Source organism: Palaemon carinicauda, unplaced genomic scaffold (genome assembly GCF_036898095.1).
Source record: "Palaemon carinicauda isolate YSFRI2023 unplaced genomic scaffold, ASM3689809v2 scaffold254, whole genome shotgun sequence".
NCBI lineage: Eukaryota > Metazoa > Arthropoda > Malacostraca > Decapoda > Palaemonidae > Palaemon > Palaemon carinicauda.
In genome coordinates this window covers 62,501-125,000 of record NW_027170183.1, presented here as the reverse complement: position 1 = coordinate 125,000, position 62,500 = coordinate 62,501, and the positions used below count along the sequence as shown (strand labels likewise).

At 38.9% G+C, this 62,500-nt stretch overlaps 1 protein-coding gene across 1 annotated transcript; it reads left to right on the top strand.

Moving 5' to 3' along the window:
- Positions 1–2,287: 2,287 nt before the first annotated feature.
- On the top strand, positions 2,288–42,611 carry LOC137636224 (uncharacterized). Its single transcript, XM_068368661.1, has 3 exons — positions 2,288–2,661; positions 13,175–15,419; positions 42,477–42,611. Exons 1-3 carry the CDS (start codon positions 2,288–2,290, stop codon positions 42,609–42,611), a joined length of 2,754 nt encoding a protein of 917 aa, XP_068224762.1.
- Positions 42,612–62,500: the final 19,889 nt, after the last annotated feature.

Genomic DNA, 62,500 nt, shown 5'->3' with positions numbered 1-62,500 from the left:
CATTTTTCCGCGAGTGCCCCTTTTTATTTGTTTTGCATTTTTTTGCTTAGTCATGTTACCGTAAGGAATTGGCAAGTAGTGTCGCAAAACTTATATTTTTATAGTGTTGGAAAGTGTTTCTAGATGATCTGGCTACCCATGCCTATTTTTTTTTAGCCAGATATGGCGTATATATGAGTATGTGTTCGATTTTCCTGTGATTGCCATTTTTTCGTTTTTTCCCATTTCTTTCAAAATTACTACGTACTAAGGAACTATCACAGAGTAATATTTCATTTATATGTTTATTTGTCGGAAAATATGCCTTGATGGTTTGCCTAGCACGTGGCTGAATTTTTTTTTTCTGAAATGCCGTATATTAGAATGGCCATTTTTCCACGAGTGCCCCTTTTTATTTGTTTTGCATTTTTTTGCTTAGTCATGTTACCGTAAGGAATTGGCAAGTAGTGTCGCAAAACTTATATTTTTATAGTGTTGGAAAGTGTTTCTAGATGATCTGGCTACCCATGCCTATCTTTTTTTTAGCCAGATATGGCGTATATATAGGTATGTGTTCGATTTTCCGGTGATTGCCATTTTTTCGTTTTTTCCCAATTCTTTCAAAATTACTACGTACTAAGGAACTATCACAGAGTAATGATTCCTCTAGATGTTTATTTGTCGGAAAATTTTGTTTACTTTTTTTTTGATTGAATATCATCAATTTTTTTTAGCTAAAATATTGTTTTACATTTTTTTTTTCGATTTTATTTCCCTTCAAAAAAAATTTTTTGGGTCAGAATTTTAATTTTATAGTCGTAAAATAATCGACAATTATCCAGCAACCCACCATACAATTTTTATGCATATCCAATAATAATTAGATTAGTAAATAACACCTTGAAATTGACATACCCTTCCTACATTTCAAGTGGCAGATTAGGGAGTCTGAGTCAGTGTGGTTGGCGGCCATTTTGTGGACATATCCGAAGCGTAAGCTGCCCTATCTATATATATTCTTGTTCCCTATAGAATTTGTGAAATTTTGGTATATTTTTACCTGCATAAATATCATATTATATATTAAATATATGTATTTTTTTACGAAATTTCCAAGTACTCAAAAAATTACCTTTAGATATGGCCCCTGATATAAATGTAATTTACAAAATAATGAAGATTTTTTTACATATTTCTATTTTAGGATAACATATGTTTATTCCCTAAAAAAATTAGCCACTTCCTATTTCATTTGGGTACCCAAAAAAATTCATGAAATTTGGACAATTTTTTTTGGCCAAAAAAAGTTACCCTTTTTTTCTCATTTCAGATCTTCACCTCCATGGGTCTGACTTCATCCAAAATACATCAAGATGTGTCCTAAACATTCAAGAATCAATTCCTAAAAGGATTTGTGTATATATGTATAAACTTTATTTTTATGAATTTTTATGTCAGGTCTTTTTTTTTTTCTACTTAATTTTTTAAAATATTTATAATAAATAGTTTTTCTGCAGATGAGTAGTATTTATCTTTACAGTTGTTTTAAGCATTCATTGAAGTTTTTTTTTGGCAAAAGAAAAAAGGAGGTTACTGCAAAAACTGATTTTTCAAGAATTTTTTTTGGCGTCGGGGTCGTTCGCGTCCGAGTATACCCTTAAAGGGGTGTCCGAGGACCGTACCTATCCAGGGTTAATTGTGGAAGATAGGAGTAAGAAAGTCAGATAAATAAGATCATGGTAACAAAAAATGATACATAAGTAAGGAATGTCTAGAAAAACGGGTTCACTGGAAACCACTGACTGTAGGTTTTTAGGGTTTTGTCTAGCGGGAACTGAAAATTGTTGATGGCAACACTGTGGACGGCATCCGACGTCCGACGTCCGACGTCCGGATTTTACACTGTGCCTAATGATTGTATTGAATATCATATGTACTAAAACTACCCATTTATATTCAATTTTGTGAAATAGAAAATATATGATAATAAAGTCAGGATGTGTGATTCTGCAAGTCTCTCTCTCTCTCTCTCTCTCTCTCTCTCTCTCTCTCATTTAAAAATGAAATAAAAAGAAAAACAAGAATAAATTTTGAATAATATTGGATTACTTTCATCAATTTTGATATTACTAAAACTTTACATGAAATGTTTTTATTCGCAAAGATTATAAAGTAATGAAAGTCTGTTCCCTTCTCTATTGTTGTATTATCAGTGTTCGCTTAGACTCTGTGCCGACAACTACTCCTGGATCATGTGCATCGTAACCTCCCGAAATTTTCACTGTAATTCCCGTAGAGTTCAACCACAATGTCCGTTTTTCATTTAGGAAAAAGGGCATGGAATTACTATCCTTTACAATATAGACACTGTGAAGACTACTTTAATGGCCAAGCTTGTGACTGTGATAGCTGTGTGGCTTACCAGCAGCACCAAGCTCTCATCTTTAACACCATGGCAAAGTTTAACTATGTTGTAGACCCAGAAGTTTATAATCACCACGTCTCCTGCAACTGTGAGGGTTGCAAAGATGCCTCTGACAAACTTGTCCAGTATGATGAATTCGCTACTAAATGTGAAAAAAGCAAGAAAAGAAAGAAGACTTCTACATCTTCAACAGCTCCAGAATCAGCCCCACCATCGCCATCAGTGACTCCAAGGACTGAGAGCACAGACTCTTCCTTGTCTGTCCCTACAACTCCTCAGCAATCAGGTGCAACTGCAGTCATCCCTTCTACCAACGAGCCTGAGTCCTCCAACGCCATAGAGACCGAACAAGGGGCCCACTCCACGGACTGCAACTGCATAGATTGCCTCCAAACACTCCTGCAAGAAGCCACTGCCATTCAAGAAAACATTCCAGCTACACAGCCAAAGAAGCCTCTGCCTAAGTTTCGACTTTCACAGGCAAACCACGAGCTCTCTTATGCCTCTGTTGCTGCCATGGCTGCCAAGCCTGGCATGAAACTCACTGCTAGACCTAAAAGGAAAGGTGACCTTATCATCTATCCCAAGGACATCGAGACAGCCAGATTACTTCAGGAAGACTCCGCCTTAACACTGCTGGATCATGCTTTTATCAGGAAGAAGGCAGTCATTACCAGGTATCCTGTGACGATGCCTATCTCCATTGTGACCTCGTGCAGCAATATTGACTGTGCTGTTCGCTGCACAAGCAAGGATGACGTTCCTGTTAGACGCCTAATTGCCACCTTTATAGGTCCAGTTCCTTCCAAACTGGACTTAGGAGTCTGGGGTACTTTCCCCATCGAGGAATACACACCTGAGCCGCTTCGATGTTACAGATGCCAACGCTTTGGACATCATAAAGAAGAATGCAGAGGCCCCATTATTTGCGGCATCTGCAGCCAGCAACATAGCACAGAAGTGTGCATAAAGGCCCATAAAGAAGGACGACAAACCACATCCAAGTGCCTCAATTGTTCCAAGCCACACCATGCTTGGAATAAGCGCTGCCCAGAGTGTCTCAAGAGGATAGCAGCTATGAAGAATACATCCTCTTTAAACCAAAACAAACCAGCTCCATCCCAGCCACCTAAAGAACAGAGAACTCCTCGCCAGAGAAGACCAACTCAGCCAACTCCTGCTCCTATTTCTACATCTACAATAGCTCCTGCATCTACACCTACAACTGCTCCTAAAAAGGACCAGCAACGACCTGCAACTGTTCCTAAAAAGGATCAGCACCGACCTGCAACTGCTCCCCAAAGGGACCAGCAACGACCTTCATCCTCATCCCCTTCCCAAACCTTGACTCAAGCAATTGAGTCTCTCACCTTGCAGGACCTCATACCTATAGCCTTCCAGATCCTTACCAAAGTCCTCTCCCTCTCATCAACCTCCACCTTCCAGCAACTCCTGCAACAGTTCCAGTTCTCAGCCACTGAGCAGAGATAATCCTTCCCCGCTTGCAATCCTCCCCTTCCCAATTCCCTATTCCTAAATGGAGAATAGTTATTACAAGGCTGTCTTCCTCATAAGGAAACAGCTCTTGTTTTTCCTGTCTCCCACCCTCTTTCCCTGTTAACCCTCTTCTTACCCTATCCTTAGGGGGCTTTTCTCGTGCTTGCTGTTCGAGCGCTGCACAGAATTGGCCCCCTCCCCCTTTCCATCACAAGAGCAGGAATAAGCTTCTTTGTTTAAACCTACTCCTATTCTCTCCTACTAAAATTCCTTCACTCCTCTCCCAGTCTCTTTTACTTACTGGGACTTACTACTATCAATACTTTATCCTCTGACTAAACACTTTCTTTCATGGACCTAAAAGGGAGACCCCCTTTTCGGGTTACTATCTACCCCTTGTCACGTCTTGTACCATTCCATTCCATCCCTCATTCATCATCCTTACATCTCATTTCCTTTACCTATCCTTACCTAACATTCCTTTTCCTATTTTTACCTAACGTTCCTTTTATCAATATAAATTTTACTCCTTGGAGTATACCCTTTACAAATCCAGTCCTCTTACGGGCTGCCCAGCGGCAAGAGCCCGTGTCATGCTATATGCATGGCAATCTACACACACACACACACACACACAGTTGTATTAAGAGCCAAAAGCAAAAGTGAAAATTTTGTATGGTAAGATTCCAAACTATCTTGTCTGGTTAGGAAATCTACCTCGTAAATCATAATCACAATGTCATTTATTGTCAATAAAGTAATCATAAATAGCTACAGGTGGACAATGAAAGCTAAAAAGTAGGTAAATCCCCTACAATGAAGATGATTTAGATTTATAGTTCATCACTGCGAGAACGAATTGCCTCAAATGAGGATTTCACTAATTAATAAGTAGTCGTCGTCAGACAAGATTGCATCCACTGACGCCACCAAATATATCGTTTAATAATAAGTAATTAAACTAATAGGTATCTTAATCTAGTGAAGATAGCCTCCAATGAGACAATCTTACAATTAATAAAGATATTATTACCTCCAATGAACATATCACTGATTCATAGAGAGTCGTACCCATTGAAGATGTCTACGATGAAGGCATCATTAGTTAATAGAGAATCATAGACAAAATAAATTGAGTATAATGGAGAAATCACTGATTAATGAAGTCATAGTCAAACCAGATTACCTAGAATGAAGAAATCACTGCTCAATATGAGGTTATACTCTTTGTTTTAATTCCATCATCTGAATGTAGATCTGTGGTGGCTGGATCACTTAATAGAGATTCAGCTGAAATTTTAGCATGATGCAAATTATTGGGGATGAAGTTGAACACTACTAAAACTAAAAGTCTGATTGTAAGTAGGTTGAGGACAGTGGTTCCTCAACATAGGGATCTCAGCATTGCTAATCTCTTATCTTTAACTCCTGTGTGGTCATCAGCTTTTTAATTTAATCTTACTTTATTCACCAAGAACTTATGGTCTAATAAATTTCTTATTCCTGGTCTAGATATTACCCCATGACACTGTTTAATTTGTTCGTTATCCATGCTACATAATTATTTTTCCTAATTTGAACATCCTTTGTATTCCGATCTTCCCAAACATCAGGAGGACTGTCATAGCCTCCAAGATGTTGATGTGAAAGTTTTGAACTGGAATGATCAATTTCTTGCCCTTTCTTTTCATACGGATGGCCTTTCCGTTCTTTCAGGGAGGCTTCCGTGTGTATCGCCACTGATGTTTGTGGTGGTTGCAAGAAAATTGTCAGTGCTAGGCTCTTATTCATTGACCACGGCGTCAATAGCATGCGCAATTGGGTCAGTGTCAACCATGTCAATCTCTTCGAGAATTTGATGCGTATCTTCTCCAGAATCCTGGCGCATCCTTTGGTTGTGTTTCTTAGCACTAGGTCTGTCCCTATTGCGAACCAAAGAGAGCCCAGTGCTCTTTCCTTTTGGCATCTAGAACTCCTCTTGTGATGGATTAGTCTTTTGACAGATACCACTATTTTTCTCCCCTTTTTTAATAGAATGGAGAGGTGTTATGACTGTAAGTTCCCATGGATTCACAACCATTGAAACCCGTGAGCTGGAGAAAAGGGAGTCTTCTAGCGACTGGTATTGAGGCCACAGTGTTCCAGGAACTGGATCACCTTTCTGACCGCTTGCACACAAGTAATCTTGGATTCTTCCCGCACCCGGCGATCGTCCAGGTATGCTACTAGGTGCTGGACGATCGCGTCCGTGAGTTTTGGGAATACTTTTGCGGATATATTTAGTCCAAAGGGCATGGCTGTGAAGACATATTTTGTCTTTTGTAAACTGAATCCTAGGTAGGAGGAGTGGGTGCGAATTACTGGTAGGTGCCAGTATGCATCTGCCAGGTATATTGAGACTGTGTATGCCCCTTTTTGGTAGAAAGGTCTTTATATGTTGTAATGTAAGCATCCGGAACTTCTTGTTCTCAATGTACTTGTTGAGTGGAGACAAGACTAGAATGACTGGGTTTGTCCGACTGTTTCTTGGAAACACAAAACAGCCCTCCCTGGAATTTTGATGAACTTTGCTTATCTCATTACTTTCTTATTCAAAAGTTCTGTGGTATATTCTTCCAATAACGGGGTGGAGTGTTGGAAGAATTTTGGAAAAGTGGGGTGGATTTTTGTTCCATTTCCAACCAAGTCAATTCATTATATGGCTGTGGACAAGGGATCGAAGGTCCAAGGATCCCGAAAGTGGAAAAGTCTGCCTCCTACCTGGAACCTCTCATTATTTAGAGGTTCCTGAGGACTTGTTTCTGTGACCGCGTCCTCCTCCACCCTTGGGGGTTTCCTGAGGAACCTCTTTTTGGGCCCTTACCTTTGTAGGACTGAAAGGTGGTCGAGCGCCTTACAAAGCCTGGATTAAACACAGGTGACTGGCTACCGGCTGTTGAGGGACAATGTGGAAGGTGGTTTACGGCTGGGCTACCATTTGAGGCACCGTGGTCATGGTCACTGTCGGAAATTGTGCAATTCTAATGATGATTTCCTCTTTGAGGACATACCCCACTTCTGGAGCAGGTTCCCATTCTCCTTGGTGGCTTTCAGAATTACCTTTTGGACCATTTCCTGTGGGAAAGGGTCTACACCCCAGACACAAGATGAAATCAGTTTTGAGTTTGTGTTTCACCATTGATGGGGCAAACCAATGATGTCTACCGGTCCTTTTTTGACCTGAGAAAAAACCTACAAATCTATCATAGGGTTGGGGCGTTACTAAAGGCCTGCACATATTTCTTAAGCGGTTCTGATGAGACAAGGAGGCGATAAGCTTATTTTTCCTGTCCTGTTCCCTTCTCAAGGGATGGTTTGGTTCTCGTTAAACTGCTGACCTGCTATCTCCGCATCCAACTTCGAGACAGAGAAGGTTAGATGTACTTATTTCACTTCTCCTCGCAGGTGGGCATAGCTAGAGACCTTTCTCTAGGATTGGGCCGGATGTGCCCTCTTCGCCTGCTCTTCTAACACAGTCTAAGGCTTTCCACGAAAGGGAGGAAGGCTTATGAGGTAGGATCAATGACTGTTGAATGCTTTTTGTTCATTGCTGAGACTTTGGACTTATATCCATCCCCTTTTTGGGTCTTGGTAAGGATGACTTGGGCCTTGTCATGTTTGAGAAAAATGACTTCCTTTGGTATAGCCTCTTCACGGGATGTAGGTTCATCTCGTAGTCTCACAAAGCAATATGGGTACGCTGAAAGTTGGGCCAGAATTGATGCTCTTCAAGGGGATTGGGCATATTCAACCTGGGCATGTGTTCCATCTACCCCCAGGGGTTGGTTCGTAATAATGAGGGAGGTCAGATATTTCAAGGGGCTTTGTGGATCCCCCTTGAAGAGCCAGGGCATTTCCTTCCCTGTACCTCTCTTTTCCTCTCCTTGAGATCTTGCTTATTCTCCTCTCGTTCTTTCTGGAACAGTGTCAGCATCTGCTGGATCGACTCTAGGAGCGTTTCGCTCCTGGCGAACAGTCCAGCCAGTTGGGGAGTTTGGGTTGAAGAGGTTGACGGCCTAAGTTAATCTGCCGGAACAGTGAGGTGAAGTACCTCAGTCATCGTCGAAACGGATCCTTCTTCCTCCATGGGTGGTTGAACCACTCCTTATACAGAGCCATCTTGCAGTAGGTCATGTCTGGTGTCAATGGATGCCTCTGGCATCCGATCTTGAGGGATGCCCAAGCCTTGTAGTGCCTATTGATATCCGTGTCCACCGTTCGTTGGATAGAGGGAGGTTGGACCTGTGCCTGAGGCACAAATGTATTTGATTGAGCCATTGGGAACAGTAGGCATTTCAAAATTTGTTAGGTAGTAAGGTCCTTGAAAGTTCTTCTGGAAGCCTCATACTCACCTTTGTTGGGTTTCCCTTGCTGTATCCCTTGACTTCATAGTGTCAGGGATGTCTTTTATAAAGCCGTCGGTCAGCAAGGTCAAGCGATTGGAGTGACCTTTCGGGTCCCAGAACCTCAGGGATCCAGATACGATGTGGCAGGGTCATAAGACCCGTACATCGTATGCCCACAAACGTTTTTACTCTTGTGGTTGCAGAACACCCCTGTACACTTCGCCATCAGCTCCTCCTGTAAGGGAGAGAAGGGTGAATGAGTATTAGGTTGTTTATATTATTGAAATAATATATGCTAAAAATAATGGTTCATGTACCTCAGGGATCCAAATCCGATGCAGCGGGGAGCATGAGACCTGTACATCTTGTGGCCATAAAAGGTCCTACTTTTGTGGTTGCAAGACAGGGCTGCACACTTCACCCTACCCTCCTCCTATAAGGAAGGGAAGAGTGAAATGAATATGGGCAATTTATCATACTGATAATTATTCGCATGTTGTAAATATTAATCATTACTATTATAATTATAGCTTAGGATAGTAAACTAGAAAGGAAATAGGAAAAACACATACCTGTGTTTCCTGTCCAGGCAATTGATGTGACCTCCCTCATTATTAATATTTTAAAATTTCCTTATAAAGGAAATATAGGGTGGAATAGCTCTCGTACGTAGAGCTAACTCTCCCACAAGTCAATATTAATACTGTAGGATAAAGATTTTAAGTTTTGATGATCTAGGATACATAAATTAGCACTAACTCTCCTACAAGTGAATATTAATACTGAAGGGTAAAGATTTTATGTTTTGATGATCTAGGATACATCAGAATGTTGAAGGAATACTTCACTTCAACATTTACTTAGCGGTCTGAACATTGGACTGTGAAAGGACACAGAATATGTTGGAAAATCATACTACTGTATATTATATACTGTAGTTTCCTAACTGCTGTATTTCTATATTGCAGGAATACTGGCTACTGTATAGTCTCATACTGTAGTTCTGCCGGTATACTACCAGCTAGGCTAGTACATGGTGGCACTAGCCGACAGAAAATGAGAAAGAATGGATAGAAGGGCTACCATATTATTATAGTTTAGTACAATAATAAGGGTTGTAGGGACTAGTGTCTTTACTGCCTTCTTTCCAGAATGAGGATTTAAATGGAAGGGGAAAGAATGTATTCTTTCTAGCTTCCATCCAGCCACAAAATCTGTTGCCAGCTGCACTGCCGGTTACAGGGTTTGTGGATGGCAGTCCAAGAGAGGACTGAAGCATATTCAAAGTTGTAATGGGTTTCCCACCGGCAGCCGTCACAGCCGGCACAACCTTTCCCGGATCCTTGCTTCCATCAGGGGAAAGGTCGAAACGGCAATGTAGCCGCCTTGAAGGAGCCTGGCCGGCATCGTAATCAGCCCGGCAAGTGGGGATATTGTAGAATACCTGCCACAGATGTTGTGACGCCCAGGCAGTTACTAAAGGATAGAAGGGGAAGGGAAAGGGTCGTATATTTTTGCATACAAAGAAGGCGGCACGTCGGCCTCCCACTGTCAGCAGCAAAACAAGGAAACATAGTTTCCTATGGCGGCGCCATCTTGGGCGGAAGAAGAATAAAGATTCCTTAGCCTAAGACATTGCCGGATATAAGACATGTCTTTTAGACTACAAGGGAGAAGGTGGAGGCAACTGTACTACCACTTTCGGTTGTGGACTAGGGAAGCCGGCCTTCCTATGCCGGCAACTGTGAGACCGGCAGGGGAATAACTAATCCCACATTGGTAGAGTTGCCGACAACATGACTGAATACTATGAATTACTGTCGTAATTCAAAGCCAGGATACTCACCGGCAAAGAGGAAAGACAGAAACACTATCTCAGTAAAGCTGGAGTACACTACTCTATGGCAAGACCAAAGATAGGGTTGCCGCCTAATGGTGGCACTCAGAGGGAAGGAACGGTTTATCCTTAAATCTCTAAAAGAGACGAGTATCGAATTATGTTAGTAATTCCAGGAGATGTGCTATCTCCGATTGAATTAATAAAACGATACAAGAAGATAAACGGGGAAAACGTTACTAAAGTATACTAAAAGGCTTTAGGCTAGCCTAACTCAAGTCTGGATTTTGGTTAGGTTACGTCACTGAGGCCCTATCATATACAATTGAAACATTTAACAGAAAAAGAAATATTACATGTGTAATCCTATCTTCACTAGTATAATTTGCCTAAATAGCTATAATTCATTTAAACTAAATACCTGGGATGTCGTACTACTAACTGAATAAACCATTTATGGCGTACGATAGCGGTCCAAAATGGCCGTCTCCGGTGATGGCTCTGCTCCACTAAACACATCTAAATCATGCTAATTTAACTGTGAGAAGGGAGCCAAAAATTCTACACAGGAAAGATTAAATACTCAACTTTCCAGAGGAGGAAGATGCTGGAGATTGCATAGTAATAATCCTTGAAATAGTAACAAAACCGAGAGCAGTTGGGAGATACACCGTGCTTAATTCGCTACTACAAAAGGAATGGTTCGCCGGGGTGGTACCGGGACGGGATCCACCGGGTAACCTTGATAACGGCTCCCCTTCAAATTTGCCACTCTTCACCCTCAGAGCGAAAACTCTATTCAGGGTGAAGATTGCTATGTGTCGTATCAAAAAATACATCCCCTGATATTATGCGATATCCATAAGAGTTATTTTAAGGATACGAGTGCCAGGAGTTAGAATTCTGGAGATCTGTGGTCAATTCTCTGGAAGTATCAATGTAGCCAAATATCCCTTAAAAAGTTTCCTAAAGGAACCTTCCATCAGCACAACATGGCTGAGCCAAAAAAAAATAAAATCATTACTGAAGGGTTTTTGGCACAGATCTTCATACACATGTGCTAAAAGTATTATTAAAACCTCTCAGTAATCCAAACATCAACTTATCCATCAATAACTCAATATGAAAGAACATAGTTAAGTATTGTATAAATAACCATTTGAGAAAAACCTTTCTTGATTCAATTCTCAGCAAAGAAATTATGAGACAGATAAAACTAGTTTTTCAGACCAAGAGATTTTTTAAATTCGCCCAGTCCAAGACCACGGGAGCAAGTTCTCATCAAAGTAACTTATGTAATGTTATAAATATAAAAAAAAAACAATCAATAGCCATCATTAAACTGACATCCACAGAAACAATAAGGCCATTGCCCTCACTACTGTACTGAGTTCATGAGCATCATCTAGTTACCTTCAGTCTCGAGATTCTACCCCTCTGCTATCCCTGGACCAGAGTCAGACACCATTGGGAAGTTGAAAACAGGTCCCAGCAATTAAGTCTCTCAGGAGACAAGTTCTTTTCTTTTTCAGACTGTGTATGATCTAGATACAGAACGGGACCGGAAGTGTTGGCCTACCCAGACAATGACTAGCACACCATGTTTCAGGTTTGAATATTTCAAAAGTTAGCGTTACTATAAGGCTAAGGAGAAGGAAAAAACATAAAACAGGATAATTTTATTGTGGAAAATTCTTATTTTGATTGAATCTGGGTGGGAACTAATTGTTTTCTCCCTACAACACTCAACAAAGAATTAATCGACTGGTATAAAAGCACTATGTAATCATTGAAGGGCAATATATCCTGGCAATAATTTTGGCGATGAAGTTCACAAACCTTGAACAGAGACATAAAATTCCACACGTGACTAATTTTTTTTTATTACTAAAGTTATCTCACTCTCAAGAACTATTTTAGCGATCGCAGTGAAATACTGAACAGGAATTTACGTTAATCTAGACAATTTTGCTGAAGGCGATTGATGGGAGCAGGAATCTATTATAAGGAAGTTATGATATAAATCTTCACTTTCAAAGCAAAAGATGAAAGCTTTATGCTGCAAATTGATTTACTCTCTTCATTATCTCGGGTATAACTGTCCCGTACCAAGATACTAATGTTACTAACACATAAACAATCAAATAATAGTTTTAAATTTTAGATCATTCCATCTATAAGTTCTCAGATGTCCGTTTATGAAAGTAACCTAAGGAAGACAAAAGGTAAAAAATGGACGACTTGACCAATCAGAACTTTGCTTTCATCTTATCACCAGGACCAAGAGTTAAGGAAGAGGAAAATAAAGGTAATTAAGACGACAGACCTCCTCGTGAAAAAGATTAAGATAAATCGAGATTGAAGATTGAAACAGTGTTATGGTATATAGTTAGATTAGTAAATTAAAAATACGATAATTCTGGAAGTCCCATTGCTTTGTTAATTGCTCTACAATTCTGAAGTTTTCTAAATATTTTTGATGACATAAAAGAAAGAAAAACTAGTTAAGAAATAAAAATAAAATTATATAAGTTTTTCTAAATCGAAATTATATTTTTAAATTAAACTATACAAACAATAATGTCCTAACAGATTTTGAATAAATATCAATTGACCATTCATTCACATAAATGATTACAAACAATCCATATAAATCCCTTTCCAAATTACTGCATCTCTCACACTCGTCATTTTGGTCTACGGGCCAACCAAGGGAAAGGCCCGTGCCAACAACAAGTGTTGGCTTTAATACCCCAAGAAGAAGTCATTTTGGTTTCTCTCTTCAGTTGGATAAATTACCTGACCCACCTCCTCCTCCTAGGAGATGGAATCCGGATTTCGCCAAATGGGATCTATTTGAGCAGCACATGACTTCATGGAAGTCGCTGATAACCTTCTTCTAACACTCAGTGAACAGCTAACTGAGGCGGCCGCATCCTGTATGCCAATGAAAAAACCCTTTACTAAAAACTATAAGGACTCTTGGTATTACAACCCCAGGATTAAGGCAATGAATAAGCGTCTCAATCGTATCAGAAAACTTTTTCGCAGGTACAACACTGATTCCCTATATCAAAACCTTGTTGCGGTAACGCATCATTCTGCACAGGTTGCTACAGAAGTTAAAAATGAAAAATGGTATGACTGGTGTGCCGAGATTAATGCCACTACTCCTTTGAAAAAGATTTGGGGCTGGTTCAACAAAGTCTCTGGTAAAAGATCAACCATAAAGGTGTCTCACCCAGATCCTCCAGCTCAGGCGCTACGACTGGCACAAGAGTTTGCCAACCGCTCTAAGTCTGATAACCTCTCTCCTGAGGCCAGACATAGACAAAGGGTCCTTTACCCTATTAGGTTGAACATGATCACTGCAGCTTGCAACATATCAGATGATACTGATGCACTGTACACCATGGATGAACTTAATGTTGCCCTTTCTAAAACAAAAGATACAGCCCCTGGTACAGATCTTATAACGTATAGTATGCTTACACACATGGGAGACCCTGCAAAGGAGATATACCTTCAACTCATAAACAAAACTCATGTTGAAAGGGTTAGACCTCGGCTCTGGAGGCAGCTGGACACTCAACCTGTTCCCAAACCTAAAGAGGAAAACGCCTATAGGCCTATAGCTCTTATCACTTGTACGGAGAAGGTTGCAGAACGTATGGTCCTTAATCGACTAAAATGGAAGATTGGCAAATTACACCACAGACTGTATGCATTCACTGATGGTGTTGGCACTCATGAATGCATCACAGACCTTATGGCCACCATTAATGAGTCACACTCACTTGTAGTCTTCCTGGACCTTGAGAAGGCTTTTGAACTGGCCAGTTCGGCTGCTATTCTCTTCTCACTTGTTCGCAAGAGGGTTAGAGGTCACCTGCTGTCCTGGGTTCAAGAGTACACTCAGGGTCGTGAGGCGAGAGTCACTTTTCAAGGTGCTACCTCACCTTTCCTCCCCTTGGAGAATGGCACCCCACAAGGGGGTATTCTAAGCCCGTTCCTATTTAATGTTCTTGTTGAAAATTTGTTGCTTATAGAACTCCCTCAAGGAATAGAGATGTTCATATATGCAGATAATATCTGCATTGTATGTCCACACTCTGTTCGTATACATAATCAGTCTCAAAAAATGCAAAGAGCTCTAAATGCAATAGTCCATGAATGTAACGAACTAGGTTTGAAAATTAACCCCCTCAAAACTAAGGCTATGGCCATCAAGTATTTTGAGCCTCCTCCCCCTCTTTTTATTGGTAACAACCCCATAGAGTGGGTTCAAAATTTCATTTACTTGGGTGTCAATATTAATTATAAACTTCTCCCTCACACACAGGTTAAATTGCTTAGACAAAAAGTTATCTCTCGCTTTTCAGCAATGAAAAGAATTACCACTTTAAAAAAAGGAGTCTCTTCCCATTTATTGAGATTATTCTATGTGCAAGCTGTAAGATCACAGGTTGAATATGCCTCCCCTGTTCTCATTTCCCTCCCTTCACGGCTATTATCTTCACTAGAAGTTATACAAAATAATGCCATGAGACTAATTACTGGTGCCCCTATTTGGACAAGGCTTATCCTTCTCAGGCAGGAAACCAACCTGTTACCACTTGCAGATAGAATAAAAATGCGTGTTTGCTGTATAATTATTAAAACCATAAAAGTTAATAGAAATTCCCCTCTAAAAACTAAAATTAACAGATTCATAAATTTGCATGAAGACCTAGAATCCCCTGATCATTATATTGGTAAACTTATTCAAACTATTAGAGATGTCAACATTCAGTTAGTCATACTTGATGTAAAGCACGATAAATTTCATCCAGAATATGTCCCCCCAGCCCCTTGGAGCCCTAATCCAATTGATGTTAATTATACTGTTCTTCCAGCATTCAAATCTTTATGTACTCCTCAACAGCTTAAGAGTGCAGCTCTGGCCTCCATTGCCGATACCAGTGCTGCTAATGTTTACTTCACAGATGGGTCTGTAGACATGAATTTACCGGCTGCTGGCTCTGCTGTCTTCTCCAATACCTTTACCAGTGCTTGGAGGCTTTCTGACCATGCTTCTATCTTACAGGTAGAACTCTATGCCATTGCAAAGGCCTTGGAGAACTCCCTTTATAAGTATGGTCATACTACTATCCACACCGACTCAAAAGGTGCTATACAAAGTATTCCAAAACGTAACTTTAAAGAGAATATTCATTTAATCAGCACCATAAAGACTATGGCTACAGCCCATGCTCAAAGGAACAGAAAAGTTACCCTCAATTGGATACCTAGTCATGTAGGTATTCATGGAAATGATGAGGCTGACCGTCTTGCAAATAGTGCCCTTAGCTATCCCACTATAAGCAGAGCATGCAGACCCTCTCTCTCACACATCAAAAAGTTAATGTCCAACTATTGTCATCTTCAAAAGAAAAGTTTAATTAGGCAGTTTTTGCTTCCCGCTCTGCTAAGTGGTATACTGAGGTAACTAATATTATCCCCCATTCTATGCCTAAATCTCTTCGTAGACAACTAACAACTATTCTTTTCAGACTACGCCTTGGTTATCTCTGCAGTTGGCAGATCATTAGTATAGAAGATAGACTTTGTCCCTATTGTGATCTCCCCACTGGTACTGGACCATTAGAACACTACCTATTAACTTGTACTGAAACTTTCCCTCTTCGTCAATCCATAAACCTCCCTCCTCCTTACACTGCTGTACAAGTAACCAAATACATATTAGATAATACAAACACACTCTCGGGCTTTCTATGCTCATATCCCCCTCCCAGATAACTTAATAAACACTTAGCTTAACCTTAGTTCTCATCTACTCTAATCCCTTTCGCACACGCAAACCCATACTTATAACATAGCTTGTCAACTCATATCACTGTTGGAATTGCAAACCCATTATTCATATAAAAGACTGTTCTCTATTCCTCCTTGAATTATTTCCCTATCCCCTAAGGATAGTATCCCACTGATCCTTCCTGAAACAAGCACACCTACAAGAGGTTGGGGGCCTCTCTCGTACTAGCTGGTCGAGCGCGGTACAGAATCGGGCCCTCCCCCTCTTTTCCCTACAACATAGCGCAGTGGGAGTCTAGGACTGGAAAGCGGTTATTTCTTGGCTGTGTTCCTCATTGGGAAACAGCTCTTGATTTTTCTGTTTTCCCTTTTCTTCCTCCCTGCAGCTGCACACATTACCCTCCCATACCAGTATCATTTCCCTCAATCCTTCTAACCGTCATGATCCTTTAACGGATATTCAAACTTTATTGTAAATTCTATTACTATTGTTATTTCTCACTTTTTGCTAGCTCTCTTTACTCTTAGCTAGCACTCAATCTATCTCCTCTCCCTACTACTTAAGCTTTCTTGGGATAATTTATGCCCATTTTCTGCCTCCGACTAAATAACTTTACATTCATTCCCACGATCTTCTACTTCCCTGGGACTTGCTGCTATAAAACTTTCTCTCCTACTCGATAGACGCTGTCTATCAACAAATTTCCTTTCGTGGACCTAAAAAGGAGTCGCCCTACTGGGCCCTTTTTCCGTTGTCGCGCCAGTCATACCCTTGCTCCCTTGTTGCTTTGCGTGGTGGAAGCTGGGAGACACTGCCCCTCATTCAGTTATACAGGCTAATTGACTAGGAATCTGCTTGCAAATTCCAGCCCGTGGGAAGCATGGTGTATAGCCATTACCCCCACCTAGGAAACCCAGGCTGCTGTATGAGGATTAGTAGTTCTCTTTAACTTCCACTACTTTTTGCCTTACACTAAATAGCCTAGGCTATCTAATTTTAACGTAACCAAATATTAGATATAAAGTAACTTTGACTCACTCATTTCATCACTTTCACATATTATTACCCTAAGACACCATACTTTAACTATAGTACCTTACTTCAAACAATACTCCCTTACGGGTATCGAGTGAAGGACAAACCATGGTTCAATGATGATTGTAGACGTGCTTATTTGGAGAAACAGGAGGCCTATCATCTTTGGAAGGGGAACAGATCAGATTTGACCTGGAACAACTATACTCAGCTTCGAGCTTTTCCTCAGAGAGTTTATGCCTCAACTGAAAAGGAGTACAATTTAACCATAAAAGAAACACTTTCTGGTACAACTCAGGAACATAAATGGTGGTCTACCCTTAAATCTGCACTCTTTGGTGTAGATGCAACAGTTCCTCCTTTACTTAAACCAGATGGCGCAGTCACTCACTGTCCAAAGGAAAAGGCAACCCTTTTGGCTGATGTTTTTGACAGTAAACAGAGTAATGAAAAACTTGAACTTCCTCATTCCTGTTTTCCTGAGGCTAAACTAACTAGTTTAGCTTTTCGATCTCGTGAGATTAAAGCTCTGTTGATGGACCTTGATGCTTATGGAGGTGTAGACCCAAATGGTATTTTTCCTTTGTTTTTTATAAAGACAGCAGATTTCTTAGCTCCAAAGTTATCTGTTATTTTGCGCAAGTTAGCAAGAAGAGGAGCTTTTAGCACTAGTTGGAGAATTGGTAATGTTACTCCTCTATGTAAATGTGTTTGTGGTAGCTCAAGTACCACTGATTACCGCCCAATTTCCATAACTCCCATATTATCTAAAGTTTTTGAACGTCTTCTGGCAAAACGCCTTAATAGGTTTGCTGAAGGTAATCATCTATTCCCTAGTTTGCAATTTGGTTTTCGTAAAGGCCTTGGAGCATGTGATGCCCTTCTTACAATCTCCAATGCTGTACAGAAATCCCTTGATTGTGGTCGGGAAGTTCGTATGATTGGCCTTGATTTTAGTGCTGCCTTTGACCGTGTTAATCATGAGGCCCTTGTTTTCAAACTGAAACAGTTGGGAGTGGGTGGGTTGTTTCTTAGCATTATTATTGATTTTTTAAGTAATAGATCTCAAAGAGTTGTTGTTGATGGGCACCATAGTGATTATAGGAATGTGATATCCGGTGTTCCACAGGGTAGTGTTCTTGGCCCATTACTTTTCATACTATATACACATGACATGTGGTTTGGCCTAGAAAACAAGCTTGTTGCATATGCAGATGATGCTACTCTCTTTGCATCAATTCCATCCCCTGAATGTAGATCTAGGGTTGGTGAATCCCTTAATAGAGATTTAGCTAGAATTAGTGCATGGTGCAAATTATGGGGTATGAAGTTGAATCCTAACAAAACTCAAAGTATGATTGTAAGTAGGTCAAGGACGGTGGCTCCTCAACATCCGGATCTCAGTATTGATAATGTTTCTTTAAATATGTATGACTCTTTCAAAATTTTAGGTGTGATTCTCGACAGTAAATTTACTTTTGAGAAACATATAAGGTCTGTGTCTTCTTCAATTGCACAAAAAATAGGCTTATTGAGAAAGTCTTTCAAGATTTTCGGTGATCAATCTATTCTGAAGAAGTGTTTTAATTCTTTCATTCTACCTTGTTTTGAGTATTGTTCTCCTGTTTGGTCTTCAGCTGCTGATTCTCATCTTAATTTGTTGGACAGAAACTTACGGTCTATTAAATTTCTTATTCCTGATCTAGATATTAATCTCTGGCACCGTCGTTCAATTAGTTCATTATGCATGTTGCATAAGATTTTTCATAACTCTGACCATCCTTTACATTCAGATCTCCCTGGACAATTCTATCCTGTTCGTAATACTAGGCAGGCAGTTAATTCTAATAGCCAGGCCTTCTCCATCACGAGACTCAATACTACGCAGTACTCTAGAAGTTTTATTCCAGCTGTTACCAAGTTGTGGAATGATCTTCCTAATCGGGTGGTTGAATCAGTAGAACTTCAAAAGTTCAAAGTTGGAGCAAATGCCTTTTTGTTGACCAGGCGGACATGAGTCTTTTTATAGTTTATTTATGACATATTTGTTTTTGATGCTGTTAATAGTTTATATATGACATGTCTGTTTTGACGTTGTTACTGTTTTTAGAATGATTTATTGTTAATTTGTTCTCTTCATTTATTTATTTCCTTATTTCCTTTCCTCACTGGGCTATTTTTCCCTGTTGGAGCCCCTGGGCTTATAGCATCTTGCTTTTCCAACTAGGGTTGTAGCTTGGATAGTAATAATAATAATAATGATAATAATACGGGCTGCCTAAGGCAAGAGCCCGTGTCTTACATAAGGTAAGGCAATCTTACAGACAGACAGACAGTCATTTTGGTTATGAGTACTTTTGTAAGGGTGTTACGACCCGTGTAGGCCGTAGTTCTGGTTCTTTAAACTTTGATTTTTTTTAAAGGAATCGTAGGCAGTACATTATTTATGTAACACGGTGAACTGAGGGAAGACAGAACAAAAACACTGGAAAAATCTAACAATATTTATTACAATACACTTAAATAAATTCAACCTTGCACCAGGAGTAACCAAAAAAGCTCCTAAGACAAACAACAATGATTAAACAAAAATGACCAGGAGGACTAATATACAGAGTCCTCTAAATACACAAGGTTGACCTATATCTAATAATCTTAACCCTAACAAAGAAAAACTAAACAGATCAAAAGTATGGCTCATATATTAAGCCGGGCCCACAAATATCAACAAACCACTACCCTATTACTAAACATATAGGAATAAGGAAGACAGGAGAAATGAAAAGGCAGAAAAACCTTAAAATTACCTACCTACACACACAAACATTAAAGGCTAAACCAAATACTCAATTATAAAACATAACACAAGGCAGCATACAAATACACATACCACATTAAGTTAAAGGCATAAATACTTATACATTCACATAAAAGAATTATGCTGAGTCATAATTTATGGATATATGTACATATCTCAACACTGTATTACCTATCTGTGGAAATACTTATAACTGTACTTATCCATACATGGATTAGATGACAGATAGGGGACGAACGATCATCAGCATCAGAGGGAGTATCATTAACACCAGGAAAACGGGCTGGGCATATCCGTAACGATAATAAAAAGATCGTAACTTTACCTGGGTAATGCCTCCCTACGTTCCTCCTCACGGACCCTTGGTCCACAGACGAGCAGCGTAACTGATGTGATGACGCTCCTGGATCACGGCAATAGTACCTCCAACAGTGCCGGGACGGAACGACGGCACCGTCTTCCCGCAGAATCCTCAGGCGGGGAAAATAACGTCAAGCGAAGGTCGCAAGTGACACATACACTTGCAGGACGTAACAAGCGAGGTGGCTATCGCAGGTGACAAAACCCCTGCCTACGTGGTCCGTGATCCAAAGAAGTGTACAATATACCGCGGGTGGCTCAAAGACACCAGCGAAATAATCCTCCCAAGGCACAATTCCTTATGAGGGAATAAAAGAGGCGTCTACCAATGGCTGCTTAATCAGGATACACGTCTGTGATCAAGGCACAGTCCAAACTGAACATTCCAGGCAGCAGTAGTCTCGTCCACGGCTCTCACTAAACACCAAACACTCGGAAAGAAAAATAAACAAAAGAGTTAATGGCAATTCACTAATTAACGACGAGGAGGAGCGAAGGTTATCACCGAACTCTTATGAAAAGGGCAGTTAACTTTTACTCCTGCCGAAGACCGAATTTATTTATAAACAATTAAATAACCTACTTTAACATAAAACCTTCCTACCCCAAGAAAAATAATTTTCATTCACTAAATGCAAAATTTTTCTTTTAATGATAAGCCACAAGGCTGGACAAAACATCAGAAAATGCAGGGCCACAAAAATAAAGAAAATTCAGGGAAAACACTAAGGCTACTACAAACCCCCGATAAGATAAAATATCTTAAACCAAAACAAAACAAAATCTTAAACGTAGTATCTACAGTAATAAACCAATCACAAGGTAAAAACATCTTAAACCTAAGCAAAAGGACAAGAACATAGCAAGTTTTTAATACATCATCAAACATTTGGACAGACATTCAATCCTATACCTGTCAACAATAAATTTTAGTAGGCACACACAGAGAAAAAAAAATATGATATAGAATTATCCACACCAACCTAGGTCCTGGAACAATTTACAAGAGTACAAACCTTATACCTGAGCTCAATATATGTAATAGTTAGAATAGTAATATTACATGTTTAAAACAAATGACGTAATATGTCATGTTGGTTGGAAGAGCTAACCGTGAGATTTGCTGTAGTCATTCAAATTGTAAACAGGATGTATAATGCAAAGACGGCAAATTGACATTCTTTCTTAACGTCAACACATTGTCTCCTCGTGTGAAAGTTTGTGACGTCACCAGATGCAGGTGTCTTCCGATTCCGTCACTTGGCTAAATTAAAGCAAGCATACGATATTTGTGATATCGATAATTTATTCAGTTCATATCTAAACTTCACCAGAATTGGTCATGTGGACCAACACAGCTTCCTCCAGTGATGGAGATGTTTAACTCTGTTGTTTATTAAAAATAAAACTTAAAAACCATTAAGATGTATTCAGTAAACCATTTAAATACATCTGAAAACAACTCATACTCAAATGTGTGCTTAAGACAGTAGCACACCAATAAATGGTGGCAGCGATTAAACTCTAAGGCAGCGGTTAAACTCTAAGACAGCGATTAAACTCTAAGAATTAGAGAAATATCTTCAAGACTTCAAAATAAATAGCTGTAAAACCAGAGAAATATCTTCAAGACTTCAACATAAAAGCTGTAAAACCAGAGAATGATCTTCAAGACTTCAAAATAAAAGCTGTATTACCTGATAAAGATCTTCAAGAACTCAAAACTATCTACAAGAATCTACAATTTTGACTAAGTCCAACGGAAAAGCTAACATCAACATATGTTAGTATATAACTTGAATCTTCAATCAACATCCTAGGAAACCCAAGGACTGGCGTTCAACAATTGCAAGACATATCCAGGAAGAACTACATTCAACAAGAAACTAGAACGAGACATCGCTAACAAAACATCAAGAGAGAGAGAGAGAGAGAGAGAGAGAGAGAGAGAGGACGTGTCGACTTCATTTATAAGCTAAGTACAGAGATTTTGTATTCATTTCAGTTTGGGCAGTGAAGTGTAGTTATCACAAGTCGTTAGTCAATTATTACTGGGGTGAGTAAATTCCTAAACTTTGTTATAAGAAACTCCGAATTCTCATTTAGAATTTTTCTTTCTTTGTGCTAATTCCTTTTTCTTTCATAAACTCTTGGGGGAAATGTATTGGGATTAGTAACATTGTTGGGGGAATTTTATTATACATATGCGTTTACGCAGTGGGCGTCTGTACTCATATAGATATTTTGATAGGATTGAAAGGGGTCAAAGAGATAGAAAAAAAAAATACAGCAGTCATGGCTCCTCCTGTCAGCCCTACCCCTGGACCTAGTGGTGTAGGCCAGGCTAATCCTCCTCCAATTGTGACGCTTGTAAATGCCAGGTCAGCAATCCTTCCTTTTCAAGGTCGTGTCAACGGGTTCTTGCCACAAAATGTGGAGTCATGGATTTCATCCGTTGATGCCCATTTAAATGCCAAACAAATCGTAGATCCTTTTGTACAATTACAAGAAGCTAAAAGTTTTATAGATTTTTCTAAGGGGGATGCGAGTGCGTATTTAAGAGGTGTTTCATTTCAGGAAGCAGTTACTTGGGATGATTTCAAAGTTAGGTTACGCGCGATTTATGGGGGTGAGGAAGCTTTGGATGTAGTGTTAACATTACGAAATACACTTAATCAAGCCACTATGAATCGGCTTAATGTTATTGAGAGAGCAGCTCTCATAGCTGATAGGCTTAACGAATATCAGGACATTTTAGGTAATTCCACTTGGGTTACTAACGATAACATCTCCGTGAAAGATTTTTTACGATTAATGTATTTAACTTGCATGACACTTATGTTGCCTGAAGCATTAGTGCGGTGCTTTGATAAGAAGTTAATGCCTGCAAGTACGGAATTGGATGTCTATAAACAGATAAAGAAACACATGTCCAAGTGTCCAGATCTCGATCCCGTGTTAACTCAGGTTTTTGCTAAGAATGAAACAAAACCACAAACAGTGAACGTAATTAACAATCCAGTAGCGGGAGTGACGTGTTACAACTGCAAACGTCAAGGTCACATAAGCGCAGACTGTAGAACGAAATTTTGTTCAGTTCACAACACAGCATCACATTCTTATAGTCAATGTTACGCGCGTAAGACACAACAATATCCTAGAAATACACAGTCAATTCCACAGTCAGTTCCATATGGAAATAAAAAGAAAAATCCTCATTTTAACAATAAGAAGAAACAACAAAATGTCAATGCAGTTCAGAGTACGAAACAAACAAACACTTCTTCATATATCGCTGAGCCTGGGCCGTCAAACCAGACCTCGCAAAGTCAGCCTAATTTTCAGAATGTGCAGAGCAAAGCAAATACCACATAGTTAACTCTAGAGGGGAAGAGAGTGATGTTGGGTCAAGGTCATTTATGTCAACATCAATAGTATTGAATAATCAATTTAATGTTTTATCAGATAATTGTGAGACAATAGATTTTCCTATGAAACACACGGCCGAATTAAGTAAAACAGTGCATGCTCCCGTAGACTTGCAACGAATTCATACAATAATAAGCCAAAATGAGTTACGGCCAACCTTATATGCTGTAAATTTAGAACACAAATCCTTTACGTTATTTTTTGACTCTGGTAGTCCACGTAATATTATGGATTTGAAGACGCATCATTTGTTGTTTTCGAACTTTCCGATTGAAAAATCAGGAATTAGACTTTCAGGTATAGGAAATAATGAATTAAACGTCATAGGCATAACTCATATTCAGTTCAGAGTCGGTAATCGCACGTTTGCCGATACATTTGTTGTAGTAAAAAACATTAGTATGTATCCAGCTGTAATTATAGGATACCCATCTATGGGAAATCAAAACATTATCTTAGCTCCTGCCAAGCACGGCGTGTATATCAAAGGGAAATTTTATAAGTCTTCTAATACTTTAAAGTCAGTTTTGGATAAAAAGGAGACGACAAATGTAACCGTAACGTACGTTGAAGAACCAATAACTTGTCTCACTAATAAAGAAATAATATACGCGACCCAGCAGAATTCTCGTTCACCCGTAATATCATCTTGCACGCAATATATCGAACCAAACATACCTTCGAATTTAATAGTGCAAATAAAGAAAACACTACCGGGATCTGAAATATTAATCCTTTCCGATACTTTGAAAACCAACGGATTGTCTGTCACACAAGCTATTTATACAGTAGGCTCACATCAGCAATGTAATATCGAAGTCTGTAATCATTTAAATAACACTTTAGTAATTCACAAAAATCAACATATCTTGGATGTAGAAGTTTATAAACATCGTATTCTTACCGTTGCTGAAATCAATCACTCTCAATCAGTTGCGGATGAATCCCTTTTACGATCTATTAAAAATAAAATCAGTAAGGACATTCAAGACGAAGAAATTCAGCAGAAAATTTTTGAACTTTTAACTAAATATACAGATGTCTTTTCCACTACGGATGGATCCTTAGGAAAAACAGATGTGATCGAGCATCAAATAAGGTTAAAAGACAAGAAAAAAATTATATATGTACCCTCGTACAGACTCCCTATGAAATTCCAGAATGAAATAAATGATGAAGTAGGTAAAATGTTAGAGGAAGGAGTCATTAGAAAATCAAATAGCCCTTATAATTTTCCTTTAATAGTTGTACCGAAAAAAGATCGAACATGGCGTATCTACGTCGACTTTCGTCGTCTAAACGAGGAAACGATCCCTGATCGATTCCCAGTGCCATATACTGACGATATTTTGTCTTTGTTAGGTCAGAATAAATATTTTACCAGTTTGGACTTACTTAAAGGCTTTCACCAGATATCATTAGAAGAAGATAGTATCCCATACACAGCCTTCAGCACAGCCAGGGGACATTATGAATTTTTACGGATGCCTTTTGGTTTACGTTGTGCTCCTATAACATTTACAAGAATGATTAACATAGTGTTTGGAGACTTGTTAGGGGATATATTGCATGCCTATATGGATGATCTTGTAATTTTTTCCAACACCTTAGAAGAACATCTACGTAAGTTAGAACTAGTACTACAGAGATTAAGACAACATAACTTAAGGGTAAAGATTAGTAAGTGTGAATTTTTCAAAACAGAATTAATATATTTGGGTTTCATGGTGTCAAGCCAAGGTCTTAAAGTAGTCCATGATAAGGTGTCGGCTATACGTAATTTTCCCATACCTACTAATGTCAAGGTAATACAGCAATTTCTGGGTTGTAGTGGATATTACAGGCGTTTTATACGCAACTATTCAATAATAGCCGCTCCTTTAACTGATCTTACGGAGAAGGGCGTAGATTTCATATGGTCTGAGCAACATCAACAGGCGTTTAATACTTTGAAAGATGAACTGTGTAGTTCTCCTATCTTAAAATTTCCTGACTTCGGTAAGGAATTCTTCATTGCAACAGACGCCTCAGACTTAGGAGTAGGAGGGGTATTGCTTCAGCAATATGATAAACAGTTTTTCCCGATAGCTTTCTATTCTCGAAAATTGAGAACTTCCGAAAGTAAGTATGCAGTAATAGACAAGGAAGGACTAGCTATTGTTAATTCGCTAGTGCATTTTAAGTTCATAATTTACGGTTATCCCGTTAAGGTTCTTACTGACCATAAACCACTAACAGAGTTCTTTAAAGGCTTCAATCACAGCCCTAAACGAACTCGGTGGCATTTAATCATTCAAGATTTTGGCGCAAGAATCGGGTATTTACCTGGGAAAGCAAATATCATTGCGGATGCATTATCACGCAACCCCGTGTCATCTTGTACGGAGTCTTTAGCTGAATTAATAGATATATCAACATCCATGCCTATTGTAAAAACAATATCTGAACAAGAAGATTTAGGCTGGAGTGCTGAATTGTTACAGACTGAGCAAAGAAAAGATCAGAAAATAGAAACAATTATAAATGCTTTGAAAGGCAATCATAAAGAAAAAGAATATATAAAGTATAAGCAGCAGAATTATATAATCAAAGATAATATTCTGTGTAGGACTGTGACAAGGAAAACCCGCAATACACCACATGTAACTAACGACCAGGTAGTAGTACCAATCTCACTTATTTCCACTGTCCTGAATTGGTTGCATTCAAATCCATTACATGGACACCCTGGGTTCTCATTAATGTCACAGAAAGCCAAATCATTGTTTTATTGGCATACAATGCTTACAGATATAAAAAGACACAGCTAATTGTCGCACATGTCAGGAAAACAAAGGGCATACGAAAACACCTGTCAGCCTAGGAGCTTATCCTGTTCCCAATCAACCCTTTGAAAGAATACATTTAGATTTGTTAACAGGATTTTACGAGTCAGACAGAGGAAATAAGCACCTCTTAGTAATTATAGATGCTTTAACTCGATATACAGAACTAATAGCCTTAAAACTAAAACTGCGATTGAATGCGCTAGGAAGGTTTACGAGTGTTACATTTGTAAACATGGAATTCCACACATGATAATCTCAGACTCGGGTGGTGAATTTAATAATCACTTTCTTACCTCATTGTGTGAATTCCTCAACATAAAGAAGATTAATACCATGATATATCACCCAGAGTCGAATGGGCTAGTGGAAAGAGCAAATAGGAAGATATTAAATATATTGAGGGTAACACTAGGGGGATCAGACCCCAACTGGGATATTGCAATACCGGCGGCACTGAGTACTCTGAATCATTCATATCATATATCAATTAAAATGTCACCGCATGAAGCATTGTATGGTACCCCAGTTAGAACACCTTTCCATGTATTAACGCCTACAACTAATCTATCAAATCCTTTAAAAGAATGTATAAATGCAAGTATAAGTCGATATGATATCCTTCGAAAGAATTTAGAAGAATCACAAATCATAATGAAAAGGAATCATGATAAAATAGCGAAACCAACTAAAACATATACCGTGGGTGATAACATCTATATTCAAATCAATGTCAGAAAAGGGCTCAACTATAAACTAACCCCTAAGTTTGAAGGCCCATTTAACATTTTGGAAACATTAACGGCCAATAGGTTTAGGATTCAAAACGTAGCCCAACCCACGGATGAGAGAATAGTACCATTGTCTCACATAAGAAATTAAAAAGAAAAGAGAGGAAAAGAAGTGAGGAAAAATTTTATTTTGTGTGACTAAAAGTTTTCTTTTTAATACAGGAGTAATTACATATATTTTTTCTCGTTACAGGTTTCCAAGATGAATTTTTTGTTGTTGGGAGTGATATTGTTCGCTCAGACATTTTTCTCGTATGGGATGAGTTCTAAGACTGAAAATATATATTTTAAATATGGCAATATAGTTGAAAGACAAGAAGACATTTTTATTACATCAACCAACGTAATTGTCGAAGTGCATATGCAAGCAATTTTTCTTCAAGAGAATGATGTCACTAGCTTAAGAACCGCCATTTCAAGGTTTTCTGCATCATTGGATGAGTTGCATAGGAGACATTTTCATTTGACTACTAAGAGTTTGCTTGGATCAACATTAAAAGTTGCAGAGATGCTATCTGATGACTTGAAAAATAAGACTGGCGAGACAGGATCTTTGGCTTATGACCTTTTGATGTGGACTGTAGGACACGAACATAAAGAAAGACGGAATCCGTTCATTTATGCTGCATTAAGCATCTTTGGGTCTGTTGCAAGTTTAGGTTTAGGACTTTCCAATCGTCTTAAAATTAGTAATCAAAATAAGAAATTTGAGTTCTTGACTCATAAAGATGAATTGATTATGTCAGAACTAAGGTATCAGTTAGCTTCAATCAATAAAATTATGGATTTGTTAAGTGAACATTCAGATAATATCGTTCAAATTATGGAAGTACAGGATTTGTTGGCAACATTAACGTATTATGATTCAAAGATAGATCACATACATAACAGAATTGCACATTTCATTGAGAAATCCAAGGATTATGTAGAAGCTATCACGTTAGCAACTAAAGGTGTATTGTCGCCCCATTTGTTGCCTATACGTTACTTAAAATTAGTTCTGGAGAACGGAAGGGATAAACTAGGCTATGTTCCTTTGTTAGACGAACATAGGTTAGAATTTTATTACAGCCTAATTACAGTAAACGTAGATAATAACAAGATTAGGATTACAATTCCCTTTGATTCTTCTGATGCCTGGCAATCTTACAGGATATCACCATTTTCGACTTTCATGACGAATCACTCAAATCCAGTAATATCCAGTTTGACAGGACACGTATTGATTTCCCCAGACAAGGAAACATATACGGTCATTAAAGACTTAAATCAATTAACTTACTGTTCAGACGCCATGGATAGAAAAATATGTACAGCTGACTCATTTGAATTCCGTAAAAACTTAATGGATTCATGCGAGTTAGGTATAGTGCTAGACGGTGCTCTCTCCCATACAAGTGAAAATTGTCTGGATAAGCTTTATCCCTTTGACAATAAAGAATTCAATTGCAGACTAAATAATGGCTCGTGGATACGATACGACAAGGACGGCTTCAATGTATCATGCCCTGACGGATCCACATCCTTCAACCACATCTTCGTCGCAGCAGATGGCTGTATCGGGACTTCCCCGAATTCCATGGTGACTGGTCTACGGACAATCATCAGAGAACGAGCTTACTTCGCGAACTTCACGTGGACCTCTACAATGCCAGCACTTCCTCTCCCCTACAACGGCCGTGTGGCAAAGCAGTTGATGAAACTTACCGAAAAGGACCACCTGTCACCGACTTATGAAGAAATTCTTCACCCCATAATACTGGCTAGTTTGTGTGTCACGGCGATGATATTTATCGCCGTGAACATCCTTGTTTGGCGTAGGTTACGGCACAGCAAGCAGCTACAAAGGAACGAGTTGCATAGCCCTGACAATACCCCCTACCTGATCCAGTTCAAAGCTGTATGAGTGGCCACCTCATTCGCTAAGGGAGTAATTTGTCGGGAAAATGTTTGTATGAAAAGCTGATTAGTACGCTAGTAATATGTAATTAAAGAAATTCTCTACATTTGCATTGTTAAAAATACATTTAAAAACAACATTTAAAAAAATAAATAAAATAAAAAAGGATATAAATCATTTTTTCTCTCGGCATCTAATAAAAATATATAAGCCGGAATGTTAAAAAAGAAAAGAGAAAAAAAAAAAAAAAAAAAAAAAAAATATATATATATAATAAGATATATAACAGAATCTATGGGCATCTAATAAAATGTATCAGCCCTATATATAAATATATATATATATATGTACGAAACCGTGGTACGTGTACGTACCAGGAATTCGTGTTTGTGCACTAAAAATTGAGTATCTTGTTTCTGACAAAGGTAACAATTATTCTTTATCAAGTTACCGAATCATTTGTAAGTCAGAATTTATTTTGTTTTTTGGTACCATGTAATCATTTGCTAGCAATGTACCATATATATGATCTTGGTTTTATCGTGCATTTTTCTTTTTGCTTTGGTAATATCTTTTTTGTATGCATTATTGTTATTATTTTTTGATGTGCCTGTTTGGACATTCGTCCTCAGTTGGTTATGGCTAATGTTAAACAAAGAATAATACGTATGTCCAGTCACACCTAATAACCATGTTTCGGCTTGTTGTTAAATTTTTGTAAAAAAATTGAGATAGCTGGCCGAGCTTATGTAATAGTTAGAATAGTAATATTACATGTTTAAAACAAATGACGTAATATGTCATGTTGGTTGGAAGAGCTAACCGTGAGATTTGCTGTAGTCATTCAAATTGTAAACAGGATGTATAATGCAAAGACGGCAAATTGACATTCTTTCTTAACGTCAACACATTGTCTCCTCGTGTGAAAGTTTGTGACGTCACCGGATGCAGGTGTCTTCCGATTCTGTCACTCGGCTAAATTAAAGCAAGCATACGATATTTGTGATATCAATAATTTATTCAGTTCATATCTAAACTTCACCAGAATTGGTCATGTGGACCAACACAGCTTCCTCCAGTGATGGAGATGTTTAACTCTGTTGTTTATTAAAAATAAAACTTAAAAACCATTAAGATGTATTCAGTAAACCATTTAAATACATCTGAAAACAACTCATACTCAAATGTGTGCTTAAGACAGTAGCACACCAATATATATACATACCTCGAAACATGGGTGTAACCTCAACACATGCAACCAGGCGAACCGAGAAGGTCCCCAAAAAAAACAGAGGGAGAGATCAAAATTTAGACCCGTGAGAGAGCATCCGGGATGCAATTATCAACCCCTTTAATGTGTTTTATAATTAAATTGAACTCTTGTAGTTGAAGGGCCCAACGCAGAATCCTCTGGTTTGATCCCTTCATACGTTCAATGAATACCAACGGATTATGGTCGGTCCAAATTTCTATAAGGAATGAAAAGTTAGTTACATAAGGTTTAAAATGTACTAATGTCCGCACCAATGCCAGAGCCTCTTTCTCAATGGTGGAGTACTTTCTTTCCGCCTCTAGTAACTTACGGCTGTAGTAAGATACGGGGCGTACTTCACCATCATCACTCCTTTGAAAGAGGACTCCCCCAATTCCTACGTCACTGGCATCCACAGCTATGATGAATGGCTTCTGAAAATTGGGAGAAACCAATATTGGATTAGACACGAGTAACATCTTAAGTTTTAAAAATGCTTCTTCGCATCGAGAAGACCAAATAAATTTCTGCCCTTTTTTCAATAAATTAGTTAGAGGCTGTGCAAGGTCAGAGAAGTTTCGGACAAACCTACGGTAATATCCCAACATACCCAGCACCTTACGAACCTCTCTGACATTACACGGTCTCTTCAAAGCAACAATGGCCTCGAGATTGGCTTGCTTAGGAGCAACTTTACCCAAGCCAATCTCGTGACCCAAATAACTAACCTTAGCTTTCCCAAAGTTACATTTACCCAGATTCACAACAAGACCGGCGGCCCTAAGTGCCTCAAAAACTTTTCTTAATCTTACCAGGTGGGTCCGCCAGTCGTTGCTGTGTACCACCAAGTCATCTATATAGATTTCTGTACCTTCCAGGCCACAAATTACCCTGTTCATCAGACGCTGGAAAGTACAGGCAGCATTCTTCATCCCAAAGGGCATTACTTTGCACTCGTAAAGCCCTGAGGGCGTCACAAATGCTGAAATTTCCCGGGCACGGCCAGATAGGGGGACCTGCCAATAACCCTTTAACCCTGGATAGGTACGGTCCTCGGACACCCCTTTAAGGGTATACTCGGACGCGAACGACCCCGACGCCAAAAAAAATTCTTGAAAAATCAGTTTTTGCAGTAACCTCCTTTTTTCTTTTGCCAAAAAAAACTTCAATGAATGCTTGAAACAACTGTAAAGATAAATACTACTCATCTGCAGAAAAACTATTTATTATAAATATTTTAAAAAATTAAGTAGAAAAAAAAAAGACCTGACATAAAAATTCATAAAAAAAAGTTTATACATATATACACAAATCCTTTTAGGAATTGATTCTTGAATGTTTAGGACACATCTTGATGTATTTTGGATGAAGTCAGACCCATGGAGGTGAAGATCTGAAATGAGAAAAAAAGGGTAACTTTTTTTGGCCAAAAAAAATTGTCCAAATTTCATGAATTTTTTTGGATACCCAAATGAAAAAGGAAGTGGCTAATTTTTTTAGGGAATAAACATATGTTATCCTAAAATAGAAATATGTAAAAAAATCTTCATTATTTTGTAAATTACATTTATATCAGGGGCCATATCTAAAGGTAATTTTTTGAGTACTTGGAAATTTCGTAAAAAAATACATATATTTAATATATAATATGATATTTATGCAGGTAAAAATATACCAAAATATCACAAATTCTATAGGGAACAAGAATATATATAGATAGGGCAGCTTACGCTTCGGATATGTCCAGAAAATGGCCGCCAACCACACTGACTCAGACTCCCTAATCTGCCACTTGAAATGTAGGAAGGGTATGTCAATTTCAAGGTGTTATTTACTAAACTAATTATTATTGGATATGCATAAAAATTGTATGGTGGGTTGCTGGATAATTGTCGATTATTTTACGACTATAAAATTAAAATTCTGACCCAAAAAATATTTTTTGAAGGGAAATAAAATCGAAAAAAAAAATGTAAAACAATATTTTAGCTAAAAAAATTTGATGATATTCAATAAAAAAAAAAGTAAACAAAATTTTCCGACAAATAAACATCTAGAGGAATCATTACTCTGTGATAGTTCCTTAGTACGTAGTAATTTTGAAAGAATTGGGAAAAAACGAAAAAATGGCAATCACCGGAAAATCGAACACATACCTATATATACGCCATATCTGGCTAAAAAAAAGATAGGCATGGGTAGCCAGATCATCTAGAAACACTTTCCAACACTATAAAAATATAAGTTTTGCGACACTACTTGCCAATTCCTTACGGTAACATGACTAAGCAAAAAAATGCAAAACAAATAAAAAGGGGCACTCGTGGAAAAATGGCCATTCTAATATACGGCATTTCAGAAAAAAAAAATTTCAGCCACGTGCTAGGCAAACCATCAAGGCATATTTTCCGACAAATAAACATATAAATGAAATATTACTCTGTGATAGTTCCTTAGTACGTAGTAATTTTGAAAGAAATGGGAAAAAACGAAAAAATGGCAATCACAGGAAAATCGAACACATACTTATATATACGCCATATCTGGCTAAAAAAAAAAATAGGCATGGGTAGCCAGATCATCTAGAAACACTTTCCAACACTATAAAAATATAAGTTTTGCGACACTACTTGCCAATTCCTTACGGTAACATGACTAAGCTAAAAAATGCAAAACAAATAAAAAGGAGCACTCGCGGAAAAATGCCCAACATTCTAATATACGGCATCTCAGATAAAAAAAAAAGACATGCACGTGTTAGCCCAACCATCAAGGCACACTTTCTAACACATAAACATGAAAAAAAAAATCAATAATATACGGCAATTCCTTACTACGTAGTAAATTTTTACAAATATTGAAATAAAAAACAGAAATTGGCAACCGCAGTTAAATACCCAATATACCAATAACTACGTCGTATCTGACAAAAACAAAATCACGCATGGGTAGCCAGATCATCTAGACACACTTTCCAACATTAAAAAAGCAAAAGTTTTACGACACTATTTCGCAATATCTTACGGAAAAATGACTTGGCAAAAAAATTAAAAAAAATTAAAAAGGGACACTCGCGGTAAAATGCCCGACATTCTAATATACGACATCTCAGATAAAAAAAAAGACATGCACGTGTTAGCCCAACCATCAAGGCACACTTTCTAACACATAAACATGAAAAAAAAATGAATAATATACGGCAATTCCTTACTACGTAGTAATTTTTACAAATATTGAAAAAAAAACAGAAATTGGTAACCGCAGTTAAATACCCAATATACCAATAACTACGTCGTATCTGACAAAAACAAAGTCATGCATGGGTAGCCAGATCATCTAGACACACTTTCCAACACTAAACAAGCAAAAGTTTTACGACACTATTTGGCAATATCTTACGGAAAAATGACTTGGCAAAAAAATGAAAAAAAATGAAAAAAGGGCACTCGCGGTAAAATGGTCCTCGTGGTGATGAACGACATTTTAACTAAAAAAAAAAACATGTACATGGTAGCCAAACAATCCACCAAGACTTTCCACAACTGATAACCTATACAAGTTGCACCATTCTACGACAATTTCATAATACGTAATAACTTTGATAATTATGCAAACTACCTCAGAAGGGTAAACTCGGACGCGAACGACCCCGACGCGTCTCAGAAATCGGGGAAGGAGTACAGCTACAGCAATGCACATCTGGACACTACTAGAGCGTGTAGGGGAGACACCTCCTGCAGGTCGATCACCCACAAATTCAGTCACAGGGGTGAGTCACGTGAGAAAAACCTGTTTTTTTTTGACGCTCGGGGTCGCAAACGACCCACCGTACCTATCCAGGGTTAACAGATCCAATTTTGTAATAAACCTAGCAGGACCTATCAGGTCCAGACAATCCTCAATACGGGGAAGAGGAAAGGAATCATTTTTAGTAACCGAGTTTACCCTCCTATAGTCAACACACATACGATATTTACCATCAGGCTTCTTCACTAAGACTATAGGGGAACTCCATGGACTTACTGATGGTTGTATGAGATTGTGCTCCAGCATGTATTTAATTTCGTCTTCAACAATGGCACGCTTCTCTGGACTGAGGCGATACGGGCTTTGCTTAACCGGAGAAGCGTCCCCAACATCAACATCATGCTGGAGCAACCTCGTCCTTCCTGGAGAGTCCTGAAACAAGTCAGAAAATTCCATAATTAGGTTTAGTATATCTTGTTTCTGAGGTGCCTCCAGATGCTCTAACCCCTCTTTTAATACACCTAAATTTTGCAAGTTATTACCTAGAGCATCTGAAGGCACCTGGTCCAAAACATCTTCCAAGTTTTCCTCAACAGGTGCAACCACACTCATAACTGGCTCAAAAACAATGGCCAACGGATCCCGTCTATCAGAAGAGTAAGATTTCAACCTGTTTATATGGAAAATTTTACATTTACGACTAGTTCCAGGGGCTTCAACTTCATAATTGACCTCTGACAACTTTCTCAACACCTTCCAGGGGCCCTTGTACCTGGGTTCAAGGAAGTTGTCTGGATATGTGCTTAAAACTAATACTAAGTTCCCGGACTTAAATGAGCGTACCTTACACTTCTGATCAAATTTGGTTTTCATTGTAGCTTGGGAAGCGGACAAATTATCTTTGGCATACTTCCAAGCTACGGCTAACTTGGACTTAAGTTCACTAACAACTTCTCCCACCGTACGCTCTCTTCTCTGATTTACTTCGAGCAATTCATGGAAGATTTCCAAAGGTCCTCGAACCTTGTGCCCAAATATTAATTCAAAGGGAGCAACGCCAGTAGAAGAATTGGGAAAATTCCTTATGGCAAAGAGAGCAAAGGGAAGCCCTTTATCCCAATCCTCTCCTTGCTCATAACAATATTTTTTCAATATACACTTAAGGGTCTGGTGAAATCTTTCCACCACACCTTGACTCTCAGGATGGTAGGGTACACTGGTAATGTGCTGAATGGCCAGTTCAACACACTTACTCTTAAATACCCTGCTTGTAAAATTCGAGCCGCAATCTGACTGAATTTTACGAGGCAGTCCATACCTGGAGAAAAACTCCACTAACTTGTCAAACACTGCTTTTGAGGTTATTTTCTTCATTGGAAAGGCCTCAGGAAAACGTGATGCTCTATCCATTATGGTCAGGAGATGCGTAAATCCTAACTTTGTCCTAGGCAGAGGTCCTACCCCATCAATTACCAATTCTGCAAAGGGTTCTCCAATTGAAGGAATTGGGTTAAGAGGAGCCTTGGGAATAGGTTGATTGGGTTTACCCATCACCTGACACACTTCACAAGTTCTTACAAATTTCTTCACCGAGGACTTCATTCCTGGCCACCAAAAACATTTACTTAACCTACAAAAAGTTTTACTTAAGCCTAAGTGGCCAGAAAAGGAGTCCTCATGTGCAAGGCTTAACACAGCCTCCCTAAACTTGGTAGGTACGACAATTTGTCTTAAACAAGAAGTCACATTTAGTTGATGAGTTGGGGGACGACTGACCCTATACAACAACCCTTTCAAAACCACAAACCTGGGCCTGGTCAAATCGTCAGTATTACCTAACTCAAATGAAAATTCATCTTTTTGAGCCTGTATGAAAGAGAGACGGTCACAATCGGATTTCAATAATTTAAAAACTCCAAAACTAGAACTACTGCTACTACTACTACCTTCTACTAGCCCGGGCTTCTCTAACTCTACTTCTAAATTACTTAAATCTAGGTCATCATTATCAGCTTCTGCTGCACGCTTAGCAGAGGCTCGAGTAGTTATTGCCACAGGGCAAGCCGTGACCGAAACAATAGGAAATAATTCCTGCCCCTCTGCACTCAACATATCATTCCCAAGGATTCCGTCTATTCCTGGTATCGGCAGGCTCTCAACTACCGCCAGCTCAGTAACCTTATGATACCCTGGGAAGGACAGCTCCACCCTTACTAAAGGAGCAGATACCACTGTATCGGGAAATCCTCCCAGGACCACATATTCTCCAGTATAGGGAACTAAGTTAGACAAGGACCCTACCAACACCAAAGATCTAGCGGAGCCTGTGTCCCTCAAGAATTTAACATAAAGTGTAGAGGTCTCACATTTCAATTTTCCTGGGTAGACATATTTGTTAAATGGTCATAAATTACCAGTAGACTCACACAATACAGGTTTTACTTTATCTACATCTGGTTCACTACTAACCTGGGGATCAACAGTTTTACCATTCTTACTCTCTGAAATAGAATTATTTGAAATTAGTGAGATTGGCGTAGGCTGATTAACATTATTTTGACTCTTATTTTGATTCTTTTGGAGGTAACGGCTCCTGGCTCTACATTCCGCTTGTCGATGCCCTGGCTTGTTACACCAAAAGCAATTACCTCTAATTTGATTAGTTTTACCCGAATTGCCACGGTTAGAAAAAACCAGAGTGTGCCCACCACTCAAGTCCTTTCTGAAGCCACTACCAACATGATTACTCGTGCTATTATTTGGGGTACTAGATTGGTTTTTAAAGGGATTATTCGACTTAGAAGACAAATTACTATTATTATTAGGGTATGAGGACGAGAAGTTACCTGACCCAGCCCGATGGGTCAGGACAAACTCATCAGCTACCTGAGCCGCCTTTGACAAAGTTAAAATTTTAGTGTCCTCCAGATGAACCCTCAATTCTTTACTACACACCTTCTTAAACTCCTCCAGTACCATCAGTTCCCTCAAGGAAGAGAAGGAAGCAACTTGACGACTTTTCAGCCAGTTGTCAAACTGCTCCTCCTTGAGACGAGCGTACTCAACATAAGACATAGAATTGGGCTTGCCAGTGGTTCGGAATCTCTGGCGATAGGCCTCAGGGACCAAATCATAGGCCCTGAGAACCAAAGCCTTTACTTTGTCATAATCTCTGGCAAGGCCCTCTTCCAATGCATTATATACCCGGATTGCCTTGCCCGTCAATCTACACTGTATGAGTACCGTCCACATTTCTGTGGGCCAAGACAACCGGGTAGCAACCCTCTTAAAAGCTTTAAAAAATTCTGGTACGCTCCCCTCATCAAAAATTGGAATTAACTTAAGTGCACCCGAAATATTAAATTTGTCTGATGATGAGCTGTAGGGAGAACTAACATGATTAGGGGACCCTTGCACCTTGGCCAACTCAAGGTTAAGCTTGAGCAACTCAATCTCATGTTTCCGGGCCCTCTCGTTCTCCTCAAACTGCAGCTTCAATAACTCAATTCTCTTACAAATTACATGGAACTCCTCCTGCCCCATTACATGAGCAGAAGGTGTTACATGGTTGGGAACAGCCTCCTCAGCTAAAAAGGGGTTAGTTGAAATATTAACATTTTTAACATCCCTGGCCGGAGTAGGAAAATTGGCCGGACCTTCATACATAACCTTTACGGCAGGGGAATCAGCGAACAGGGACAAACCAGGATTTATGCTCACATCATCGACTATGGATCCTTCTTGGTCCGACCCAAAATCAGTGCCACTCTCAAAATCACTAGCTAGGCCGCTAGCTGCCTCATTACCCTCAGCCAAATCTTGGGACACTTTTTCCTTAACCAGTTTTAACAAATTGGCCCGAGTGTCAGAGGACTTATGAGGGATCCCCAACCACCGGGCACACTGTACCAAATAAGCCCTTGTCAAAACTCCTAAATATTTTAAACAGTCAGCCGAACCCAAGAATTCCGACGGGTCAAAAGTAAAGTCCTTCATTTTAATGAAAATAATATCCTATGGGGAAGGAAAGCAACTAAACCAAAACTCAAATATCAACAATAAATACTGTCACATCAATCCAGAGCTGAACTGCTCCCCCAAACACCGAGTACACCTGCGTACGATCCTGTCACGGTCGCCACTTGTTACGACCCGTGTAGGCCGTAGTTCTGGTTCTTTAAACTTTGATTTTTTTTAAAGGAATCGTAGGCAGTACATTATTTATGTAACACGGTGAACTGAGGGAAGACAGAACAAAAACACTGGAAAAATCTAACAATATTTATTACAATACACTTAAATAAATTCAACCTTGCACCAGGAGTAACCAAAAAAGCTCCTAAGACAAACAACAATGATTAAACAAAAATGACCTGGAGGACTAATATACAGAGTCCTCTAAATACACAAGGTTGACCTATATCTAATAATCTTAACCCTAACAAAGAAAAACTAAACAGATCAAAAGTATGGCTCATATATTAAGCCGGGCCCACAAATATCAACAAACCACTACCCTATTACTAAACATATAGGAATAAGGAAGACAGGGGAAATGAAAAGGCAGAAAAACCTTAAAATTACCTTCCTACACACACAAACATTAAAGGCTAAACCAAATACTCAATTATAAAACATAACACAAGGCAGCATACAAATACACATACCACATTAAGTTAAAGGCATAAATACTTATACATTCACATAAAAGAATTATGCTGAGTCATAATTTATGGATATATGTACATATCTCAACACTGTATTACCTATCCGTGGAAATACTTATAACTGTACTTATCCATACATGGATTAGATGACAGATAGGGGACGAACGATCATCAGCATCAGAGAGAGTATCATTAACACCAGGAAAACGGGCTGGGCATATCCGTAACGATAATAAAAAGATCGTAACTTTACCTGGGTAATGCCTCCCTACGTTCCTCCTCACGGACCCTTGGTCCACAGACGAGCAGCGTAACTGATGTGATGACGCTCTTGGATCACGGCAATAGTACCTCCAACAGTGCCGGGACGGAACGACGGCACCGTCTTCCCGCAGAATCCTCAGGCGGGGAAAATAACGTCAAGCGAAGGTCGCAAGTGACACATACACTTGCAGGACGTAACAAGCGAGGTGGCTATCGCAGGTGACAAAACCCCTGCCTACGTGGTCCGTGATCCAAAGAAGTGTACAATATACCGCGGGTGGCTCAAAGACACCAGCGAAATAATCCTCCCAAGGCACAATTCCTTATGAGGGAATAAAAGAGGCGTCTACCAATGGCTGCTTAATCAGGATACACGTCTGTGATCAAGGCACAGTCCGAACTGAACATTCCAGGCAGCAGTAGTCTCGTCCACGGCTCTCACTAAACACCAAACACTCGGAAAGAAAAATAAACAAAAGAGTTAATGGCAATTCACTAATTAACGACGAGGAGGAGCGAAGGTTATCACCGAACTCTTATGAAAAGGGCAGTTAACTTTTACTCCTGCCGAAGACCGAATTTATTTATAAACAATTAAATAACCTACTTTAACATAACAAAGGGGCAAGTGACAACACAGCCCTTGAGAATAGTGTTGGATTTTTAAAGTCCCAACTGCATTCGAGTGGATATACTAAGAAAGATAGTAAATGTTGAACTAGCCCTTAACTTTTCCTATGGCACTTATAAGGTGGGGTAATCACAGGAAAAAGATAAAGCATGATCCTAGAATTTTTCACAAAAGATATAGCCTCAGTATAAAAATACACAAAACGTCTAATGAGGGGGTGGGGGGGAATATATCCTGGAGCATATTACCAATAGATAAAACTATTCTATTAATCACTAGAACATTGCATCTCATACGAAGAAGTATATGAACTTACAAAAAAAAATATGATATAATATTCTTTCTTTACAGTGGTTATTAATACAAGCATACGCTAGGATAATTTTACTCGGGAAAATTTATATTTCCATGAATCTGAGAAGGAACCAATTTTTCTTCTGGAAATGTCTCCCTACAACATGCAGCAAAGAATTGGCTGAGGGGGATCGGAGCATTAAATAATCACTGAAGGGCACAACACCCTGGCAATAAATTTGGTGATGAAGTTCATAAACATTCACTCTAGGAAAAAGCTTTATCATCTGTCGACACATCTCAGATACTCTACATTTGACTGAATAATCTTTATGCCTAATTTAGTTTTCTTTACAAAAGCCATCTCACTCTGGGGCTCTATTTCAGATCTAAAATGTTGGACAAGAGTTTACGTTAATATAGACAATTTTGCTGAAGGTGATGGATGGGAAGAGTAATGTAGTGTAGGAAGGTTAAAAAATGAAGAATCTTCATTTTTGAAACACAGGAACGAACCTTACACTTGCTAATATCCCTTACCAAGATTACTCTCTTCAATAAATCGGGTTTAACTATCCCGTACTAGATGCTTATAATACAAACATATTATCATTCAAATGAAGGAGGTTTGAATATTAGAGAATTAAATCTATAAGTTTTCGGATGTTTGTTTATCAAAGTAACCAGAGATAGAAATGGATGTCTTGGCCAACAATGGCTCAGTTTTCTATTATCAGGAGGACCAAGGGATAAGGAAAAAGAATTAACTCATAAATAAGATTTACGTCAAGTAAAATGGAAGATTAAATCCGTATCAAAGTATACATTTAAGCTGGTAAAGTAAGATTAAAGTAGGATAGGTATTGAAGGTCAGAGGTGTCTGGTTTCAGTTAGAGTTTCCTCAGAATAGATACTCACCAGAACATCAGCCGGGCAAGCCCAACCCACCACTGTGGTGACCAACCACAGCAGTGGCCTCAAAATAAACAGCTTAAACTTTCCGTCCCGGGCAGGGATTGATATGCCTACATGCCAATGTGAGGCAACACGTTACAACTGTACTGGCAAGTAGATAATGTAATCCTTGAAGTCCCATTGCTTTGTAAATTGAATATCTTTCATGACATTCTTCATAGCATTTATGCTTTTCTGAAACATTTTACAATTCTGAAGTGTTCAAAATATTTCTTGATGACAAAAAAAAAAAAGTTAAAATCAAAATTCAATAATATGAACTTCATAAATAAATTTTGGTTTAAAGATAAAATATAGAGAAAAAAATGCTATACATTCTAATAATTCTAAAAGGTTTTTTTTTTATATTTTGTCATTAGCATAAATGATTGGAAGCAACTGAAATAATGTTTATGTTTTTATAAGTTTAATCAGTTTTCTGTCATGATAAACTATGAGCTGCCAATGCAAGACCACATTTCCAGCAAGGCTGGACAATCTAATAAGCTAAAACAAAATAAATTCATAAAAGGTATTCGTCGTCTGGATGAACTTTTTAAGAGGGTGAATGACAAGTTGAATCTTAAAATCATTTATTTGTAAAATTCTGAGTTTTCTTTGTAATTGTGTGACTTCAACTTCACTGCCTGGCAGCAGTGCATGCCAACATCAGTCTTCCCCTTATCATAACGTAAAAAAAAACCACCCCATATGGTATGAAAAAAACTACAGGGTATTATTCTGTCATCCATACATCATAACGTTAGCTGGACATAAAATGCAATGACTGTGATCATGTTTTTGTTGATCAAACTCGAGAAGGTAGATAAACAGTATTATAAAGACTATGTAATTTAGAAAGGAGAAATTTCACATGTAGCCCCAAAAGAAACCTTAACAGGTTATGGGCCAGACTGTCAACAGTGAAATAAGTCTAAAAAAAGATGGGAAATTTTCTGGAAGAACAACATTGAAACTACACTTATGACTACGAAAGCACTATGATACAGCAAGGTACACATAATTTTTGTAATAGTGTAACTTACTTGTCCAAGGTCTGTCCTTTCATTCGCCGGCTCAACCACCTTGTGCCACATGATTCAATCCTTCCTAACCGGCTGCTCACTCCCTTATACTTTAGCATCATTACTATGTCTACCGATGTCAGTTATTCCCTGTTTAACTGAGCTCTCCCCCAAGTTTTCAACTCATACGCTTCTCACTGTATCACTGCAATTTTTCAATTTAGCTTTACTTATGTGCACTGCACTCCTCCCTCTATCAATCTTTTTGCTATACCGTCTTCCCTCTTGTCTTTGTGCAGACACAATGGATCCTTTCTCCGTTAACTGTCTCCCCAACCAAATGCAATTTATTAGTTCACATCCACAGTCCCCCATGATTGAACTCAATCACTTCTTCCCACTCTTCATCACCACATGAACACTGGGTATACACTTTTGTAAGCGCTGCAATACATGCACACCCTCTGGGATCCTCATGCTGATCATTTTCCAATACCTTTTGCACTTCATTCACTACTGTTTCATGAACATTATATTGTATTGTAGGTCGGGGCAGATCGACAAACAAAAACCAATCATCCTCTTCTTGGTCATTATATGCACAAATCCGTGATATTTGGTGTTGTACATGTCGTGGTAATCAATCCACCTCTACTTCTTGAAGTGACTGAATGCCCATGACTCTCCCTTTTCCAGACTGTGTCACAGTGTCCACTTGACGGTTTTACCCACACAGCATCACTAAATTTAGATGATCCCGTGTTAGCCTTTTGCTCTCGTACTATCTCACCTACTCCATGAAGCCTCACAACATATCCATACACCACATTTATTATTATTATTATCATTATTATTATTATTATTATTATTATTATTATTAGCCAAGCTACAACCCTAGTTGGAAAAGCAAGATGCTATAAGCCCAAGGGCTTCAATAAGGAAAAATAGCTCAGTGAAGAAAGGAAATAAATAAATGATGAGAATAAATTAACAATAAATCATTTTAAAAACAGTAATATCGCCAAAACAGATATGTCCTATATAAACTATTTACAACGTCAAAGACAAATAAGTCATATAAACTATAAAAAGACTCATGTTAGCCTGGTCAATAAAAAAACATTTGTTCCAACTTTGAACTTTTGAAGTTCTACTGATTCAATTACCCGATTAGGAAGATCATTGCACAACTTGGTAACAGCTGGAATAAAACTTCAAGAATACTGGGTAATATTGAGCCTTATGTTGGAGAAGGCCTGGCTAATAGAATTAACTGCCTGCCTAGTTTTACGAACAGGATAGCATTGTCCAGGGAGAGCTGAATGGTCAGAGTTATGAAAAATCTTATGCAACATGCATAATGAACTAGTTGAACGACGGTGCCAAAAATTAATATCTAGATCAGGAAAAACAAATTTAATAGACCGTAAGTTTCCGTCCAACAAATTAAGATGAGAATCAGCAGCTGAACACCAGACAGGAGAAAAATACTCAAAAGAAGGTAGAATGAAAGAATTAAAACACTTCTTCAGAATAGATTGATCACCGAAAATCTTGTAAGACTTTCTCAATAAGCCAATTTTTTGTGCAATTGAAGAAGACACAGACCTAATGTGTTTCTCAGAAGTAAATTTGCCGTCGAGAATCACACCTAAAATTTAAAAAGAGTCATTTAAATTTAAAGAAACATTATCAATACTGAGATCCGGATGTTGAGGAGCCACCGTCCTTGACCTACTCACAATCATACTTTGAGTTTTGTTAGGATTCAACTTCATGCCCCATAATTTGCACCATGAACTAAGTTTAGCTAAATCTCTATTAAGGGATTCACCAACCCCAGATCTAAATTCAGGGGATGGAATTGATGCAAAGAGAGTTGCATCATCTGCATATGCAACAATGTCATGTGTATATAGTATGAAATGAATTGGGCCATGAACACTACCCTGGGGAACACCGGATATCACATTTCTACACTAATTATGGTGCCCATCAATAACAACTCTTTGAGATCAATTACTTAACAATTCAATAATAATGCTAAGAAACGACCCACCCACTCCCAGCTGTTTGAGTTTGAAAGCAAGGGCCTCATGATTAACACGGTCAAAGGCAGCACTAAAATCAAGGCCAATCATACGTACTTCCTAACCTCAATCAGGGGATATCTGTACAACATTGGAGATTGTAAGAAGGGCATCACATGCTCAAAGTCCTTTACGAAAACCAAATTGCAAACTAGGGAATAGATGATTACCTTCAACAAACCTATTAAGACGCTTTGCCAGACGACGTTCAAAAACTTTAGATAATATGGGGGTTATGGAAATTGAGTGGTAATCAGTGGGACTGGAGCTACCACAAACACATTTACATAGAGGAGTAACATTACCAATTCTCTAACAATTGCTAAAAGCTCCTCTTCTTGCTAACTTGGGCAAAATAACTGATAACTTTGGAGCTAAGAAATCTGCTGTCTTTATAAAGAACAAAGGAATAATACGATTTGAGTCTACACCTCCATAAGCCTTAAGGTTCATCAACAGAGCTTCAATCTCATGAGATCGAAAAGCTAAACTAGTTAGTTTAGCCTTAGGAAAACATGAATGAGGAAGTTCAAGATTTTCATTTCTCTGTTTACTGTTAAAAACATCAGCCAAAAGGGTTGCCTTTTCCTTTCGACAGTGAGTGACTTAGCCATCTGGTTTAAGTAAAGGAGGAACTGTTGCATCTACAAAAGAATGCAGATTTAAGGGGAGACTACCATTTGTGTTCCTGAGTTGTACCAGAAAAGGTTTCTTCTATGGTTAAGCTGTACTCTTTTTCAGATGAGGCATAAACTCTCTGAGCAAAAGCTCGAAGCTGAGTATAGTTGTTCCAGGTCAAATCTGATCTGTTACCCTTCCTAAGATGATAGGCCTCCTGCTTCTCCAAATAAGCACGTCTACAATCATTATTGAACCACGGTTTGTCCTTCTATCGGTACATTAGCATACGAGAAGGGATATGCCTGTCAATTATGTTGACTAGATTCTCATTCAAAGAGACATCAGGTTCTACACTACTATATAATTGTGACCAATTCAAGCAAAAAAAGATCATGCAAAATCCCATTCCAGTCTGCTTGGGATTTCTTATAAATTTTACAAGAGTATGATATATCAGGGGCATGTTTCTAAGTCTTCACTACTAATGAAATCAAGGCATGATCATATGTCCTTCTGGAGAACCAACCTTACTAGTTATAATGCCAGGGGAGTCAGTGTATACGAGGTCCAAGCAATTACCAGACCTGTGAGTAGCTTCATTTATGATTTGCTCATAGCCTGATTCAGAGGCAAAGTCTAAAGCTCTTTAGCCATGACGATCGGTAGGAGAGATAAAATGTAACCACTCCCTATGGTGAGCATTAAAATCACCAACAAAGACAAAAGAAGCCTTTTTATCATCTTCTTTTATCTCAGCCATAATGGTAAGAAGACAATCGAAGATAGAATCATACATGTCAGGATTCCGGTAGATTGAACACAAATAAAAGTTGTTATCCCTACCACAAACTTTTATTACCTGAATCTCATGACATCCACATTTATATCAGGACTTATGAGAAGCAGGGTACTCGGTCCTAATATAGACCACCAATCCCCTGGCCCTGTGGATGGCATCACTTTTCAACATTATTGGATTCTTAAAACCAGTTATAAGGAGCTTAGATGAGTGTCTAATATTAGAAATCAAAGTTTCTGAGCACAAAAGAATATCATACTCTCTGGACGCAACTGTAAGGTCTTGGATATTTGCATAAAGTCCAATAAAATAACAATAGAGAAGATGACATTGACGAAATCTAGGAAGTATTCGTCCTGGATTTCGCTCAATGTCTCCAGACAGCATAAGAATTAATAGAAATAAAAAAAGACACATCATACTTAATAACTAGATTAACAAGAATAATAAGAAAAACAATATGTACAGAATCATAAACAAAGTGTTTGATGAAACCCATAGACTATAGTAAAAAGTCGGAAAAACTGGTCAACATGGAGGAGCCGATACACCATGCAAGGCTAAATACCCTCCAGGATAGTCACTTCCACTGAAGAGAGGACAGTAAGGATGGTTTTGAGAAGAAATGGAATAAAAAAAAGGAATAGATAACTTCTTGATAAACCACCAGGCATCCATGGCCCTTCTATTAAGCTTGCCCAACATACCATCAAGCAGGAGAACTCTAACCCAAGACAGTGGAAGACCATGGTACAGAGGCTATGGCACTACCAAAGACTAGAGAACAATGGTTTGATTTTAGAGTGATGTACACTGAACAAATTGCAGTACAGTAGTTAACCCCTCAGCTGAAGAAATGTTGAAAATCTTATTGTTTCCTGGTGTATGAGGAAAGACGAGAATATGTAAAGAATAGGCCAGACTATTCTGTGTAAGTGTAGGAAAAGAAAAAATAACCCGTAACCAGAGAGAGGGATCCAATTCATTGATGTCTGGTCAGTCAAAGGATCCAATACCTCTCTAGTGGTAGTATCTCAACGGGCGGCTGGAGCCCTGCCAAACCTACTACCTGTTAGAGGAGCAGGAGCAGTCTCTTCCTCACAGCCATCTCGTGGTGTGATATTATAGGGATTCACAGCCTCGCCTATTGAACGCTGTTTCCTTTTAGCTATTACATTCACTGTCTCATGACATCTCTCTGTCACACCATTACCTCACACTATAAAAGCACACCTGAACCTCCCCTTTATATCACACTTATCAGTGGACTCTACAAACCTAGTGCTTTTATAGGCTTTGTCATTATCTGTCAGAATCTCTTCTAGGTCTCTACATTCAGAGAAAATATTTTCTAGCTGATCTATCACACACTCGCTAGTTTTCATACGCAACCGTCGCCATATAGCAAACTACGATGGTCAAAATCTATGACTGTCAGGTAATGCTGCCTGCGATATTACATTATATCAATCCTTATCTGCTGCCATACTTGACATACACTCAAGCTTTCTTTACTTCACTTCACCCTTGAAAGATCAATGGACTTACACACCTCGCAACCTTTTACCACATCATGAACTTGTCGTGCTTAACTGTTGCATCTTGTCTCTGTGCAAAATACAGATTTCACCGCACCCCCGTTTGTCCTATCTCATGGTACACCCGTCTTACCAAATTGTACACTGTTCTTCCACAACAGCACATAGCGATGGCATCGCATCCTGCTTTCTCAATCATCTTACTGGTACCATACATCCATCGATCTCTACCACAGCGCCAAAGGCCAATGAACTTCCATCACCTTAGAGTATGTCTGACCTTTCACCAAAACCCCATCTACTTCTTGCAGGATCACTTTTCCTCACAGCTGCTATTGTATCGTGCAGGTACTGTACCGCCATGCTGTCTGTCACTTTATTTCCACATCGCCTTACTCACTTTGCGGTTGATGAACACCGCACTTACTTGCAGTCATCCATACACAGGGTAATAACTAACTAGTTCCCACAAACAGGAAACACATCGCTATATGTCCCTTGATCGGATACCTCTAGCACATAACCATTCCTACGCCACTGCAACTTGCCATTCTCTCCTCACACCTGCCGTCCAAATGCTTGTGTGCATTCCTGCATGTTTTCAGGTTGCTTAGATAACAACCCATATTTCTCCAAATGAATAATTACATATTTCACTATGTCCATATCCTCACGAACTAGTACATCATCTACATATGTGGACATAGTACAATCACGCACTAATGTGTTCTGCTCCAACACTTTATTAATCACCGCTTTCATCACCAGTAGGGCAACATTTAAGCCAAATCCAAACCTTGTAAGGCAATACCTCTTACCTCCAAACATAACTGATTGGTATGGCCAAAATCTCTCCTTTACTCCTATTTGTTACATTGACAGCCATCTTTCGCCAGACACGTAGCATGTCTGCGCATATATCCTCATCTCCTCTATGAGCATCAATGTAACTATTGACCTCACAAAAGTCCATAACCGGCCTCACCTCATCCTAACTAAGCTGGATAACTGCCATCAACGGATTTGAGCCTTTAGCAGGCCCATTCTTACTCATATCGTATGACTGCAGCCAACCCCGCTGAACCCATTCCTGCAACTCTTTCTCATATCTCTGTTGTGCCCCAGGTGGGACTGCGTATTCATATCTCGTGTTCTTCAGCACAACTAGCTCTCCATCGTCTCTCCATTTCCAGGCCATCGTCCAACACTGAGCTAGAGGATTATAAGTTACTCGGTAAACCATAAACATTGTTCCCTACAAGAAATTGCTGTATTTATTCTGTTATCGTAAATTTTGGATGATTATTACATTTTAATGCAAGGGAGATTGTGAACAATGGGATCTGTATATCTTCATCGAGTCGCAGATGATATATTACACTCTTCGCCATTCACTTCTACGAAAACCCTGAGAGAGAGTACAAGCCTGATTTTGACCTATGTTATTCACTCATTTTTACGTTTGTATTTTCATTTTAGGTAAGAATTTTATCATTTCAAAAAGGCAAAGAAATTCACATCTTGCTAACATAAGGAAGAAGAAAATTTGCTCTATTAAGAGTTCAGAAGAGGGTAAAATCTATAGTGCAGAGAAAGAGAGTTTTGTGGATGGAGAAAGGACGGCCTTGCCTAACACGAGCGAAAGATTCATCTTATTAGGGAAAAGGATCTCCATTTATGGTAAAAAAAACTTCGATTTTCTTTATCAATAGCCAAAAAGGAACATAAAACTGATAATAATAATGATTTATTAATATTGTCCTTGTAAAAATACAAGGAAAAGCTTTGAACGCCCACTGACATTCACTTATTTTTACGTTTGTTTTTCTCGTTTTCGGTAATAATTTTATCATTTCAAAGTAGAAAAGACAATTTCCAAATCTTGCTGACATAAGGAATAAAATTAACTCTATTAAGAGTTCAGAAGAGGGTTATATTGGTGGTGGAGAGAGAGAGAGAGAGAGAGAGAGAGAGAGAGAGAGAGAGAGAGAGAGAGAGAGAGAGAGAGAGTTGTGTTGTGGAAAGAGGAGCAGCCGCCTTGTGTCACAGAAGCCAAAGGAGGCTAGCTATTGATGAAAAATATCTTGATTCATGATTAAATTATGATAAATAACTTTCTTATTTTAGGAATACCCCCAAAAAACATAAGATTTAGGACAATCATAATTTATTAATAGTGTCTTTATGAAAATACAAAGGATAAACTTTGAAAGCCTGTATCTCAAGACTACAATTATTGACCTTCAAATTCTTAACTATCCTTTAGTTCTGATTGAAGATATAGCTTTGAAATATGGTATATAACCTAGAACCCCATTGTAAAACAACGAAATGAAGCTTTGTTTTCCTATTTTCTTTTCATATTTTTTTTTGGTTAATTTTTTCACTGATTTCTTAGGATTTATCTTTTTAGCACAATGAAAGAACTGCTTTCTGGAAAAAAATATTACTTTTAGAATAAAACTTCATATACTTGGAGGTCTATATCAGGTCTATATAGGGTAGTAATCCCAGTTCTGAGTAATAATTATCAAGGGATGAGATAAAGCTTGAAAGCTAATTTTTAGGATGAATCGCCCTACCGTTGCAAAACCAAGATCAAAGGCAAAGATCCTCTGCCGTTTGGAGATGTTCTAAATAACCTTATAAATAGCCTGGATAGGTGTGGTGGGTCGTATACGACCCGACGAGGTTTAAAAATAACAGGTTTTTTACCATAATCTCTCATCCATATTAGTTGCGTGTGATATTAACCTGCGAGACCTCAGTTCAGTGTGTTCAGCAGTCGGGTGAGGACTCATTTCATCTCAGCTATTTTCTTTGTGCCATTTCAGAGATAACCTTGGGTTGAGCTCGCCCCATCAATACCTAATTAAGGTAAGTTGTGTAATATCAAAGTTTTTATATAATTATCGAAAGTGCAGTAGTGTTTAGGCGTGTATAAAAAGGGATTGTTGTAGTGTTTGTGAATATCTTCTACCCAGTAGGTTTTCTTTTATAAAATGATTTATAATTTTCCTGTTTTTGTAAGCTTGTAGCTTTATGATAACTTAATTTTGTTCATTATTTAATTTTTTCAGTTGCAAAATAATCTGTAAACTTCATTATAGATACCAAAATATCTTTATGCAAATGCTCCAACAATTATATAAGTAAATATCTTGCTGATATTGACATATTTTTCTCCATTTCAGGTAGCAAGCAAGCAATAATAATAATAATAATAATAATAGGGAAGTGGGGAATATGGGGAAAGGAAGAGTAGCCCTGTACAATACAGTTTATAGCTCAAACAGATCTGGTCTCATAAAATTTGTTATATTTCCATGCATAGATACCATGCTCAGCAAGGAATATAAGAATTTTTCTTGAAAAATTTCATAATAGAACTCAGCAAAAGAAAAATAAATGGCCCTTTATATAGCACTAAATAATATCCAAGTGCAGATTCTTTCACATATTTCTGTTGTACAATAATAATACATTTTCTAGTAAAAAATTTAGCCACTAATAATGTCTTTTACCCACCCCAAAAAATTTTTTGAAAAGAGGATAGATTTATTTTGGCATAAAAAACATAACTTCTTTGTCATTTCAGGAAACGTCCCTATGTTGTTGGGGTATTAAAGCCAACACTTGTTGTTGGCACGGGCCTTTCCCTTGGTTGGCCCGTAGAAACGTCCCTAGATCTCAGCAAATGGTGCTCAATTGCCGTAAAATAATTGCTTAGAATAGTATTAGTTTATTTCCATATTCAGATTTTAGGTGAATATTTTTGTCGTCATATTTTTGTATACATATTTTTTTTTATTTATTTATACTTAATATTTATTTTGGACCCTAGAATTGGCTTGAAAATTAATTTTTTATGAACTTTTTTTTGGACCTCGTGTCGAGGTCGACCCATTGAAACCTATCCAAGGTGGTGAAATAATGATATCTATCCACAGTAAGTGGTATGAATGTCAAAGTCCTGTACAAAATGATGAATGGAGTACTGATGAACTAGAAGCTAAAGAGAGAGACGACTGGCGAAATCTAAACGAGCCACTTTGTTTCAATGGGCATAGGAGATGATATACATATATATATATATATATATATATATATATATATATATATATATATATATATATATATATATATATATATATATAGAGAGAGAGAGAGAGAGAGAGAGAGAGAGAGAGAGAGAGAGAGAGAGAGAGAGAGAGAGAGAGAGAGAGAGAGATATATATATATATATATATATATATATATATATATATATATATATATATATATATATATATATATATATATATATATATATATATATATATATATATATGGTATTATTACAGTTTCATCCATTATGGTAAATTTATTATAATATATTTCTCGAGTAAAGCAAGTCTTTTGTAGTATTTCTGTAAAATATTATATGTCGCAAATGCCTAGTTCTTTATATATCGACGATCAAACTCACGCTACTCATGTCTTCCTCCCAGATTTTTTCTAAGTCTGTTGTTATTGTTGACTGTGTCTTGTATTTGCTTAAATGAGCCCTGTAACCACTATAATCCGCTGACAAACTAGTCCAATATGAATTCTTACAGGTTTGGCCAATCACAGCGCCTGTCCACTATGACGTCACACATGTTTGGCCAATCACAGCGCGACAATACAACAGCGCAACAATACATTATCTTACACAGGCATTTCATTTCGTTCTTAGACATGAAGGCCATAGCAAGCACGTCATCTCATGTTGCACAAGAAGTTGAAATTCCATCTTCTTGTCCTCAAAGCACCAGCACATCTTTATGAACCAATAGTTTAAGGTAAGCTTCATTAATTTATAGAGTATATTATAATGGTGATAGTATAACGATGTATACAGAAGTATCATCACTTTGGATTTGGTTTGATGGATGTGTTAGGTAGTGGCTGTAAGGGGGGCGGTCACAGGGGCTAGGCCTAGGTAGGGGTACAGGGCCCTAGGTTAGGTGGTTGTATTAGGTTCGGTAGTGTCCAGAAATTCACTGTGGCCTTAAGGGGGAGTCGCAGGGGGGGCGGAGCCTCCCCCCCCCCGGTAGGCCTAGGTAGGGGTAGAGGTCCCCTAGGTAGGGGTACAGGGCCCCTAGGCTAGGTTAGGTGGGTTTATTAGGTTCAGTAGTACCCTGAAAATCACTGTGGCCTTAAGGGGGGGTCGCAGGGGGGCTAGGTAGGGGTATAGGGGGAGGGGTGGTGGAAGGATAAGTATTCATTTATTGCAAATATCATTTGACGCCCCCCCCCCCCCCACCCAAAACCCCGGTTCCCACCTGGTGTCCCCCATAATTGTTGGGATGAAGTAGGGTCTTTCTGCATTCTAGAACAACTTGTTGTTTTAACTCCAATTACATAGTAAATCTCTAAATCGCATGGTTTGCGGTCTAAATAAACGTTAAATTCGTTGGAACCACACTATTTCTGATGCAACAAATACATTTTTATTCCAGTTTCCCCATAATGGATGAAACTGTAAATTTACCATATAAACATATACATATATATATATATATATATATATATATATATATATATATATATATATATATATATATATATATATATATATATATATATATATATATATATATATATATATATATATGTGTGTGTGTGTGTGTGTGTGTGTGTGTGTATGTGTGTGTGTGGGCTTAGGCCATATCATCCTGATGGAAGGGTCCTTTAGATAGTCTTCTAAGGGATGTTAGCTACAGTGATACTTCCAGAGAAATAAACCGAAGGTCTCCAGGATTCTAACTCCTAGGATAAGTATCTAATTAAGGATATCGCTTGATATCAGGGGACGTATTTTTAGATACAACATATAGAAATCTTCACCCCGAATAGAGTTAACTCTTTAATGAAAGTGGGAAGAGTGACGAAAGAAGCTTGTGCCGATCTAGGTAACCGATGGACCTCCTTCCCCATTACTACTACGACTTCATTCCTTTTCTTGTAGCTCTCTGAGCGAGTTGTGCTCCCGTTAACCCGGTGTTGTGTTACATGTTTATGGAATATTCATCATGCAATCTCCAGCATTTTCATCCATTGAAAAGTTGAGTATTAATTCTTTCCTGTGTATAATTTTAGTCTCCCTTTTTCATAGTTAAATTTTGATAATTTATGTGTGTTTAGGTGAGCCTTACCCAAACCGGAGGCAGCCATTTTACGACTGCAGTTGCCCGTTACTGTTGCATTTTAGTTTGTCAGTAGGGCAGCATTTCCCGGTATTGAACTATAATGTTAGCTATTTAGGCAAATTATACAAGTGGTATTCGTGCATACATGAATTTTATTCCTCTTCCTATTATGTGACTTTACTAATCGTATGCGGCGGGAGCCCCGGCGGTATCAAACCTTGGCTGGGGATCCTACCAGAGCGAGACTACTCTTGCTCATTTATAAGTTAATAAAGTAATTCCCCATGTTTAGCCTCACTCTATCCTCCCTTATTGATTCGGATGAGAAATTACATTCCCTAGAATCTATGGATAAGGTATAATATACATTCTATCTCAGAGAAAAGAGGCTAAACCCTTCCTTCCTCCCTGAGTGCCGCTGCTGCTACAGGCGGCAACCACTGTCTTCTTCATTGCCGTTGAGCTCCGGCTTTGATTTAGATAGTGACGAACTGAGGGTGCACTTGTCTTGCCACCAACGATGTCACCAGCAAAGGAACCATGTTTCCTCTGCCACCAACGACGTCGTTAGCACAGGAAGCCATGCTTCCTCAGTTCACTGTTGTAGGTAGGCGGCATACCTGCTGCCACGTCTCTTCCCAGTGAACTACAGGACCCTTTCCTTTCCCCCTTCTGTCAGTTAGTAGCGCAACATTTTTTTCTCCGGTATTCTGACAGTCATCCTGGCTTGCCAGGTTGACTGCGTTACCGGCCGGTACCCTGCCGGCGGCAGTTAGTTCAGCCGCCTAAGCCACCTTCCCCTTTATGTCCTTCCTTCACTGGAAGTGAATGTCAGGGGGGGAAGATTGAGCCGGCCCCGAGAGCTGCCGGTAGGAAACCTAACATACTTTTGAGAAGTCCTCAGCCATCTCTAGGTCTGCCATCCACAATTCTGTGGATGGATGGAAGCCAGAATCAAATGGATTCTTACCCCTTCCATTGGAACTCTCATTCTGGAAAGGAGACAGTAGGTGGCTTGGTAGTCCTCCTACACTTCCAATTGTTGTGTTAATCCATAATAATAGGAAACTCTCCTTCCTTAATGCTTTCTCCCTCTCTATCAATCAGTGCCGCCTGGTACTAACTTAAACCTGGCAGTGCGCCGGCTGAACTACAGTATACAAATAAACAGTAGTACACTTTTTCTCTAACATACTCTGTGCTTCCTATCACAGTCTACTGTTGGGACCACGATATTATGTTGAGGTTGAGTAATCCATTAACACCCAGATGATTTTTTCGATCATCGGAACCCTAATAAATCACCGATCAGGGTTAATATATACTACAGCAGATAATGTTAGTATAGCGCTTACTAACCCTAATTCTAGTCCCTAGAGTTTACTCCTACCTTGTATTCTCCCTATTAGGGAACTAAAATATCAATTACTGACGGAGGTCTCAGCAATGGCCTGGGAGGGGAAACACATATATGAGTCTTTTCTACTTCCTTTCAAGCTTACTCTCCTAAGCTATTATAAATGATCGTAATTACTAGTGATGAGGAAAATTTTATGCTTTTATATCACTGATATAAAAAATTATATACTCATTGAGCTTCTTTTCCTTTACTGAAAGAGCCAATGGAGAAGTGTGCAGCCTTAGCCTGCAACCAAAACGGCAAAGACTTTTGTGGCCACACAAACTGCAGGACTCATGCCCCTGGCTGCATCATGTCGGGAGTCCTCAAGTATTGAGACCCAAAAGGTTGCCCTACCTTTTCCACCCTGCTGGCCAACGGCTTCAGAGAACCTCCCTCAGTCAACATAGAGACTAGAGATACAGCGAGGGAGACCCTTCGCAAAAGAGAACCTCCCTCAGTCAACATAAAGACTAAAGATACAGCGAGGGAGACCCTTCACAAAAGGGTAAATAGATTCCAAAAGAATTTTCAGGGACCATACTTACCCAACGACTCCCTAAGGTGCCTACTGTTCCCAAAGGCTCTACCAAACACAGTGGTGCCCCAGGAACCGGTCCAGTCTTCCCTCATACAACTGAAGATCGACGTGGATGTAGACAAGGCACTGGAGGGCATGGACATCCACCAAAGAAAGGACGCCAGAAGTGTCCATTGACACTAAGAAGGCCCTACTACAAGGAGGCCCAGAAAAAGACGTGGAACATTCACAAGTGGAGGAAGAAGGATCCGTTTCAACGGCAATCGAAGACCTTCAGTTCGCCGTGACAGCATACCAACCTAAGCCGTCAACCTCTTCAATCCCAACTTCACAACCAGTGGCACAGGCCCTCAAGAACGAAGAGATCCTCACTTCAATTCAGCGAATGATGGTGTGGTTCCAAAAGGTTCAATACACGATGAGAGAATCACTCACACTGCAACAGATACTATTGCAAGAGAGGACGGACCGTCCCGGACCTACCAAGAGCTCTACTAAGAAGCCCCTTAAGGTGCTGAATCTCTCTCACTGCTCCGAAACAAGCCGCTGGAGGTGTGTGGAGCATATGCCCATTATGAATGGGCAACTCTTCATCTCGGAGAAGTTGGGGACCAAACTGATTGAAGATCTTGAGTTCTGGCCTGACTTTTCAGCTTATCCGGAATGTTACGTTAGACTGTGGTATGAACATGCAACCCGTGAAGAAACGGTACCCAAAGAGTTCATTGTCTTCGAGCATGACAAGGCGCAAGCCATCCTCCTGAAAACCTTGAAAGGAGCCGGGTACACCAACTCCAAAGCAAGAGGCATCCCACCTTTCTTGCTCCTTCCTCCATCTCTTTCCCATTTTCGGAGAAAGCACTAGACTTTACCGCCAAGGCAGTCGACAAGGGCTAACCCTGCCCTGCCCTAGAGGAATGAAAACCTTTCTGTCTAGCACTGCCTGCCTGCGAGGAGAAGTGGAAGGATGTCCATCTAACCTTCTCTATCTCTATGTTGGATCCAGAGATAACAGGTCAGCAGTTCAAACACAATCAAAAATAAAATAAAATGAAAAACAAGAAAAATTAAAAAAAATATTTGATAACTTTCATTTATCAGCATATTACTAAAATTTTACATAGAACATTTTTATTCGCAAAGATTATAAAGTAAAGAAAGTCGATTCCCTTTCTATCGTTCACAAAACAGTTTCGTTCTAGACTCGGGACCGACTACAACTCTCTTCGCCTGGATCAACAGACACATCGTCAGGGTTCAACACTTGGATAACCTCTCGGGGGTGATATTTTCACCGCAAACCCCGTAGAGTTTCGCCACAATGTCAGTTTTTCACTTAGGAAAAAATGGATAGAATTACTATCCACAGACCAGCACACACTGTGAAGAGTATTTCAATGATCAAGCTTGTTGCTGTGATAACTGTGTGGTTTATCGGGAGCGCCGAGCCTACATGTTTAACACCATGACTAAACTATCCTACACTGTAGAACCAGAAGTGTTTTATCACCATATCAGCTGTAAATGTGAGGGGTGCAAAGATGCCTCTGACAAGCTTATCAAGTATGAGGAAGAAGCAACTGCCATGAAAGAGACTAAAAAGAGAAGGAAGAGCCAGAACTAGCCCCAACATTGCCAACTATGACTCCAAGGACTGAGAGCACAGACTCAGCAGTCGAGTGCAACAGCAGTCATCCCTTCTACCAACGTGCCTGAGTCCTCCAACGCTATGAAGATCGAACAGGGGGCCCACTCCACGGACTGCAACTGCACAGCTTGCCTTCAGACACTCCTGCAAGAAGCCACTGCCATATCAGAGAACATACCAGCTACACAGCCAAAGAAGCCTCTGCCGAAGTTTCGGCTTTCAAAGGCTAACCACGAGCTCTCTAATGTCGCTGTTGCTGCCATGGCTGCCAAGCTAGGCATGCAACTCACTGCAAGACCTAACAGGAAAGGTGATCTTATCATCTACCCCAAGGACGTTGAGACAGCCAGATTCCTTCAGGAACAACCCTCCTTAACGCTACTGGATCCTGCTTTTATCAGGAAGAAAGCAGTCATCACCAGGTATCCTGTATCGATGCCTATCTCCATTGCAACATCGTGCAGCAACATTGACTGTGCTGTTTGCTGCACAAGCAAAGATGACGTTCTTATTCGACGTCTCATCGCCACCTTTATAGGTCCAGTTCCATCCAAACTAGACTTAGGAGTTTGGGGTACCTTCCCCATCGAGGATTACACACCTGAGCCCCTTCGATGTTACAGATGCCAACGCTTTGGACATCATAAAGAAGAATGCAGAGGCCCCATTATCTGCGGTGTCTGCAGCCAGTGACATAGTACAGAAGTGTGCATCAAGGCCCACAAAGAAGGTCGACAAACCACATCCAAGTGCCCCAACTGTTCTAAGCCACACCATGCTTGGAATAAGCGCTGCTCAGAGCGTCTCAAGAGGATAGCAGCTATGAAGAATACATCCTCTCCAAACCAAATGAAACCAGCTCCAACCCTACCACCGAAAGAACAGAGAACTCCTCGTCAGAGAAGACCACGTCGGCCAGCTACTGCTCCTGCGTCTACACCTGCAACTGCTCCTAAAAAGGACCAGCAACAACCTGCAACTGTTCCCCAAAAGGACCAGCACCTACCTGCATCTTCTCCTCGTAAGGACCAGCAACTACCCTCATCCTCATCCCCTTCCCAAACCTTGACTCAAGCAATTGAGTCTCTCACCTTGCAAAACCTCATACCTATCGCCTTCCAGATCCTTACCAAAGTCCTCTCCTTACCCCCGACTTCCACGTTCCAGAAACTCCTGCAACAATTCCAGTTTCCAGCCACGGAGCAGGGATAAGCCTTCTCTGCTTGCAGCATCCATAACCTCTCCTTCCTTCCTAATTCCCAATTCCTAAAAGGAGAATAGTTATTACAAGGCCGTGTTCCTCTTAAGGAAACAGCTCTTGTTTTTCCTATCTCCTACATCCTTTAATCCTTTTTACCCTATCATTCCTCCTTCAAAACCTATCCTCGGGGGCCTCTCTCGTACTTACTGAACGAGCGTTGTACAGAACCGGGCCCCCCTTCCCTCTTCCCAATTACAGAGCAGGAATAAGCCTCTTTGCTTAAACCTACTCCTATTCTCTCCTACTGAAAATTCTTCTCTCCTCTCCCAGTCTCTCCTACTTACTGGGACTTGCTACTACCAATACTTTTCTACTGACTAAAAACTTTCTTTCGTGGACCTAAAAAGGAGTCCCCTTTTTCGGGTCACTTTCTACCCCTTTCACGTCCTGTCAAATTCATTCTCATTCTCATTCATCATCCTTTTATTCCACATCCTCCACCCTTTTTACAGTTCCTGACCTTTTCATCCAAACTAACTAACTAACATATCCTTTTAACAATACAATCCTACTCCTCTGGACTTCTCCTTACAATCCCAATCTCTTACGGGCTGTCCAACGACATGGTCCCAGAAAAGACAATTACTCTGAACAGCGGTATCTGCTGGAGGGGCAGCTCTGGTAGTCACTGGTGCTTGCTTCTGAGTAGGTTTTGCTGGTACGTGAGTTGATGTGGATTGTGCATTTGACTTAAGATCACCGCTGAATGTTCCAGTGAAGGGCTTAGCATCTTTCATTGCTGAATTGCTGTTCATTCAGTGTAAAACGCTTAACAGGAAGCCATGGTTTGCTGGGCTCCATCAGAAGTTTAGTTAGCTCCTTCGTTCGTGCATGCTTGTATAGTTCATCATTTAAGTCCTTCAAGGTCATGAATGGAAAGCAGGGTTTAGCTTACTCAAGATTGCATGCTCTAAATTCCCCATATGGTTTCCTTATTTGGGCCTATTAGTGATAGAGGGGTTTAAGCGCTACCTTTGTTTAAATTGAGTTATGAATAGCATTGTATTCCAAAACCATACTAGTTTCTAAAAAACTCCACAAACTCATCCCTGATGTCACCAATATAGTGGAAAATGTCATAAGTGGAATGTAATGGCGCCGTATGCCTTTCTGTAACTGTAAGACAGGAGACCACAGTCGACATATCTACAATTTATATCCCATACCCAATAGGATCCTGCCTCACTGTCTCACACGCTCTTGGCCGATTAGCAACGCTCTATTATCCGAGCGTTGGCTCGTCCCGCTAATCTGTACCTGTAACTCCCAACCAGTGATGTGTCTTTTACCTTCTCTCTGTTATCATAAGTTTTTGTTAATTTTTATTGCTTTTCTTATCTAATTAATATTCTTCTCGCTTTCACATAACTAGTTTGATGTGATAACATACACACAGATAGTGGTCAACTTACGACAGAGACAGGGACCGAGACACGCATCATCAGTCGATTTAGAAGTATATCAAACTCAAAAAGTGAAGTTTCTATAGATTTATTATGATGTGTATTGATTCGGCAATCATCTCGATCATATTTCATCGATATTATCTTACTGTATATCATTATTTCATTATCTTGTATCATAGGGTATGATTTGCACTATTAATGCATTTTTAATTCAATTTTTTTTTTATTTGGGGAGCATTTTATCAATCAAGAATTACTTAATATTTGGTTTTTCTTTGGGTATGATCAGCTGATCTGAAGGTCCCACTATCTACCGTATCATGAGATAGCGTATCTACGAATGGCGTTTTTTTTATATAATTTTTTTACTTATTCAAAATACTTTTTATGATGAATATTACATCAGCGCTAATATGATACAGGAAATCAGAAGTTTCAATATAGTTCGTTTTTAGCCATTCTTATCAGTTATCTTTTGAAAGTTTGTGCGTTCCTTCTGTGTGTGTGTGTGTTTGTGCATGCTCCTGCAATTGCATAATTGTTTAGTGATAAAGGTCTGATTATCATGTCCTTTATTAACTTATTTTTATTTGATGTGGCAGGCCTATGTAGTTTAATTTACCATTTTGCACTAATTACGTGTTCTTTTTGCAAAAGTAACCCATCCAATTGGTGAAGTCTTGAACGCAAATTTTGTGAACCTGTTAAGCACAGCATATTTTCATTCCTTAGTGGTACCCAGAAATTTGGAGAATTTATTTAACTTTGGAGTGGCAAATTCCACACAACCAGTCATTCCACTCAATATATCTTACCAAGCTCCCATCGTTGGTAACCCTTCAAAGCCTATGTCCAGTTGATCTTTTGTGCATGATGTCCCCAAGATTAGATCACTTTAGCAATCTCTTTAAAAGGATCAGGACCAGATTTAATGAATACAGGAATATTTTGAAGTCTCATTACATGCATTCTGTCATTGTGGCGAATTACTGCATGCTGGCTACTTGCGCTAAATAAATTGAAACGGCTTTCACCAGCATTGTGTTCAATAATGCCACTACTGACCGAGCTCAGAATCAGACTGTTTACTTGTATGTTGCCTTGGAGCCTATCTTAAAAGGTGGTCGGGATCGTTGGATAGGTTGGTGGAGCCTGTTCCATCAAATCATCCACGAATCTCACATGCACTCCCCATCAGCTAGGTGTAAGATCCTTTTATACTGCCTTGAGGGTCTAGTGCACCGAATTTTTGAAAACAGGATTTGGACAGAAGGAAGGTACGAGAGGACCCTCACAAACCTTATCCAAGGAAGAGTATGACCAAGTGAGTAAAGACCATTTGTCCGAAGATCTGTTAGAGCATGCCCTCTTGCTTAAGCTAAACCCTGCTTTCCAGGAGGCTGTTTATCATCATTAGAGCAGCACATTCGTGACCTTGTAAGACTTAAAAGCTAAGGATATTCTCCAGAGTTCACCTGGAAAAAAGAGCAGCGACATAAAAAATCATTTTTTTCCATTTATAAGAATATATGAATTCCAAAAATTTGAAATATTTTATAAAGGGCTGATATTAAATGATTACTAGTATTTGGCAGGTTAAAATTTATCAAGAACAACAGTTATCCATATAGTTTTTTTAAATGGTAATGTTAACTTCTGGTTTAACTTCAATCTATGGAATGAAACCCTTCGCTAGAAAATAATAAGTACTTCAATGTCCTAACCTACTCTTTAACTACATACACATTCCATGCCACATAGATACACATCAGCTATTACACAATCATAACTAAATGTTCACAAGACTCCATTGCACAATAACAGCATTAAAACTGCACAATAGTTTTCCTCTAGACATTGCAAATAATTGCTGCAATTTACTGTCACCACCTAAACTATGCAAGTTGTAAATTTCTGAAAGTTTGAATAGTAAACAGGACCTTCCTCCCAGAAAGATGTCGTCTGCATGGCATGTAAGAATATTTTGTTTTCCCCAGTCTTTGGTCAAATTCATTCCCATCTTACATCATAATTCTCATATTCAAATTCACTATTAGAATGAACAGAGTAAGACCAAACAGTATTTATTGATAAAATACAAAAAAACTGACAGATGTCCCTAAAAATAAAATAATAAAGTAACAAGCTCGTACACAGATCAGTGTAAGTACTCTATAAATGAAATAAAGAAAGGCCACTTGTAGCATACATTATTGGGATAATTTCTTCCTTATTTCCATAAACTGAAAAAGGCTGCCTGATATTGTGTATGATAGGTATCCTAGAGTATTTACACAACTGTATTTTGCAGTAGGACTACATATAAAGCACAATATACTTTTTCATGATAAAAAAAAAAAAAGATGCCTTTACTGACCTTTGATCTAAATGTCTGACCTAATAAAGAAATGCGAAAACACCAATACAATTTACTTAATGAGCAATACTTTCTGAATAAGAATCATCCATTTATTTGCTTTTCCTCAAAAATGCCTCACACAGATTAAACCTTTGGTTGTTTTTAATGTCTAGACTAACATAGAGAAAGACACTGAGTAGTAGATAGTGTGAATATTAGCAGAAATGCATATTGATGATGAGTACTGATGACAGACATTATTATGCCTTCCAAAGATAATTTTGTTGGGTAAACTCAGGTTGGATCCAGCCTACAATATAATGACAAAGTAAAGACTAAACCCTTCCAATGACTGAATTTGTACTGATATTAAAATTTTATGCAAATAAAAAATATAGTCGATAAAATGAGATACATTTTTCTTACAATCTTCTTTCATATAAATTTTGTAAAATATTTATGATCAGGTTTTACCCAAAACTGCCTCTTACTCTTTAAAATGTTGTAAGAGGTTTGAAAACACCAAGTTGTTTATTTTGTTTTGTTTTCTTATTTTGGTCCAGCTGTCCTCTTTCATACTAAAAATCTTATTATTCATAGAATTTGTGTTATAGTAACAGGTACTTGGGCCAAGCAGGCCATTCTATAATGAAAAGAAATTGAGGGGGAATTATATGTCTAAGAAAAATCTGTAAAACTCATTTTACGATGTAAAAAAACTCATCAAATCTACAC

Excerpts from the sequence above, each read along its gene's own strand:
- LOC137636224 (XM_068368661.1), top strand. The coding sequence starts at position 2,288 with ATGTCCGTTTTTCATTTAGGAAAAAGGGCATGGAATTACTATCCTTTA. Across the intron at positions 2,662-13,174 it reads GAGAGCACAGACTCTTCCTT|GTACAACACTGATTCCCTAT; the intron begins GTCTGTCCCTAC and ends ACTTTTTCGCAG. Across the intron at positions 15,420-42,476 it reads TCAATTGGATACCTAGTCAT|GTCGGGGCAGATCGACAAAC; the intron begins GTAGGTATTCAT and ends ATTGTATTGTAG.